The sequence below is a fragment of the Uloborus diversus genome, chromosome 8 (assembly GCF_026930045.1).
Source record: "Uloborus diversus isolate 005 chromosome 8, Udiv.v.3.1, whole genome shotgun sequence".
Classification (NCBI taxonomy): Eukaryota; Metazoa; Arthropoda; class Arachnida; order Araneae; family Uloboridae; genus Uloborus; species Uloborus diversus.
The window spans coordinates 78,945,223-79,017,311 of NC_072738.1; the positions used below are offsets into that span (position 1 = coordinate 78,945,223).

A 72,089-nucleotide genomic window follows, 5' to 3' on the forward strand; every position below is an offset into this window, starting at 1 on the left:
GAAAGTAGCATATTCCGTGCTGATCGGAGGGTTTGCAGCGCCAGATTTGCTGCGAGCCTTTCCACTATACTGAGGACATGCTGAGGAACATCCCCTTTTGCTTAAATTTTCCACCTGTATCCGAAGATCCGTTATCTGTTTTTGGAGGGATTCCAAAGTAACCATCGACACATTAGCCTGTGACGCCAAAGCCAAATTGTAATTATTGGGTGATCGGAGGTCCCAAATTTTATACGCCATGGTGGCCAATTCATTTAAATCATCATTGCTGACTGATAGAATGCTGCGCATGTCCATTGAGAGGCGTTGCAGCCACAAGGTTTTTAGAAAATTTTTACTAACCTTTTGGTCGGCGAGGTTTCTCATTTCGCAGAGTAAAATTGAAGGTTTACGATCCCCAAGTTAAATTTGGGTCAGCAGTTTTTGTGTCCTTTGGGATTCGCTGTCCGCAAAAGTTGAAATCAGGCAATCTTTTATTGCGTCATATTTGTTGTTGGGTGGTGGCGTAACTAAAATGTCCGTAACTTGCGCTAAGATTTCCGCCTCTATAGAACTGACAACTAGGTCGAATTTTGTGTCGTCACTTGTGATTTTTGCACGGCGGAACTGTGCTTCTAACTGCAGAAACCAAATCCTGGGATCAGGCTTCCAAAACGGTAGAACCCTCACCCCAATATGACCCACAAAGCAAGCCTGCTCTGTACTTTCGGTTTCAGGTGGAACGTCCGTTGAAACGCTTTGTTTCGAAATTTCTTTATCGGTATTCATTTTACTTTGCACAAAATAGTCCGGAAGTCACCACTGTAGCTTTAGTGTAGCTGTTGTTTCAGTAAACACTACCATCCAACTCCAATTATTTATTAATCTTACAATAACACACACCAAAATGAAGCGCGACTGTTCGATCGCCGAATTGTTTTTTTTCTCCTTCTTCTCTCCGCTCGAGAGTAGTTGCTTGCTCGCTGGAATCAGTGACGTCACGACTCTTCACTTCACTACAATTCTTACTACAAAAAATATTACATAATTTTGAACTTACCATTTTGATTTTACACTTCCTGAGGAAATGAAATCATTTTCTTTTCTTTTTGTTGTTTCTATAGAAACTCTGATTCCACCCTCTTTCAGCTTGGAAAATGCAATAAATTAAATAGGCACTAGTGACATTATAAAATGTGTGCATCAAAATACCATCGCTATTTCCCTTTCTACCCTGCTAGATTCATTCAAATGGAATCGTCTTAACTTGGCAGATTGCCAAATTACATACAGTCCATGGTCAAACAGTAGTTTATAGCATGGGGATGTGAACCTTGAAGCAAGTTTTCGAAAACTTGATTTTGTTCTTTTTCTATTCCAATTTTAAGAAATTTTTACTGAGCAAATTATCACATCGTGAACGAGTAAATTACCAAAATATCATAACGTGGAACTGTAACATGCGCAAGCAAATGAACACAGCAAATTGGCGAGAAATTCATCATCCATTATTTGTAAATATACAGGCGAACCAAATGACCTTTTAATTTTCTACTATGGACAAAGCCGTAAGTAAAGTAAGTAAGTAAATAAGAATAAAACAACAGTTAATTGTCTAATACTACATCTCCTTTAAAATGCACATTTTTTTCTGACTTTTATGTATTAGTGAGGAATCATATGAGGCAGTGAGAAGCAAAGGGATGTAAGTGAACATTATCAAGTTTTGAGTAAAACACGTTTAAAGATAAGATCCTAGGTAGGCTTTCATTGAAATTTTTTCTAAATCATTCTGTATAGCAGCAACTACCAGGGCTACTAGTACTATCTTTTGCCCTAAGACAGAGGAGAGGTTCATCTACCAAGTGTACTGGTTTTCTCCAAATTTTTAATTTTGCCACTTACATCCTCATGAGGCTTCTCATTGCCTCATATGGAGTTTTTACTCAAAAAAAGTTGAAGAAACGTTATTGTGATGAATGAACTGTCATTTTTCCCAAATATATTGTATTTGTTTAAAAAGTGCTATAAATATCTTTCAAGCAAAATGTAACTATTTTTTTAGCGTTGACCGATTGACAGCTCAAAACATTTTTATTTTTCTTTGAAATTAACAAAAAGTTGAAATTGATTCAATTACATTTATGAACTATAGTTAGTATCTTTAAAGCAGACCATGTACCACAGAAGTGTTTTTACATTTTTTATAGAGTAAGATGCAAATTTTGTATAAACTGTATAAACTAAAATGTTATCATTATTTTCTTATTTTTTATTTCATTTACAGCAATCAAACGAAGAGCAAAAACTTTGGATGTACATGACCAAAAACAAAGTACAATTTGTAGTGTAATGTAATGTTTCTTTTTTTTAATGAGCTATTACTTGTGACTGTTGCAGAACTTTTGTAAGTATGCATTGAAAAATGTTGGTTTTTATGGCATAATACATCACAAATGTATCTAGTCAGATAATTCTCTATTGAACAGAGGAAAAGTCATTTATATTGTCATGAAAGAGATGTTTACTTAATCATTAAAGTACAGAAATAACTCGCTTAGTATGATTTCTCCCAACTCTGATCCCACTGACAGACAGTTAGAAATTTGAGTAATAAACTTTGATTAGTATTGGGTGATGACATGGTTTAGAAGAATTTTATTCAAAAATATTGTGTGAAAATGCTACACAGTGTGCAATTATGTTTTGAATCATTCTATTAATATTTATTGGAACTTTTAGTGGTTGACCACAAATGATGTCATTCTCAATGGATGTTGCGAATATAATGGAGTGTATTCAAACAGGTTCTCAGAATCAACATGAATAATCTCTCACCATCATAGAAGAATGGTTCTATGAAAAATAATATAGGATTAAAGAAAGTTTTCAAACAGAATAAACTTCAAGTTTACTAGTTTTGAATTATTCAATGGCATTGGAAGAGCATGTGAAATTAATGAAGAAAATGATTCAAATAAGAAATGGAGCGAGAAAGCAAAGAAAAACAGTTATATAATTGATGCCTGAAACAAAAAACATTTAGTCTTTTTTTTATTATTATTATTAAAAAAAAACCTTTATTTTAAATTTAGTATACATTACACAATAAATGTTTCATTATTTTTACTTCTCACCCTTTTATTTTTCATTTACTTTAGGGAAATATAAAAATGTTTTTTTTTTCTAATTTTAAACAGAGTTTGATTGGGCAAATTACTTATTTTTCCATATAAACAATATTTCACATTGTGTGGATTCATTTAATGCAATACTTTAGAGCTGTGCTTAAGAATACTAAATGAGCTATTTCTGTACTTAAAATATGTAACACCTTTTACTTTAGCTTAGTCATAATTGTCAATACTTTGCTAAAAAAATTATTTTCATACCACATGTACAAACTCTGATTAAAAATGACCATCATTGTTATAATTAGAAGGGGAAAAAAACTACATATTTTACTTTAAAATAAATTAACTACTATAATTTATTAAGTTTATCAAAATTCTTATTAACGTTATTGATGGAACTGAGATTTGTGCATTGGAGTTGTTTCAATATGTTTTTTGAATATCAGCTTTGGTGAAAATGAGCAACAAAAATCAAATATTTTATAAATATAGTGACATATTGATGTAATTGTGTTTGAATTGTAAGTCTTTTTCTTATCATTTGTTAGCTTGCAGCTAACAAATGATGTGCATTCAATGCAGTGGCCGACTTTACATGATCTACCTCAAAAATAAATGTTGTGCCTAGTGAGACATATTCAGCAATCAGGCAAAAAAAAAGCATAAAATTCCCCATCAATATGTAGAAAAGTACATTTTTATGCCTCAAAACTTAAATTTAGACCTCTTTGGGCTTTTTTAAAATCCCAAAACTTCATATTTATATTAATCAGCCCCAGGTGTGTTTTTTCCATGTTGATTGCAGCATTTATTAATGAATTAAGTTCTGAAAATTTCGCAAAAACATTTAAAAGCTTAGACTAAAAGTAGTTCTAAAACTAGCGTACATCAACTTTTCAGAACTTTCCCAATCTATTGTGGTCCAAAAAGCTATTAAAACTGCCAGAAAGTACAGAGAATAATAAAAAAGTAATAGTAGTAAAAAAAATTAACTCATTATTCATTTGAATATATAAAAAAAGTTTTCACTCGTTTCTGCTCAAATAACTAATTACAAAAGAGACAATGTTTTATAAAGAAAGATAACCTTCACTTTATCCCTTTAAACTCTGAAATTTATTAATTTTCTTCACAAAAATATTGTCTATTGTTAACTTTATGTAACTTCTATTCCAGGAAACCACATACAATACTTTTAAAATGAAAATAAGTCTTGTTTTAGAATATGAAATATACTTAAAATGAGAAGAATTGAGGGGTGTTCTAATTATCCCTCAAACTTTGGGTAAAGTTCTTAGTGTCTAGCTTTTTAAGGGCTTAAACATGCTATTTTTACATGATAAAAATATCACGTAAAAACAGCCAACATAAAAATTCAAATTCACTAGGTAAAAAATTACTGGACTCGATAACTCACTAACTACATTACCATAATGACTGAAAATGTATAATCTGTCATGGTTCAGTATTTTTAGTGAAGGCTGAATCAAGGAGTCAAAACAGCAAAGAGCATTCCTGCTGCATTAATTTTAACGCCTACGATCTTATAGGTAAACTTTAAAAATACTATAACAGCAGGCCACTTGAACAAAGGCCTGACCTCGGGGCCATTCGATTGAAAGTTGAATGCTTTATTGACTGAGCTGCTCAGTTCTCTTTTCTGATAATTCAAGAAGAAATTTATAATCCATTAAAGGACTCTTCTTAGATGACTTTAAATCTCAAATTTAACAGAAGCAATGCATTTTTAGACTGCTAGTGTATTTCTCGTCATTAGCTGGTTAACTGGCAAGATAAGCTTTAAAATGAGGCCTAGGGATAAGGGATTGATAAAGAAATAAGAAAGATCGTGGGGACTGACATGAGATGACAGAGAAGCAATGTATAGAGACTAGAGCAATAATGTATAAAATATACAGTTATGAAGCTTGATTGTATTGCATTTCAATGTCCAATATGTTAGCCCTGCAGTAACGCCATAAAACCTAAAATTGAAATTTTGCACTTATTGCGGAATGGAACTGGATGTACGAAATGTTAAAGAGAAGTCACACTATGAATATAATAATGGATATAGAGTCAAATCTTAATGTCTCTAATCTCCTTATCTCAAAAAAAAAAAAAAAAAAATTCCCTTGCATTTTTAATGCAAACTCCTATGTATTTTCCATAGTTATCTCGAAATTAAATTTTTGAAACCCTTAATTATGTCATAAATTTTTGCTCAGAAACAAGTTTCAATTGTTACTTTTCTTGGCAATTTTTGTAGTAGAACCAGTTCTGGAGACAATTGTAGTTCTTGATCTTTTTTCTTGGAAATTTTAAGAATAGGGAATAGGGACAAGGTAATAGGAATCACTAGTATGAAGGGGAGCTGTGGTCTGTATTATCTCAGTGCTTTGATTCTTTGTGCTTTTCTTCGGATAAACGTTGCCCACTTTCAGGACTGGGGGTCAAGTTTTCATCAGTTTTTAAGCGAGAACAAAACAGAAAACTCATCCTCATCATTCTGATTTTTTAACCCCTACAAAGTGGCTTACCAAAAGCTTTTGAATGTGCTACTATTGATTGAAGATGAAATAAGAATGTTTAAGTTTGTAGATGAAAGAATCAAGTCTAAATTGCTGTTCATTTCAAAATTCCTTCCAGTACTTTCCACAAAAGGGGGAAAAAAAACATCTAGTTATTTTGAAAATCCAAGATGGAAGAAACTTGAAAAACGAAAATTTGGAAATATGCTTATTCTGAAGCAGCTAACAATGTCTAGTAACCAGTCAAAAAACTAAATACTTGATACTGTCACATCAAAACAAGGATGTAAATAAATTTCAAATTTAGTAATTATTATGCAAAGAGGTCCTATAGTACATAAATGTAGTACATAACGTATGTGTGTAATTGTGAGAGTTAATAGTGGTAAGGTTTTCAAAAACCTTGATAACTTGAAAACTCTAATTTTTTTCTCTTCCATTTTCAAAATTTTTGATCAGAGCTTGTACATGTAATGAAATTTTTTAAAGTTGCTCAAACTATGTGCAATATTTTTTGTGTTTTCAGCACGGAAAAGTTAATTTGAAACATTTGGTTTATTATTTGCTTGTTATTTATAATAGCCATCTGCTTAAAAGTATTATCAATGTTAAAAAAATTCTTTGCTAGATTTTATTGTTGTATTGCACCATTAATTGCCTATTCTAGTCTGCTGGTTTGACCGATGATTTTAATTCAACTAATTTATAGCTCATTTTATTTATGCCTCTTATGTCTTTGTATTTCTTTTTTTGCATTTTTTTAATGTCAAATCACATTTTTGTATTTAGTTACATCACAAGTTAATATGTATTTTTTTTTCTTTCTGCTTGTTTCTATTTGGCAATCTTTGATAAGTTCATTTTTAAGAACATATAACTTTTATTCCTTATGTCTAGTCATTTGATTTTGGAAACATTTTTACTAAAAAAGTGTCTTCTTAGTGAACTTCATATCATGGGCGCCCATATGCAAAATTTTAAGGGGGGGGGGCTCAGATATTTTCCTCATAGAAACTGATTTCAGTACAGATTAGAGTTTTTAAAGTTTGACATTTTTTAACAAATTATTCGTAAATGGCTGGAGTAGAAATGTTTTTACATTTTTGCAAAGAAAAAAGCACTAAAAGCAAGAAACTTCTAATATCTAAGGGGGGAGGATTGAACCCCCCTATATGGGCGCCCTTGCTTCATATGTATATAGATTCCATTCATGTAAACATATGCCTTTATTTTTTTGAAGTATGTTGTTCAAAACTTCTAGATTTTAAAAGATTTAAAAAGCAATATGCATTTGCTATGTTTTTTAGGTATTTGGTGCTTACATTACTATTAAATTTACATTTTTGTGATAATGATCAATGTAATATTAAAATGCTGAGAATAATTTGTAGTAAAATGCAGTACAAAAAACATCCGTCCATTTTTAAACTCATGCCTTTGCAATATGCCTTAAACAAAAATGTTTTTAAAATCGTTATAAACATATCTTCTTAAACATATTTTTCTTCATATAAGGTGTGCTTAAATCTTTTGTTGAAGCACACCTAAAAGCCTTATATTTTTTACAAAAATGTATTTGAAAAAGATATGTCTGTGACTTTGTACTTAGTAAAACATCTACCAAAGTCTGCTGTATGATGGTGAGCCTTTACTTTTGTGAACCTTTTGTCCTTCAGTACCCTAAGTATATTTTGCAGAACTTGATTATCATGCCCATAAAAATGTGTATTGGTTTGAATTAACTACAAAAGCATGTTTAAGTAGGGGAATGTGGGGCAAAGTGAAATAGCGGAGCAAAGTGAAATGGTGAAATATTTACTCTGCTTTTAGTGCCACCTATCTGGTAATACAGTCAAACCCCGCTGTAACTAACCCTCAGAGGACTGGTTTAGGAGATCGCTATAATCAAGCGTTTGCTACATCCGATTTTTCGAAAATAAGTTCACGCTTGCTAAGATACTTTTAAGTGAAAAGGATAACATTGAGCAAAATATTATTGCACTCAGTAATTAACAAATTATAGAAATGTATCTTTTTACCTTTCCATAATATGAGTAGTAAAATGTTGTTTTTGGTTACAAGCTTTTGTGTATGTTTCGTGGATTTTTTTTATGAACTATTGCAAACAAATTTACAACTTGCTTATCTAGTTTGCTCATAACACTGACAGCTGCCTTATAGTTACAGTTCTACCAGATAGTAACTGCAGTATTTCCCTTTTTTTTTGCTTCCCTAATTTTGTAATTTAGCTATGGTCACTGAAGTTCACAATGCAATATTTTGAGAGGAACAGTAGGTGAAGTGTGGTTTGGACCAGGATATTCCGGTGAAAAGGGGGGTAACTATTCCTGAAGATGGTTTTAGCATATGGAAAAGTTGGTAAGGACAGAGACAAATTCTGTAAAAAGTTGAAAATTTTTGAAATATTTGGATCACTATAGCCGATTTTGCAGCATTTAGGGCTTGTTATATGCGTTTGAAAACATATTAGCAACATAGGGCTTCCATTGGGAGCATTTGAAAGGTTTGCTACAACCAGGTCCCAGGTTCGCTATAGCAGGGTTTGACTGTATTTTAACTGTGGAGTATTACATGTAGTCTATTCCAGTCAGGGAGAAAATACCGCTGAAGATTAAAGCACATGATGATACATGCAATTTTCAATAATTGATACTCATATAGTAATATTTTGTTGTAAGTCAAAAATTATTTTTATTATTATAAAATGATAAAGTTCTTGGATTTATATTTAATATTAAGCTTGTTTTTGTATTTTTTTAAAAAAAAATTGTACAATTAGTAAAGTACATGCGGGGCGAAGTAAAATAATTCATTTTGTTTACTCACTCAATCATTTCTATATCTTTTACGTATTCCTTTATTTATTCATTCATATACATTTCTTTTTGCAGTTATTTATTCATTCATTCATTCATTTTTTTTATTCATTCCCTCTTTTACTTGATCATTTATTTTTCATCATACAATAATTAATTAGTTTATTTTAAAAAGGGAAAAATTTCCACCTTTTTTTGAAAGTGCAAATTTATTGCCAAAAATGAAAATTTTATCTTAACTATTTCACTTTGCTTTATATTCCCCTACTATTAAAAGTTATTGCATTCTTGTAGTGAACATTTTAACGCAAAATATACATCCACTCATTCTCAAAACTAAACTCAATTTTTGGCTCACTGCAAATGAATTAAGTGCATGTATTTTACTTCATTATTTTTGTTTGCTTTTTGTGAAATTTTGTAAACAATTAAAATGAATTACAGTTCAAAAAAAAAATTTTTTTTTTCATTCTTATCTTTAAAAAAATTGAACATTTTGCAATCAACCTCTAGATGTTTCTAAAAAGTTAACTGCATACATTTTGACAGATATTGTTTGTAAACACACAAAACATGCAGTGTTAAATTTGGCTATAAGCCAGCCCTCAGGTAACCTGAACTCTGCTGTATCTTTATGTTTAAAAAAAAGAGCCAAACCTACTTTGATTCTATGGTAGCTCTAGTTTCTGGTTATGGAAGAAGGTCGTTATTCAAATATGCGCATGCAAATTAGAATAGGGGGTCATAACTGTACTAATGCAGTAGTCTCTGCTTAATGTGATCACGGTTAATGTTATTAAATTGTTATTAAATTCACTGGGTGGCAATTTTCTCCATTCATTTATATGTTAAAATTATCACTTTATGTAATTATAACACCATTTAACTACAGGTGGGCATTGTCATTCTTTTGAATGATCCATTCATTCAACTCATTCATTTAAACGACTTCCTTCATTTAAAAAAGTTGCTGGTGATCTCTCTGCACGACATACTCATGTACATTTGAAATGTTTCATAAGATAAGTAATATTCTTTGAAGGAAAAATTACTAAACTATCTAAAAGTAAGAAAATATGCATATGAAAAGTAAATAAAAAAAAAACCTTATTCAGGTTTAGATGTGTAAAGCCAGTATACTTCCTTTTGTAAGATATTTCTCAGCTGCGGAATAGTTAGATATGTTTTTCCATTCCAAAAATCTCAGGTTCCGTTTCAGCATGGCAAAAAATTAAGGCATTAATTTTTTCCGGCAACAGTACTGCATATAACGAAAAAGTAACAACAAATATATCTGTTGCTCAGCCGAAGTACCAGGTAACTTAATTTTACAAAAAGATTCACCTAAATATTAGGAAGCTTCAAAGTTATTCCACAGTACCGATGAGAACAGAAAAAAAAAAAAAAATGCAACACTTTTAAATGGGGGAAAGAATTAAGCAGTAATATTCCTTATTAAAATTCTTTGGATATTGAATGTAAAATAAGCGATGGAAAAGGTGAATAACAATTTAGCCAAACAGCGGTCGTAGGTGGCTGCTAGCATAGAAAGGCAAATGGCGTAAAAGGGCGAAGTAGATGGTCGCTGCAGGCGGCTAGTACATATAAGATGTTTGTGTGTGTGTGGCGCGCTTCCTGGGAAAACAGTAAGGTCTAGAAAGATGAAATTTGGTATGCAGGTGCAATTTTTTCCGAAGATGTGCACTTGGGCTTCGATTTCTAATATTTTAATTAGAAAAACCTCACCTAAATTACTTCACAGACCCCAAACTAATCGCATAAAATATAGTTTTTATACTATAGTGTGGGAAATTTAATTTTAAATATGACGAATGAAAAATTTTTGAAAATAAAGCAATTTTTGTATTTTTTATGAATTTTAAAAAAAACCTTTATTTTGGTTTTTCCTGGGTTTAGTTTTTCTCGAAACCCATCCTGCTAAAGGTATAGAACCCTTTATTTCTGAACTTTCAGTTTATAATAGTAAAAATATTTCGCCCCCTTCAGAAGAAAAAAGTTTTTAAAAATACGCAACAGTTTTTTTTTACATTTTTTTTAATGCAGAACACAAGGCAAACTGTACACTTGCCGGCCAACTGAGTTCCGAACTTATCTTATGACGTCAGATCACGTGATCAAACTGAAATCGTTTGCTTTTTCTTTACGAACAGGAATTTCATTTCTTTATTTTTCCAACTTTTTTTTTCTTTCTGGATGCTTCGCTATGTTTTACGTCAAATATTTGTGCGCATTTTACTTCAATAAAAGTAGTGGTAAATGCACAGCAAGAAATAGACAGGCCCGTTAATTAAGGAACTTCAACGGGAGGTCAATAGCCCCCTCCCCCACAACGACCCGAGCTTTATGTTATTTTCCCGATGAAATTTACATTAGAGTCCACCTTTTGCCTCCCCCCTTCTCCTTTAGGAAAATTCCAAACGATGGAAATGGAGAAAGATCTATAAATTATTTTATTCAAATATTGATATAGATAGATATAGATTGATTAATATCGCCGCCAATTTTACCTAAGCAGCCGTTGAAGGCTGCAACCCTGGCATAAAAAGGCAAATGACAAGTAAGCCAAACAGCCATCATAGACGATTGCTTGCATAAAAGGCCAATGGCGTAAAAAGGCGAACTAGCTTGTCGCAGCAGGGGACTAGTAATCAAATAAAATTTGCTGCCATAGGCAGTTGCATACTCTGCCATATTAGAAACTTGGCTCCCTAGAGGCAAATGTGGTGACATAATTATGTTTGTACTATTAAGAGTTTTAATCAGATTACAACTAATGAAAAGTTTTGTAACAACAAATTAAAATAAAATTCATTTATTTATGTGTCTTGTCATTGATTCTGAAAAGGTTAATAAGCAGGAGGTGAAAGATGCAAAAATTCTCAAGACTGACATTTTTTTAATTAAAAAAGCTGGAGAAGGGGGCAGGGAGCAAATGTAGTTTGGAAGTAAACAAGTTGGAATACAGAACTGAATACATTCACTTAATTTTTACTCAAGAGTAATTCATTTTTCATCATTAGGTAATGAGTAATTTTAAATGATAATAGAAAGTAAATAGAAAAAACCCTATTATCTAAAGATAGTTCCCAGACTTCATTCATTTGCTGATTTTTTAAGTTTAAAATTTAATCGTTTTGTCTCAAAATTTTTTGAAAAGGCATCAAAAGACTGAGAACTTTCACGCCCTGCTGTTAACTGGCAGATTTTCATTCCACGTTCATAAAACTATTGTTTTAAAAGATAAAGACCATAAAAAGCTTGAATACTTACAAGATTTATTTTTGAATAAGATAAATTCATCTTAATTTCATGACGTTTGTTTTGCATTTGCTTTATTAGGTAGTCAACTCTATCCCTGGATTGTTTATTGAACACTATTCCTATATTTATCTATGCACACAACATATGATAAACTAGTAACCAATAACAAAACTTTTCCACCCACCTTTAATGTCTGTAAAATATAATTCTATTTAGAAAAAAATAAATTAAAAAATGAAACTCTGCACCTACTTTACTATGGATAGAAATCTTAGCAGAAATGGTTTTCATTTATTTTTTTTAAATCCAAAAGCTACAACATAAGATTCAGTTTCTCACTGACTGAATAAAATGTTTGTTTTATTTTCCATTAACTATAACAAGGGGTTATTGGTTAAAACTTGTTGTATCACCCGTTTGGGTATACAGTGAATGCCTGTTAATTAAATCAACCGCTTTAATGAAATCAAATTGTCAAAAACAGAGCAAAATCTAGCTTTATTGAATCAACCGGTTTTTTGGAATCAGAACTGTTCAGAACAAATGTGATTCATATAAGCGGTGGCCACTGTACCATGCTTTTGTACTCTGAAAGAGTTGAAAAAGCCTTTGCGTTGATTAAATGTAAAATGACCACCAAATTAGAATTAGTGAAAAAAAGACAGTGATAGTTTTGAAATTTAAATTGGCCATAGTTTATACTGCAATGACTATGACGTATAATCACGTCCTAAACAAAACTGTCAAAGTAAAGATAGCGGTAAAGTTAAAGAAAATACAGTAGACCTTCGTTTTGCATTACTCGGAAATGCTGCGTAAATCAAAACCGTGTAAATTAAGACTTAATATTAGTGTTAAAAAAGGGGTTAGGTTCTGTAGATAAAAAAAACTTCATTCTAGTGATGACTAATTGTATAATTAGTTTAATGTGTACTTACACTTATATTGATTTATATGCACAAAGTTTATAAAGAAAACACAAATTAATTTAGTGTTTATGAAAAGGAGCCGGCTATGATAGTCTTTTGGCAATCAGGAATTTTTCTCTGTAGTTCTTAGCAGAGGATTAACGCGTCCATGATCAATCTAAGATAGAATCTTCCTTCCATGATGCTGTCTTTCTTCACTAACAAATCATGAAGATGTGAATCAACAAAAATCATTTCTATTTTCAAGGAATAGTTTAAAATTTTCAGTGTTAACATTTGTTTGGTTCTGTGTCATAGATGTCAGTATCCTCTTTGCTTTTGTCCTCCTTTGTCACTCCTAAAAGCTCTTCTTCCAGTGAGCTTTGAACTGTGTGGGTTAAATAACTTTACTTCTGGAAAGAGCCAATTGAATAAAATGTCTCCAGTGGCCCAAGCTCTATTAGCATGCCAAAATGCACTTTATTATGTGCTATCTGAAATCTTTAGGAGTTTGGATTTTGAAAGAGGGGAAAATTTTATCTGTTTGCATTGCCAAATTCGCATAAAACCGAAACTCATATGCGTAAAATAAAATAAAGGTGTCAAATATTTAAACTGCGTAAAACAAGGGCCTACTATATTGCAATGTTAAATTGCAAAGAGGCAAAAATTTGCAGAGAACTGCATGCACTTCTGTGTTACAAGGATTTTCAATGCAAAAGAGGTGAGCTTATTGATGAAAAATGCCAAACACCCTTCTAATTAATCATGTGGAATGGATAAATCTTATTACATGTGCTTACTCCAAAGCAAGTGTAGAACATGCTCCAACCAAATAGTTTTACCTACAGTGCTGGCTAAATTATTAGACTAAAGAGTTTTTTTTTGTTCACTATTTGTACTAAAATACTATTTATTTTACTGTTACAGTACATTATATACTGTACACTGATTATTACGTTATTTTAGCACAATTTAATGTTTGCAGGTGGCAGCACTGTCTGCTTTTGTTTATGTTCTTTGTTTATCTACCTACCAGGAACATAACCTCAATCAGCTTGAACAGTTCACTAGTTCTTTTTATTAGTGTGTTCTGTTATATTTAAAGTTAGTTTTAGGTAATTAGTGAGTATATATAATAGTGAGTATAAATAATTTTTTATCTCCTTTTTTAAAAAGTTAAGAAATAGTGTAAACCTTGTAAAAAGTATGCCAAAAAGACTAAAAATGCTCATCAAGAACAAGGGAATGCATAATAAATATTAGATAATTATTTCACTGTTCGTTAATGCTTACGTTCGATGAGCTCGACTGGTAGCGACCGGTTAGTTAATCACGTGAAAGCTAATGGTCATGTGCTCCAATCAACAGCTTAAAATGGTAACTTATGGATGATACAGCGCTGCGGTTTATAACCGGTTAACCCACCGGTTGACCGGTGAGCTTCATCGAACGCAAGCAATGTGTCTATAGTTATGTAATCAATAAAGAATTTGCTTTTATAACGGTCTTAGTCGAATAATTTGGCCAGCACTGTACTTTATTTAAAAAATCTAAAAATATTTAATGTTCATCACAATAAACAATTTTAAACACAAAGAAACAAACATAGTTTGTTAAAACAAATAATTTAATTTTACAAACACATAATATCACCTAATTTCTATGATTTATCTTCAGGTTTTTCTTCATATACTTCGAAATCAAATGGCTTGTCATGACCCATCATGTGAGCATAAGCATCAGGGTCTTTTACAGCCCTGTAATCTACAAATAATCCTTTATTTTTTGCCCGCATAGTTGTGAAAGGTCCAGGTAAAGTTGGAACCGTTACATCCGAAGCTTTAAATTGAAAATCTTGTAACATAGCTACTATGTTATACGTTTTTGCAGTGAAAGTGTCATTTTCAGCATTGAAATACAATTCTATAACATAACTTTTTGTTATATAATGCAGTATTAAAGGAGTGGAAAAGTAAAAAAGAGAGCCCACTACAGCGAAGTAACCAAAAAGCAGGTTGGTTTGAGCTACATCATATACAATTTTTGGAAACATAGTTAAACCAAGCATGGTGCAAGTGAGAGAAATAATTTTGACAGATTTTATTCTTCTTCTTATAGGTCCTTCATAAACAAAAATTTGAGAATGTTCCTTCTTTAATTCTTCAGCCTGAAGATGTCGAGACACGTGTATCTGGGAAGAAAAAAGATTTTCAGTTAAAAAGCAAACCTTCAGATTACATACAGTTGACATATGATGAAATGTCCTTTGTATGGTTTAGTAAAATATAAAACCCAGTCTTGATAATGTATTTTACTCCTCAATTTTCGATAAATTTTTAAGATCAACAGAAAACACATACTGTAAAATGGTCCAACTAGGGGCCACTTTCCGATGTTTTCAATGAAAATTCCCTGTACATTTTCGATTTATATATTTAAGGACTTTGGCAATTGTAGCTATACATCTCATCTTTCAAATGAAATGATCAAAAAAAAATCTAAGTTGGAAAGAGGAGGAAGAGGAATTTTCCCCCCGTGGCCCATGGTTGTACCCCTACCAGGTACAACTATGGGCCACTTCATTTTAACCCAGAAAACATATTCAAAACTTGATCTGGCCTATTGTTGTTTGAGGTTACAAGTTATCTTTTGCATGAAATTGCATAAAATTTTTTATTGGTATATCATTTCCTTTTTTAAAGAAACTTTTTAAGGTTTAATCATCATTTGTCGTCTCGAGTTATTAATAAAGTTCAACATGGTAAATGTGGATAACGTTCTTTTTCGTCTGCCTAGGTTTTGACATTGAAACATTTGAAAACTAGAAAAATTTCACCAACTAAAGGCTAGTTACCTATTCTCAGAAGGTACTATACCTCTTAGGTACCTATACCTAGTCTCAGAAAACACGTAGGTCTGACAAGTTTTAAACGAGATCAACAAACATTTTGAAAACTGAAATGTTAAATCATATTTCATATTCCAAATCTCATCAAAATAAACAATTTAAAAAAATTATCTCAGTTTATATTTGGTTCGGATTTCAGTCAGCATCTTTTGCAAAAACTCCCATGAATATGGGTGATAGTGCAACCCCCAAGCTTTCTTCTGTCTTTTCTTCCCATTATTTACAATAAAGAACATAAAAAAGGACATAAGCATCCCTACAGAGAATAAAATGAAGCTTCAAGCCACTAAAAACCGTGAAAATTAGGTGGCCCATTGTTGTATCCCAATATTCCCATTTTGGATAAATAGTGAGAGCTTGCGAAAACTATGAACATTTTAAGTCAACAAGCATCTGAATTCATAACTGACAAAATAGTAAAGCAAATCTGAACTTCCCAGATCTTAGAAAATAGTATAAGTGGTCTGTCCAAAGGACACTTTTGGCTCTTTCATGAGTGATTCGAATCACGCACCAAGAATGACAAAGTTATATAAGGTATATACAACAACAGTGGCAATCTCGGATAAAACATATTTAGCTACCTAAATGGTTACACTACCTGGGGAATATTTTGGAGCTCGTAAGTTCAAAAAACAGGCCACTAGAGAGCAAATACATCACCATGGCAACACTGGCCCATTGTTGCCCCCTTGGCACAAAGTTGTACCATTTTACGGTAACAATTGTGACAGTGAGAAACAAAGGGATATAGTGGACTTTTTTAAGTTTCGAGAAAAACACATTTGAAGTTCAGATCCTGGGCAGGCTTTCACTGAAATTTTTTTCTAAATGATGCTGTATAGCCCAGAACCTACCTGGGCCTTAATTACTACCCCTTGCACTAATGCAGAGGAGAGGTTCTCCTACTATTTGTACAGGTTATCTCGAAAGTTTTAATTTTGGCACTGACATCCCTTTGCTTCTCACTACCTCGGTTATATACATTGAAATCCGACAGCATCTGTTTATGCATGTAAGTAATTTGAATTCTTTGAGAACAGCAGATAATTGATGGTCACCAACCAGGTATCAAAATATTCAAAATTTTCCCGGAATCATAGATAGCTAGGTTGCATCTTTGAAAGGCTTTAATTAGTGGAGATCAACAAATCTTTAGCAACATTTCATCCGCTCCATCCTGATCAAAAAAAAAAAAAAAAAAAAGATTGGTAGTTATTTTTTTCATTCCAATTTAAGATGCAATTTTCACATAAAGTCCGTACATTATAACCTTATATCGTTGCCTCAGAGATAAAGCAGAAAATTAGAGGTCGCCACTCGCCACGTGGTGATTAAAGTTGCAAAGTGGGATTAAAAAATGTGTCATCGATCGCCACCCCAGTCGCCACTCTTGCTCAGTCACTCTACTTGCATTCCCAATTCAACCACATTTCCTTCCCTCTGTTTCGAGCTACCCCAATGTATTTCTTTTCCAGACCGCTAGAGAGAGAAATTCAGCTGTAGCAGTGTACGGTCATTTGTGCACTTTGAACCCTGCATGTGCCACTTGCCTTGCTATGATTGCTCAGCAATCATGTGGTGAAATAAACTGAAACATGTTGTGCAAGATTTTTAATGTCTTTTACTAGTCATTTTTAAAAGCTAAAAGCATTTTGCACACATCTTCTAGGACATGGTCATTAGTTGGCATGTTACAGAAAACAATGTTTAATATATTGCTCATGCACAAAAAAAGTAACAACTCAAAACACATATTTTGCAGTTTATTTAAAAATATATAACAGTTTGAAGTGTTGCTTACAACAGGAAAAACATCATAAAGGTCCCTATGGTTTGCAAAATGATTTACTAATGCTCTAAAACCGGATTTTTCCCTTGTTTTGCACTGTACTAAAAGGTTTAATTTTTTTCTGTCTGTTCTGTAAAATTTTATGCTTTTTAATTGTGTCACCTTACTTGTGTGTGAGCAATATTCTGATAATATTTTTTTTCATTATTAATAAAAATTTGAAACATAGTTTCAGTTTAAAAAAGTGGCCCTCAAAGCAGAATACTTAACAATGTTCTGCAACGAAAAATCATTTGACCAAAATTGTTCTGCAAGTACTTCAAGCATTGCATACACAAGCAACCTGTGTGACCTTTTGCACAAATCCCCAAAATCAAAATTGTTCCATACAGATTTTTTAATTTGTTTATTTGTTACAAAATTTCATAAAATTCCAAACCTAGATGTCACTTTTTTTGGTGACTTTTACTGGCATGAAAGAGCAATTAAAATAATGTTAACAAATAAATAAATTACTAAATAAAATGAGAGGGTTAGGGTTGCATATAATAAAACACTGCAAAACTTTCTAAGCAACTGAAATATTTTCAGGATGCAAAAGGATTGAAATCTCAAACAAGACACGCAACTTTGGCAATGGAAGTGTTTCAATTTTGGTATGTTTCCAAAACATACGTTTATGGAGCAAATTGCAAGGGGTGAAGATCAATTGAGAGAAATTTCGGAAAAGGGGGACCAAAAACGCTAGAAACATTAATCTTTTTAAATATGACATTTCTACAGAAAATCTGCAAACTGCAGATTTTCTACAAATATGTTCCAACTCAAGATTGAATTTTGCACAAATTTTGCAGATTTCTTTAAGTTTAAAGTATATCTAAAGTTCCTGGCTGGTGACTTATGAAATTCAACATTTTCCCCCCGATTCATTGTAATTTGAGAGAATTTTAGAATTTTTTTCTAATTTAAAGAAATCTGAAGAATTTGCAAAATTCTGTCTTGAGTTGGAAAATACTTGTAGAAAATCTGCAGTTTCTGAGGAAATTTTACAGAAATCTGTAGAATTTCTACAGAGGATTCGAGTGTTCTCACATTTGAACAGAATTGTTCTACAGCTCAGGCATTTGTTCTGTGACGTACCTCGGAAATTTAGTAGTGTTCTGCTTTGGGGAATGGCTACTAATAAAACTGAGTCTACTGGCCACTGGCTACTAACCGAATTTCCCAGTTTTCAGCTTCACTCAGAGCTACAGTAAGGCATATAATCCCAGAAATAAGACTAAGATATCTTATTGAATGTTGCTTTGAGGCTTCGATCTGTCCATCAAAAGTGTCGGTTTTTCTGCTGAAATGGCATCTGTTTGAAATTTGGAAGTTTAATAAAAAAAAATAGTTATGACCTTTTTAGTTCCATGTTCCAAGGCCAACCCAATTTAATTTAGTGTATCATCTCAACCCCCTGTTTATGACTAGAATTGCTTTTTCATTTCTGCTTTTTGTCTGACCATTCAAGGATTTTTTTCCACAAGATTCAAAAATAATAAATGGATTTGGCTGATTATATTCCATTTTTAGAGAACTTAAATGCAATTTAAGGGCTTTTTATTTATTTGTGCTGATTGGACACATACTTATACTATCAACCAGGAATCTCGCCTACTTTTTTTTTCAGAAAGATTTCGATAGCTGAATTTTTTCAGCTGTCTTTGTAAAACAAAAAGACTATGTAATAATCTTTTTCCACTTTCTTAAGCAAAATATCGCCATTAAAAAAATCTTTAAAGCTTCTGTTAGTAAAATAATATGGCAACTAAATTAGGCAATTCCTTCAACAGCACAAAAACTTCCATTATTTTGTCTTTTTAAAGTTTCAAACAATCGCTGAATTTTACTACCTATTTCGGAAACATTCCGGATAAAAAATTTTAACATCATTTTATGGTCACCACAAGTATCTATAAGCATTTGGCGAAAATTTTTCTTTCACAAAAATTACTGACAGGCCATTTTCCAAAGAGGATAAGGGGACAATAAATGTTAAATTGACAAGTTTTTGGAGCATCAATTGTCACCTGCTGCAGACCGCATTGAACTAACGCAGAGGGTAAAGCTCTCTAGTATGCATTAATAGCTTGTTAAAGAACATTCTCAGACTTTAAAGTAAAGTTATAACAAATCTTTGAAATTATAGTGATTTGCTTAGGAACTGATGAATGACTTTTAAAAAATTTTGAAATGACAGTAAACTTATCAGAAATTTCCTATCAGAATTTACTTTTGACTCAGATGTTGTATTTTATACCAGGGAGCAATGAACAAAAGTTATATGACGAACTTTTTAAAGTTAAGAAAACATGGCGCGCTAAAAGAAGATCAGCTTTTTCAATGCTAGATATTTTTTAAATTCAGAGTTTTTTTTCTTTTTTCAATGACTACCATTATCGGGAAAATCAGTATTGTTTCGCTGCCAATAGTTTATTTAAGGTTTCGAAACTCTCCCAACTTACAATTCGTGTTTGATTGTTGAAAGGCAAGTTTTTAGGACACGCAGGACGATAGTACTTAAAGCAATTTATACGAAGACAGGAAGTCCTGTTTAAAGAAGACAGAAAACGAAAGGTATTCATTTTTTGCTTTTAAAACGAAGAAGTAAGAACTTAACTGAAATATGTAAACAATGAATTCAACGCAACTTACGGTCAAAGGCAAGAAGTTGTATTATTTATGTTATAAATGGAAATCTTAAATTTAGTGTGTAAGTTGTTTTCTTTATTTGTTTCGTCAACTACATGTAAGCATTAACAGTATTTTCGAATTATTGAACCAATTTGTACTTCAAACTTTAACGCGAGTTCCTTGAGGTCTTGAATTTAATCGTTATCGATATCCGGTTGTAAACAATTTGAAAAAGGCTCGGGCTCATGTACTACAGAGACTAATTTTAATAGAAATTATAAAATGAGCTGAAGTAATTTGCCAAATTTTTAATTTGTGAATTGAGCTACTTTTTTACAGTACTCTAAGGAAACATCTCATTTCATTTTACTGTTCAATGTTGCATCAATCATCTATTGATAATTCAAGTTTGGCGATCATCTCGTGCATTGCATAGCTATTATTTTCAATTATTTTTATGCTGAGAGCAATTAGTGAATTTGCTATCACCTCATTCTAAATGAAAGCGTCAAAAGTGAATATATTTGGCCAATGGAAAAGCTATTGAATTAAATGAAGTCGGTAAGAATTTAGTGTGTATCGTCATTTTTAATTTGAATTGTTCGTTTCATGTAACGTGTTTCGAGTGATATAAACGAAAATACCTACCATTTAATGCTTTTTTCAATGTTTATACACATCGTCCTTAAAAACGTTCTTTTGAAGAGAATGAATGGTTAGATAGATGTGGTAACCCAATTTTATGTGAAGTTTAATGTTTTGGTAATCTAATTTTTGTGTAACTTTCTTCTAACTATTATTCAAAAATTTCAGGCAACTGGAAGAAGTGAATAGTGTTGTAATAGATTGCGAATAATGTACATTTTCGGTCAAAAACCCATTAGAGAGCACTAAGGAGAAGGAGGCTCCTTTTTTACCTCCCAAACAAGTTCAAATATCTACAGTGGCTCCCAAAAGTGTTTGTACACCCACGACTTTCAATGAAATAGGGCCTTAACCATTGGTTAGAATTAATGTTTCGGAATAGGTATTTAATTACAAGATCTATGATCAATTTTCGACAAAACTTCATGAAATATTTTTAAAAAATATTAAAACTTAATTTTTTAAAAATCAAAAACCAAAAAGTGCCGGAAATTTTATCTCAAAAAAGTCTTCGTACACTTTAAAAAATGTCTATATATTATTGAATAATCTAAATTTTTATTAAGTTATTATTTAGTAGAGTATCATGCAGTAACAACACCTTTTAAACGTTTGGGAATAGATTTAATTCTTTTTTCTTTCTTTTTTTTTGCATAATTTCTGTGTAAGTGTTCAACCACACTTCAAGTCTTAGTGCTTCTAGCTCTATTTTCGTTTCAAAGCCGTATTTTCCTAATCTAGCCTCCATATATCTCTAAGTTACATTAAGCTCAAATCTGGAGATTGAAGGGGTATTTTCTAAAATTTTTAGGACAATTTGTGAGGCACTAGCAGGGTTGGCCGAATTGGACCCAATGGGTTTTTTTGAAAAAACCCATTTAAAAAAAACCATTATTTAATCTCCTTTTGGGGTTTTTTTGAAATTTTCTAAGAAGTTTTTTAAAAAATTATTAATTTAAATACTTTTACAATTTAAACTTCTTTTATATTTGTTCTTCACCACAGACAATGAACATAAAAAATGAATTTTGAACTTTAATAGTATTTCTTAACTCTTAACGGCATTATAAAATACTTCAAAGATTTTAAATAAATGTATTTAGCTTTTTTCTTTAACTGGTCAATAAATAACTCAAATTAGGGTCAGACGGGGCAAACATGGGTCAAAATACCATAACATCTTAATATTTTCCTAAGTATAAAAGATTAAATGATTTAATTTGGCATGGAGTAAGCTTACAAAATTTAGAAATTATTCAAATAATCCTCTTACCTAAAATTACATTATTATTTATTTTATTTAAATTAAATGAGTGACCAGGAATTACCCTGGATCAGGGCAATTATTGGTCACACATGGGGCAAATATGGGTCACCCCCTTTTTTTTAAGTAATCCATGTCAAAAGTAACTAACTATTCAAAATTATAATTTCTTAGCCCACTAAGAGACTTCTTTAATGACAAAAAGTTTTATGTTTAAGAAATAACACATTATAATTGAAATAATTTGATGTTACTCTTTCTAGTTGACTACAATTGGCTATTGCTCTTTGCTTTAAGCCCTCAATTTGATAAAGAAATTTATTTAATAGCTGTGTATGCTACCTTCATCATTCATGTTTCTATCAACTGCAAGGATTTTTCTTTTCAATTTCAGTTAACTAGACTGAAAAAAATGCATTTATATCATGATGTTATTTATTCATTTTATTGCTGTTTAAGTGATAAGGTGGAAAATATAGAAACAGTTTTCACATTAATAAGCAAAAAACAAGTCAAAATATTGTTTTCTGTTGCCTTGCTCATTTTCATTTGCTCCCCGGTACTTCATGATGAAAATTTATTCAAACTATTTTTATTGACATTTCGTTACATTTTGATGTCATGCAGAGACATATTACTGGGTTATAAAAGACTAGGACCTAAAAAAAATTGATGTTTGCTTTTTTTTGGTAACCAGTTAAGCTTTTTACTTTCTGTCGAATGGCTTTTTATATCTGAAGTTAGGCTATCAACATTGAGTTGGCATATCCAACACATTTAATGTGAATATCATATTAGATTGCTATGTTGTTTCACACAATAATTCTTTAAATATGTGATCAAAATACAATTTTTGGGCAAAAATTTGTTTTGTCTATGGTTGGTTACATATATACATAGTGGAATACATACAGAAAAGTATTTTAGTTGAATATAAATTTTTGAAATAAATACTCAGGTAAATACCTATTTTGGGTATATACCCTGGATATTTACCCCAAAAAATAAATACCCGGGTATTTTACATCACTACTTGTATGTGATCAGGGGTCTGTCCAGGATTTTTCACAAGGTCCGTTTTTTGTGAAAAATCGAATAATTTCGCAAAAAAAAAATAATTTTTTTTTGTTAAAACGTTTTTTTTTGTTAATTAGAGAGGGCACAAACTGCATCATTTAAACTTAAAGTTGAGTGTTTTCCTCTTCTATGTTGAGAATATCATTCTGGGGTGTTTTTCTAGTATTTGGCGGAGGAGCGGGGTATCGCTCTCTTAAGTACCAATATTTATCTACCATTCTACATTATGTTAAATTATACTAGAAATATTTCTGTACAGCATTTAAAATAATTGTAACAAAAAAAAAACGAAAAGAAAATCAGACTAGGGTTCAGCATTTAACTTTTTGACCCAAGACACTCCTAAAAAGCACAGAATTTCGTTTAAAACTTATAAATTCCATGATTTTAACAAAAGTAAAATCAGATTTTATTTGTTTACCACTTAACAAAGCGTACTAAACATCGAAAATTCAAAAAATCGGATTCCCAAAGCAGATGCAAAGATATCACTATTCTCAAAGTGAAGGCATCAAGAGTATAAAAACGGCTTGTAAAAGAAATATTTTTGGTAAAATTATTTTTAAATTGCATTTTAGAGTGCTATGATAAACATATCATTAATATCTGTGGACACAGTTGAAGCAAAAAAAAAAATAAGCATTTGATTCAGTATTTTAATTTTTGACTCATAAAAGATAATTTAATTTTGCTTTAAAAACTTGAAATGAGTGTTCTAACAAAAATAGAGACTTTTCGTTTATTTTCATCCTATTAAAGCGTAGTTAGCTTGAAAAAAGAACAAAATATGTTTCTCATATCAGATGTTAAAAGATTGTATTTTTCAAAATGTAGACATCTAAAGAAAAAAAACGGCAAGTAAAAGAGTTTATTTAAAGTTAATCATCCTTGTTAGCATCGAAAAATCAAACCCATATAATTTTCTTCCAAAATAACAGTTAAATATCGCACCGCACCATAAAAATGCAAATATTGACAAGCTGGTAAAATGATGAGAATATTTTCTAATCTAGTCATTATAAACGTTTAACGCCAGACGCCAAATGGGGATAATTTTAAAGTTGGTAACCCTATCTGAAGCGATCATATTTTTTTCCCCACCCTTACTATCCCTTTTGCAGTTCTAAGTTCATTTCGCTGATATATATTATTATTATTGTTTATTAAATCATGAACGGGGGGGGGGGGGGGGGGAGAAAAATGCTTACTAATGCTGCCTTTTCAGAAAAGTTTACAACAGCACCACTGCTAATTAGCTGTGATAAAACTAAACTTATTTTCAGCTGTTAATTTCTTTCCAATAAACAAACAATAAGCATTATATTTATTTGGCAGTAGCAATTTATCGCTTGCAGGAGCATCACAAGAGTGCTGATTTTTTACTTCCTTTTACAAAAAAGGAAGTATTGTATTCGCAAAAAAAATTTCACCCAAAAATCGGCCTTAATTTCCATTTTGCTCACCCCTAAATGAATGTTGAGTTTTTTTTTCAACCCGACCACACGTGGATATGTGCCTAGGAACGTACAGACACCCGAAATATCCATTTTGACGATCCCCGAGTTAATTACAACGAGTTTTTTCGTGACGTCTGTATGTGTGTATGTATGTCGCATAACTCAAGAACGGAATGTCCTAGAAAGTTGAAATTTGGTACGTAGACTCCTAGTGGGGTCTAGTTGTGCACCTTCCTTTTTGGTTGCATTCGTAAGCTCCAAAGGGGGTCTTTTGCCGTTTTTTTGGGGGAAATTATTGTTAATTTCGATGTAAACTCAAGTGGTGTTATAATTTGGCGGACACTTGGTGAAATATCGCTCGTCTTTTGGTCGCCAACTTGGCAGCAAATTTGGCGAAATTTAAATTTTTTTTTTTTTTTTTTTTAAATCTAGTTTCAATTTGACCACTGTTGGTGATATTTAGACAGTAAACTATTGAATCATATAAAAACTGCCAATAATGAGAAAATAACATTCAATTGGAGTAAAAGGAAGTCATGTGATGCACACATCAGCTTGTTTTTCTTTGCAAAATTAGCAGATTTTGTATAAGCTGATCCCTCTAATTTGACTTTAAAAGAGGTTCCAAAAATTATCGGTTTAGGTTCAATATACGTTATTTTGCTTTCATTGCTCTTTCAATAAACAATTTGTGAAAGATCCGTTCTTGTTTATCAGAATTTTGTGAAGGGTTTGTTTTGGTTTATCAGGATTTTGTGAAAGGTCAATTTTGGTTGATCGGATTTTTGTGAAGGGTCAGTTAACGAACTCAAATATCCTCTGGCCAGACCCCTGGTGATAATATATACATGTGTGTGATAATATATACCATTGTCACATTATATATTTTAGATGTGGAGAAATAATTCTACTTTATAAAAAATATTTTTCAAGAAGAAATTTCCACTCCAACTTGTAATGCACATTTTAAGGCAAAAAATGAGTCAAAGTGTAAAAAGCTGTGTGATACATTTACAGAATCAGTTTATGTTCTTCAAAAAGAATAAACAATTGAAAGCGGAATTGAATAAGCATTCCAATAGTGGGGGGGGGGGGACTGGCATTTCACTAGGGATATTAATATAATTTGTTAAAAGCAACAAAATAAGCTATTTTCTTTGATAGTTACTTTTGAATATTTTTAAAGCAGAGAGTCATTGGATTTTATACAACATTTCTATTAAAAAGCATCTACTCCGGTGATCAAAAAAAAAAAAAAAAAAAAAAAAACAAGAATTTGTATACTTTGAACAATTACAATCTTTCAAAATTTGACTCTTAGAGCAACTGGCTTTAATGGATACCTGCCACTATAAGGTAATGGCCTTACTGAAATCCTTGTTTGCTAATTTTTGGCCTTTGTGTATAGCAGAAGAACAGCTTTATAGATGTCACAAGTAATGCATCTAAAAAGTTCAATTTGATCTTAAAAGGACCTTAAATTTATCTGGAAGATGAGAGGGAAAACTCCGTGAAATAACTCTTTAACAATCTTTAAATCAAAGTCTTTTTATGTGAATTCTTGTCAATGTTATAAACATATTGCCATTTTCATTTGCCGATTATTTGCAGATAACAAAAGATGGCCACCACCTCTTCAGGACTGACATCAAAGGAATTTGGGCGAAGATTTCGCAAGGCGCTTTCAGTACCTTTTCTCCTGAAGCAAGTATGTTCAAGAAATGTCACTGAATTTGTCACAACTTACTCTAATTGTTTAGGATGTACAGAAAAATCATTTTTCTTCCCCTTAATGACTTGTGCAGCTGCTTGTATGGGGACAGAATGTTACGTTGAAATATCTAGCCTTTGGCGTGAACCTGCTGTTGTTTGGACTCTAGTCATCACACCAACATCTCTTTTAAGAGTTGATGTTGCGGAACATTTGAAACATATACTTCTAAAGGTGCAAAATGAAATGTGGGCTGCTGGTAAAGAAGAAGATTCAAAAGAGTGTTTAAGGAAGTTCCTTTTTGATATGGTTACTTTGGATCAGTTGCACGATATTTTAAAATTAAGCAATGGTCATGGTTTGGCCATTTATAATAGCACTTGGCCCCTTCATAAATTGATGTTTAAACCTGAAGAAATAGACATTATGCTTCGATTACATTCAGGTTTGTCTTGGTTCACTGATTCACGTGTTAACAGAAATACGATGACAAAAACAAGGGTAAATATCTCTGTTTTATCTTCACCTACTGCTGTTCAACAAACCTTGAATACAGCTCCCAATTTCCAAGATATGTTTTTTCAAACCTTTTTGACAGTTTGTTCAGAAGAGAGCCATGCAAAATTTGAGCAATTTTCAGAACATCCAGACACTGAGAAATTATATGAAATTTTTTTATCCTTGATGAAACTTCACCATAGTCAGTCTATCGTGTATAAATTCAGTGCCGAGGCCAGTGAAAAATTTGGGCAAATTCATAACGAACTAACAGACAAAGCAAAACAAATTGCTCGCAAAAGTGCACTTAAAGTTTATCAACCTGCTCTATCTTATCTTGGACGTCTTAGTTGCATTCTACATGTATTAGATAATGTTATAGATGCAATAAATTATAAACTCCCAATTGGTTCTTTAACATGGAATACTGAAATCAGTGCAGCTACAGTGTGGCATGCTCGGGAGTTACTAGGACATATTATCGAACAACGTCATGCTTTGATGGAGCAAACTACAATTGATAATTCTCAACCAAAAGTCCGAGCACCAGCAATTGATCTTGTTGGTGGCCAGCCATCAGCTCCAATTCAGAGATCTCCTGTTCCAATGATAAGATCCCCTGGTGTTACAGTAAGAACTCCTCAAATCATGACTAGATCACCTCATATGATGCAAAGGCCCATGATGCAGTCTATGGTTACTCCACCTAGAAACATGGCACCAAGGAGAACTTTTCAGCCTAATACCATGGTAAGACCTGCTACAACTGTTCCCATAAATAATGTTCGTCGAAATTTAACTATTAACAAACCTATGCCTAATACCAATGACAAATTTAATAACATTCTAGGGCAAAAGGCTGTAACTAATGCAGATCCTTTGATTGTGTCTGTACACTCTGCAGGGCTGCCTGTAGCCAATAAGGAACCATCTTTCAATCCTGTAATAAGTGGCATTGAAAGTGTCAACAATGCATCTGGTAATAGCATTACCACTGGTCTTAACTTGCCATCTTCACTTTCTGTATCTGTAGCTGATGATTCTGAAGCAGCTCAACCTACCCTTCTCTCTCGATCACCTTATTCTTCTGTTAATGACTTGTCTGAAGAAGATTTTCTAAGTTCTCATAAGACTTCCATCAAGAGGCTTTTAATGCATAATATTAGCGAGATCACCCCTTCTCGGTGTGTGCAACTAAAACTCACCCCAAACCCTACTGCTTCCGATGAAGAGCAAAAATATACTTCAAGTTTTGCTCGCTCTTTCCTGAAAAAGTTGGAATCGCTAGGTTTTGGGATCTGTGATGGCCCTAAAAATGGCAGTTTGCGACATTTTGTTTTTAAGAAAAAGAAATACAGTGCTTTAACTGATAAGCAAGTAAAAATTTTACAGAATGTTAATGTTAGTGAGACTCAGTATAATAAATGTTTCATTTCGACAACGTCACAGAAAACTAATCAAAATGGTAGTAGTGTTGTATGTCTTGAATAAGGTCAAAAATTTAATATATATAATTTATTTATTGATTTTTAATCCATGTGTTCATGTTCATGTATTTGTTTCTTTTCAATCTGCAACAGTAAAACTTGTGTCTAACATTTCTCAAAGTTCAATAATATACACAAAACTTGAACAGTAAAATAATGTAATCATAAACTTATTTTTTTACTTCTTAAAACCATACTATTTTTTGTAAATTCAAATCTTGATTTTCAGACATTCAAACCCTGTTATGGAAATGGATTGCAGTTGAATCCCTTTTCAGTCAAGTTCATTACTGGGTCATTTCGTGGTATTTTGGACAAACATGTAGAGTCCGTAATATGACCTTCTTTGCCATAACCTTTTAATTTACTGTTTGATTAGCACATAGTTTTATTTTGAGTTTGTCCTACCAACATACCAACTCAAATTAAAATAATTTGTAAATCAAACAGTAAATTAAATAGAAATGGCAAAAAAAAAAATCATGTTACAGACTCTACATTTGTCCAAAGTACCGTAAAATGACCCTACTACAAAAATATTAGCTTAGCAAAGATTTTTGTGACCCTCTACTCGGAGACAATGTCAACACTTCATGACATCAGTATAACAAAGTTTTGTTGAAGATAAGATAAATTATTTCCCTTGTGCTTTTATTGGAACGGGATTTGACTGTGTGTCTATAGTGTCATATTAACACTTGTCTGCTGTAGTCAGGGTTGCTATTTCGCCCACTTTTTTTCTTATGAAAAGTCCAGGCTCCATCCATCTTTGAAGGAACCCCTAGTGAACACACCTCATCCTAAATCGTTCCCCTTCCTTCAGGAGATTGGATTTTTGTCTCTTATTTAGTGTTCGTTATTATGTCCTTGTTATTGTCTTGTCTTTATTTTGTTGTTAACATTTTTTATACCTATTGCTCAAAATTGTTTCTCAGATATTCCTTTTGGCCCGTCTTTCAAAATTTAAAACTTCGTTTATGTGTTTATTTTCGCAAATATTTCAAAATTCTGGAAGTTTAATGTCCTTTGCTCCTTAGTAAAACCCACTTTTTTGGCTCTTTTTTTCCACTATTTAACAATTGTTTGATGCAGTATTACCTACTAAGCCTCTTGCGCCAAAAAACCTAATCAAACCAAACACCTAACACAAAAATTGCAAATCGCCAATATTTCAACCTGGTTTTGCCAACCTGTTAAATCTGCATTGCTTAATAAGAACCCTTGCTATTATTTTATAGAATGGAAATAAAGTCCTATTCTATAGCAAACTCTGCTTTTTTTAGTGTACTTTTAAAAGTTTAAGAAACCAGCACCTACACAGAAACAGGTGCTGATTTAATTGTGCCGATCATTCCAGAGGGGCTGAGTTTTGCCTTTTTTTGTGCGAATTTAAAATAGCTTAATGCAACAATAAGCAATATAAAGCATATTGATTGAAGAATGCTTTGCCCTGAAGGGAAGTATCTTCAGTCTTGTGTAGTTTCAAGTCATGCTGTGGCTCTTTCTTTGCCCGCCACTTCAATTTTTTAAAAATATGATAATTGAATATCAAAAGTTATTCGGTATTTCGCTATTTGTAAACTTAGTAACAACTGTTTAGTGTGCTTATATTTAAAGATACCCTTTTCTCCACCAACTCCCTTCCAGGATTAGCAAGGTTTTGGACACTACGGTAAAAACCACAGTAAATGCCGATTTTTACTGTCCTGTCCAAAACTACATTTTTAGAAAAACTGTTTTGTGAGAAAATATCAAAAACAGAACAAAATGTGGCAAAGATATGTTTTATATTGAAGATTTATTCAATGGGGCGGGGGGGGGGGGGGCGGTAACATTCAAGTATAAATATATATGTAACTTATTTATACAGCTGATTCTAATCTAGTTACACAGAAGTTGAATTTTTTATTAAAAATTTCAATTTGTGCGCATGAGTTTTTTTTCTCCCCCCATAATAGTAACCCAATTTTTCAACGTTTATGCTTCTATGAAAGAGAAAGTGTTCAAAATATAGTGCAATAATTGACTTAAATGCAACAAATGACAAGTTTTTGAGTTACAGAATGTATTATATTATAAAAATGAATTAAGGAAAGAAATTATACAAGTTTTAAAATTTTAGTGCATATATTTGATCATTAATTTATTGTACTTTAATCAATGATTTAAAAAAGAATTTTCGTTAAAACATCATGTAAAACTTATATGCAAAAACCATTAAAAGGATAAGCTTTTTTTTTGTCACCTATTACACATCTAATAGCATTCCTTTGAGTTATGAATGGAACTGAAATTAGTTGTCTTGGTAGTTAATCCAGTCGTAATGTACAAAAAGAAAAGGTCTAAGTAACTAATGTCATATACCTCTACCCTATGCGACTTTTTCCTGTTGGTGCCAAGAAAACGATGTATGACGACATATGTCATACATCGTTCTTAGCGATACTTTTTTAGCACCAACAGGAAAAATTCAGATAAAAAAACAAAATCAAAGCACTTCAGAACACAATATATATAAAAACAAGATAAAACCACAACAAAAAACATTGTGAATATATGCTTCAAAAATACCAGAAACTAGAAAGTTTTTGTACACAAAGAACAATTACTAGAAAGTATTTAAAATGCTTAAATTAACAAATTACTATAACATCTCACCAATGAAATATGTACCAATAGAAATAAAAACTATTTTCCAACATGCATTTCATCGAACAAAAACTTCTCATACTCTGCTAAAAAAGAGCAAAGCGATTCAAATTGCGATGTATAAAGCGGAAAACGTCCCCAAAATCAATAACTATTTGAGCCAAAAAAAAAAACGTTATTTCCATGTATGAAAAGTAAAGATGTCTCAGCAGAACACCCTAAACATAAACAATACAAAAATACCATACATTAATTTGCTATCCGGACATGCTTTTAAAATACCTATTATATTTTACATAAAATAACACCTTCATATTTTTGTAAAATTCTAGAGTCAACTTAATTTCCGAAATTCAGTACCTAAAGGAGGCACGTTTATAGAATATGTCTAAATAATTCGTGGCATTCATAAGAATCAACTTTTAGAATAAAGTAACCGTACTATTTTTGTAAAATTAAATTACCTACAGTAAAAATAAAGTTAAAAACTATAAGAATTCCTCAAGATTTTGTAAAAACAAAGAATTTCGGAAGTGAGAGTTTTTTTTTTTAATTCTAAAATAAAAACTTACGTTGTTGTTGTATAAATCCTCACACTCATTCTGCAACACAACATATGAAACAATGCGCCTTAACGAGACCTACTCCAAGTTGGATTTTACTTTTAATTAATGGTTAAGTTTAAAGAAACTGGCATTTTCTAACATTTATTCATCAAAACACAACTACTGAATCTAAACCAATACAAAATAAGCTTTCCTATAAGGTATCTTGCACGAAAAAACAGGAATCTATATAACGTGGACCACTAACAAGTAACCAAGTTTGGACAGATCTAAGATTGCCTTCGGGTTGCCAAACACAGGTTAGTTTAGCCAGGGATGCCATGCTTCAAAAATTATCGCCTCATTGGCGAGAAAAATATTTCAATTTTGTACAAAAAATCGGATGTCGCCAAATGAGGGGATATATCACATCTGTACCAGGACTAAAATCACAAAACCCTACGTAGTTCTGAGTTTTCAATATGTTGTTTGGGTCAAATAGGGTAGTGTAAATCTAAGTTTGAAGTTTTCAAAAATCTTTGCTCGCTGAAGAATTCGAGAAAAACTGTGTTTTTAGAATTTTTTTAGTATTTCCCTTTCTAACTCCTGAACTATGCTACTTTTGGTTCTAAAAAAGCAAATCCATTTTTAAGTACATTAATTTTGAACAATTTAAGCTCAAGTGGCACTCTGTACGACCAATAGTTTCAGAGATATTGTGCTTCAAAAATAGGCTGTTTTTTTGCGAAAAATGAAAAATTTATGCTTTCTGGTTGAATATCGACATAATTTCCTACTCTAAAGACCACAATTAAATATACAATTAGAGTAAATTTAATTGACTTTCATTTAAACAAAAATCGAAGCCTGTAATTTCAATAGTTTTCTAACAATCACAGAAAAATGAATCATCGAAAAATTTGATTTTTGAAGAAATGAGACAAAACACTTAAGACTGTATGAGAGCCTTAGTAGTCTATATAAAAATGCAAAGATTGCTATAAAAAACTCAAATGTGTGTTCATATAAGTTATCCGTATTAAAAAACATGCTGGTTAGGTGGGAAAAAAAACAATATTTTAGGCGGATAGTAGACTGTCCTACGGTAGGCAATGCAAGCATTCCTTCTTCTCATACCTAACCTTTCACTCTAAAGAGTTTTCACCAATTTTTTTTTTTTTTTTTTTTCTTTTTTGAGTTGAAAGTTACTTACCTAGTTTTATTTTAGATAGAAAATATTTTTGATGTCAGACGAATTTGTAATGAAATTCAGTTATCCAAAGAGAGACAAGCAGGAAAACAAAGAATGTTAAATGAAAGTGAGAGTTCACTCATTCTTTTTGCAGACGAAAAGGAATCTGCCCAGGTTCATCATATCAAACGTCAAGCTTCAGCAGGCAGGGTGGAGGGAGTGGTGGAGAGGTAGAACTGGGTGCTCTGTATGGAAATGAGGCATACATCGATATCTTGCAACAGTTTTCGGTTCCACCTGTTCGTCAAAGCAGCACGTAATGCAAATGTGAACTGTGTTTGTTTATCTTTAACCACAAAAGTAGCTTCATTCCATTTGTATCACAGGTACCACAAAGTAAATAAGTGGTTGGCAGGGGAGAAGGGTGTCTTAGAGTGGAGTTGGTCGAAGATCATTATACGTTTTTAGATTAGTTTGTCATTGATCGCAACATTAAAAGAACCAGCCTCAACAGTCCTTTTCAGATTTCTCTCATGTTACAGGGTGGCGACAGATCAGGGAAAAGTCAGGGAACTTTATTAATCAGGAAAAATTGATTTTATGAAGAAAAAAAATTTTTTTTTGCTTTACAAAATTAAGTACTCTAATTTTCTACGCATTTTCCGCCAATTATCCGTTAAAAAAAAAAAAAAAAGTAAAATTAATGAGGTGCGATGATTATACACTGCCACATATTTGTGCATCTTTTTTCCTCAACGTCAAAGTATTGAATCTTACTTATTAACGACAAGATGAACTTCCTAAAATTGCTTCTGTGTCTGTTAGGTTGTTTATTTTACCTAGCTTGAAATTTCCTTTCACGCTTTCAATGCTATGTAAAATAAACAACCGTACAGGCAAAGATGAAGCCTTCATTAATGCCTTAGCTCCTTTGCCTTTATACCATTGTCTTGAAGTAATTAGTGTACTGTAATCACGATTTCATGAAGAAATCTTTGGTTTTTGAATTAATACTGATAAAAGCTTAAAAGTTATTACTTCTTTGCGTTTTCAATTTAATTGCTAAAATTTAACTTTCAATCAAAAAATCTTGGTTTTTTGCATTATACTATTTGTTGTCACCGCAGATTATAAAGGTTTTCTTCTCTTCAGGCTTAAATGATTCTTTTATTTTATAACCAAGTTGTATTCTTCTTTTATATATTTTGAAATTAACTAATTTCTTTTTTTTTTTTTTTTTTTCTGTTTTTTTTTTTTTTTTTTTTTTTTTGCATTTCAAAGTTGTTTGTTACAAAAGCAATCTAAGCTTTTTTTTCGTTACATAGTCAAATCATTTGAAATAGAGTTAACTTGTGTACTTAAGTAAATATCTTTATTTTTTTATTGTTAAAATGCTATATTCATTCAAAACCTAAGTTCTTGATTAGAGAAAAACTCCCTATGAATGGATGTCAAATGGTTTCATCTGTTTTGCATAAATATGTCAGTTACATAAGAATAACTCAGTGGTTGGAAAAACTACATTTCTTTTGTAGCGAACTACAACTACTTTGGCACAAATGTAGTTAACTACAACTACTTTTTTCAAAATGTAGCAACTACAAACTACTTTTGAAATGTAGTCCCTACTTTGCTACTTTTTAAAAAATAAATGAATAAATAACATACACATACACACCAGTTGAGGATTGAATGAAAAAATTTAAAAAATGTTCAGATTATATATTGACTCATTTAAACATGGAATATTGCAATAAGTTTTTTATTCTTTCTTTCCTTTACTGAAACAATTCGTCAATCCAAACATTTTTTACCATTTGCACGAATATTCCCTGCAAGAAAGGATTAAGAAGTGGAAGGAATTCAACCTTCAAATTTTTAATCCTTTCCTGACAGTAAGTAGCATTTCATTCAAGAAGTGTAACTCGGCTACTTGAAATTGAGATAAATCCAGTCATAATTTGATTTAAATTTTACATAGACATACATATACTTGAAAGTGATTTAGATGATGAGAAGCATCTTTTAAACAAAAGAGAAACTTTAATTTTCATTATATGAGTTCATTTTAAAGGAACTTATATTTCGTAGGAATTAATTGCTTTTGAGCTTCAAGCTAGGGTTCCGGACCTGGACACCATCTCATTGACTTTTAATATGTCAATATATCAATACTCGATCAGTGAAAAAGAAAAAAAAGGAAAAATATCCCAAACGGTGCTACTAATTATCCGAAACATGAAACATAACTAAAAATACTTACTTTACTTCAATGTGCAATTTTAAACAACAGTGGACTCTGACTACAACGCAATTTGACTAACACAAAATGTCTATATAGCGAGTTTTATTCGAGAAACGCATTTTGCAGTTGACGCGAATTCCTCACCCGCAACACGAAAATTTTTGGAGTGGAAGCACAGGGCTTATATCACGTTGTTTCTTGGGTACTGTATATTAGTTTGGTGAATGGAATTTCCCTTTAGCATCACTGAAAGACAAAATTTCCTGCACCTTACTTGTCGAAACATCAGATTGTTAACGTACAAATCGCCGCTCAGCATTTTTTTCTTTCTAAATATGAAGTTAGTGAAACATAATTTCGCATAAGCGAGCTGTTTATCTAAAGTTTGAAACACATCCCTCGCGTAAGTTGAGGTTCGACTGCATGTGCAAATGGCATTGATACCGAAAGCTTTTTGCTTAACGGGCAAAGTTTTCATGAAACGGAAAAAATTCGTTTCTTTCTTTCTAAGCCATGCTCTATTCAAGGCGAATATTGGGAAAATGAAAGTTTCTATGCCAAACAAACTAATGGCGTCAAACAAATACAATGTATGGCATCAAAATAATATGTCAGAGGTCAGCTCGTATTTTTCAGTCTTACGAATCTGATAGGTGCGAGTTTTACTTGCGTAAGACTTGCACTAGTCAGATTTGAATAAAAATGCGTTTTTTTTTTTAAACTTTATTCAAAAGTAGTTTCAAGAAATCGCTACAAATTACTTTTTTTTGTAGCGAACTACTCGCTACTCTACTTTTTTTAAAAAGTTGTATGCTACACTACAAACTACTATAAAATGTAGCTACTAGAGTAGCGTCGCTATTTGTAGCGCGCTACTTCCAACCACTGGAATAACTACATTACTTCTATTCTTTAACAATTACTTGTTATTCTTGCAACAATTATTATACTGTTTGTGAAAATTTAGTTCAAAATAATTTCAATTACTTTTTAGTTCTATTGTAAATACACATATGTTTTTAAGATTTTAATAGTTTCTTAAAATTCTTATGCTAAGTGGTTTCTGGAAGTAAAGTATTTTTTTTTCCTATAATCTTTCTGTGTAGAAAAATGTAATATACTGTTTTGTAGGGGGGGTTTTCCAGAAAAATTGACTTGATATGTTTTTTTTAACCATTTTATTGAAAAAGTAGCATTTTTTAAAAATATATCTTTAGTTCAACAACTTTACACAACTTAAAACGTTTAAAATACTGCATTTTATACAAACATACAATGGATTTCAAGTAGAGCAAAGAAAGGAAACCGTTCTCATTGGTAACGTAAATCAGGGAAATGTGGTGAACTTAATCAGGGAAATTTGGTGAGCTTAATCAGGGAAAAGTCAGAGAACTTTTTTTACAGTTCCTGTCGCCACCCTGTGTTAGTGTAGCAAGTGCAAGCGCGAATTATGTAGCAAGCACAGGTTTTTGAAAACTGCAGACTGCCTTAACTGACCCAAACAACATATTAAAAACTAAGAACTACATCGCACTTTTTGATTTTAATCTTACTACTATTATATATGCGAAAGTTTGTATGGATGTATGGATGTTTGTTACTCTTTCACGCAAAAACTACTGAACGGATTTTGATGAAACTTGACAATAATATAGCTTATGCATCAGAATAACACATAGGGTAGTTTTCGTCCCGTTATGGGGGGCAAACCCCCTTAGGGGGCAATAAAATACAATTTTCGTGTAAATTCTCTAATATAGGGATGAAAAAATACTTGCATATATTTACATTATATGTCCATCGAAAGCTCTGATGTTTCTGCTGAAGATGGCACCTGTTCGAAATTTCTAAGTAGAATAAAAAACGAGTTATGAGCTTTTGAGTTCCATGTTCGAAGGCTTTCCTCAACTCAATACAGTATTTAATGTATCATCTCAACTCCCTGTCGATAGCGACAATTGTTGTATTGTTGACTATCTTTGCTTTTCGTGATTGTTCAAGGCTTTTCTCAAGTCAAATCTTGAAGTAAGATTTTTGCACAAGATTGGCAAATTATACATGATTTGGCTGATGATTTTCCATTTAAACAGAACTTTAATGTAATTAATGGTTTTTATTATTATTTATGCTGATTGAACACTTACTCATTATCCAATCAACCAGCAAATTGCCAAAATTTTTGCAGAAAGATTTCCGTAGCTAATGCATTTGGCAGTTTTTTTCAACGTCCCTGTTTTTGAAGCCGAAGACTATGTCATAATGTTTCTCTGCTTTCACCATGTAAACAAAATATCGCCAATCAAAGAATGTTTAAAAAACTTTTTTTACTGTGTTAAATAATCCAGCAACTAAATTAGGCAAATCCATAAACAGCACAAAAACTTTCATAAATTTTCCTTTTTGCACAATTTCAAACAATCGCCAAATTTTACTACTTATTTTGGAAACATTTTGGATGAAACTCTTTAGTGCCATTTTATGGTGACCAAAAGTATCTCAGCATCTGGCGATAATATCTCTGTAACGAAAATGAATATCATATCGTTTTACAAAGTAAAAGGAAAGAAAGGGGGAGCATCATCGAAGGTATCTCAAAGCGATTCTCGCAAATTCGGTAAAATCGCACCAAGAGCCCACAATGATTAAAATTTTCCCAAAATAACTAAAGCAAGTATAAGGGGATTACGAGCACGGCTACATTTTTTTAAAACTTAGTACTTCAATAGCCTACAGAGAAGTTAAAAAAAAAGGATCCACAGATTAATCTTTTTATAAACATGAGAAGATTAATTTCATGTTTTGAAAATTTATTTATGCTTAAATATAGTGCTTTCGTTTCTAAATCAATACTTATTTCGTTCTTTATACTTATTGCTATTTTAGTTTTATGGGTAAGGAAGAAACTCGATTTTTAATCACGTCAAAAAGATGTGTCTTAAATTCTTTCACTTAAAACAGAAAACAAAAGCAAGTAACGATTTTTTCTCATAATTATTACTCACTCAGGCAACGCCGGGTATTTTTGCTAGTGTCTAATATGACTGGACTAAGTGTTGAATTTTCTTTCATAACTCTACCACTTGTTACATAAAGTTTTATGTAATTGAATTATTGACTATTTTTTAAAGTAAAATATTTTTTGAATGAACATTTTGGAGAGAAATATTATCAAATATTCATTAATTAAAACTTATTTGTAATTATGCATTACAAATATTGCAGTAAATATGAATTGATTAGATTACACCCCTTTAGCTTTACTATACTTTTGGACAGTTTAAGACACTCTTAGATGGTAAAAACCATCTGTCCTGTCCTAAACCCGTTTTGGACAGTCCAAAATCCAACCCTGCTCCCTACCTTTTAACACAAAGTCTTTGGATTGCCAGATAGCGCAAAACAGTTGATAGATTCATTCTCATGCCATTGAGAATCATCAGGATGGATGATAGAAAGACAGTGGCCTTAACTACTAGACTTCATGGGGCGTGTCAAGAATACCTTGGTGTTGAACTGAACTGCCAACAAAAGCTGTAGAAGAAGCTCTAATCTAATTCATAGACATGTTTGTGTGAAGGGAAACAAAGGCTGTGGAGTTGGAGTCAGACTGATTTTGGGGTAAAGGAATCATAGATTTTAAAATTATCGGAGTTGGTAATTTTTCCCACCGTGTCGACAACTTTTGCCAAGGTTACAAATTGGAGTTCATTGACTGTATGACTGGTATGTCTACGCAAAAATAAAATTAATCTTCGATGTCTATTTTCAACATGTTTTATGACATGTGCATTTCAAACCTGATCTTTTTTTTGAAAAGAATACCCTGTATATTCATGTTCATATTTAAAAATGCCCCCAAGTGCATTGCAATTTTAGCATTTAAGTTATTTCAGAATCAGCATTTATCAAGAACAAGGTCAGCACCCTTCTCAAGTGTGAAGCAATAATGCAGCTAATTGTGTCTGAATATCAGAAAATAAGTAAAGCCAGCGAGTTTGTCACAGGAGCATTGATACATTTTAGTTCACTGTTTATTCAACTAACATAAGCATTTATTTGAATGCTTAATATGAAAGGCATTATTTATTTTAATATATGCTGATTTAATTTGTTTTCATGAACTCTTGAAAATTTGTAAGGAATTTCAAAATTACTTTTGTAATTTTGAGTTTCATCAAGTGAAACTATTTGGGAAGCAGCCATATTATTGACTTTATTTTTTAATGGGACTATAAAAACATTTTTTGATGATAAAACAGGTTCATAAATGAAAAGATTATGAAGACATTAAAACAATTTTCATTGTTTTTAGGTTCCTATAATATAACTAAAAAGTAATGCATATAAAATTGATTATAAAATGTTTTAATTAAAACTTTTTGTTTGCTTTTGTGGTAGATAAAGGAAGTGGACCTATGTTTGGAAAAAAAAATTCATTATTTTAATATAAATGCATGATAGCATTACAGCATGTAAAAAAAGAGTTAAATCATATACCTTCTCAGGTCCAGCACCTGATACTAAAAATTTGAAAAAATGGTTTTTATTCAAGCAATCACTGGTCTCATAGAACTAAAGATAGATACATATGTTATATGATTAACAAGATCACAATTTTACTTTAGTAGATTGAATGTAAAAATAATAATTTTGTGAACGAATTTCTGACATGTAACCACTCAAATTATGCATTTTTCATTGATGCTTCTTGAAAATAATTGTATTTAAAATTTATGTTGGGAGGGAGAAACACTATTTATAGTACAAACTTAAGACTTAATAAGAAAAACTTGTTATCCAATTAAATTATTTTTGGTTGTATTCCTCTGTTACAGTTATGTAGGCATGTAGTTTTTAATTTTTATTTATTTAGAAATATAATTTTTCACAGCTTTTTTTAAATTATGAAGTAATACTTGCAATGCATAAAATTTCTCAGTGTCAGCCAAAAATTTTTTTTCTTCTGCACCCACACCCATCAGTAATGAACAAATTAGGTAATTCCAAGTGATGTATCAGTTGCAGTCCGAGCATTACAACGCTGCTAGGTTAGGTTCCCCCCCCCCCCAACTATAGTTATATGTACCTTTATATTTTTCACAACATTGTGTACTGACATTTGAAGGAAACTTTAGTATTTTTTTTTTAATTTCTGCAATATGTATGCCCCCCCCCCCCAAAGGTTTTTTTTTTTTCTCTTTTGATGCTCTAACCCCATTCTTTCAATGTATTTAAGAAATATTTCATTTAATAAATCATTTCAGTTCAAATTAAATAAATTTTACCTGAAAAAAATGAATCTACTCCTTTGAATGTTGAGTTCTGTAATTATACTATGCATATGTGTTGTCAATTCTCATTGTTTTAGTGTTACGTATAATAATTTATTTCTTTTACTACACATTGTATAATAATAAAGTCAGCAATTTCTGAAATAGTTTCTTGCATGTTTTATTCAATATTTCTTACACATGATGGCGCCACCAGCCTATAATTATTGACTGCGACTGTGTAAAAAAACAACTATGTACAGTAAAACCTGTAAAGTTGAACACCCTTGTAAGTTGACTGCTATTTTTAGGCACAGAATTAGATCTGTACCATATAATTCAACCTCTATAACTTGACCACCTGTTTAAGTTGACCACTAAAGTAGTGCATCGCAAGTGGTCAACTTACTCAGGTTTCACTGTAGTATGTAGTAGGTACGAAAATTTCTTGTATCTTTCTTGTGAATTCTGATCAATCCCATGCAGGCACTTAGCTAGAACTTTGTTAAAGGGGGGGGGGGGTGTCTCCAAGGTTGCACGAACTTCTAAAAACAGGGTGGCAACAGATCAGGGAAAAGTCAGGGAACTTTATTAATCAGGGAATTTCGAAAAAATAACAAAAAATCAGGGAAAATTGATTTTTTATGAAGAATTTTTTTTTTTTTTTTTGCTCTACAAAATTAAGTATTTTAATTCCCTACACATTTTCCACCAATTATCTGTTCAAAAAAAAAAAAAGTAAAATTAATGAGGTGCAATTACACACTACCGCATATTTGTGCATCTTTTTTCCTCAACGTCAAATTATTGAATCTTACTTATTAACCACAGGATGAACTTCCTAGGATTGCTTCTGTGTCTGTTAAGTTGTTTATTTTACCTAGCTTGAAATTTCCTTTCACCCTTTCAATGCGACGTAAAATAAACCATACAGGCAAAGAGGAAGCCTTCATTAATGCCTTAGCTCCTTTGCCTTTATTCCATTGTCTTGAAGTGAATAGCGTACTGTATTCACAATTTCAAAAAGAAATCTTTGATTTTTGAATTAATACTGATAAAAGCTTAAAAGTTATTACTTCTTCGTGTTTTTAATTTAATTGCTAAAATTGAACTTTCAATCAAAAAACTTTATTTTTTGCTGTTATACTATTTGTTGTCGCCGCAGATTATAAAGGTTTTCTTTTCTTCAGACTTTATAACCAAGTTGTATTCTTCTTTTATATATTTTGAAATTAACTAATTGCTTTTTTTTCTGTCTTTTTTTCCCTTGCATTTCAAAGTTGTTTGTTACGAAATCAACCTAAGATTGTTTTCGTTACATACTTAAATCATTTGAAATAGAGTTAACTTGTGTACTTAAGTAAATATCTTCATTTTTTTATTGTTAAAACGCTGTGTTTATTCATTAAAACATTTGTTCTTTATTAGAAAAAAGCTCCTTATGAATGGATGTCAAATGGTTTCATCTGTTTTGCATAAATATGTCAATTAGTTATATAAAAATAACTACATTGCTTCTATTCTTTCACTATTACTTGTTATTCTTGCAACAATTATTATACTGTTTGAAAATTTAGTTCAAAATAATTTCAATTACATTTTAGTTCTACCATAAATACACATGTTTTTAAGAGTGATTTTAATAGTTTCTTAAAACTCTTATGCTATGTGGTTTCCGGAAGTAAAGTATTTTAAAAAAAGTTTCTATAATCTTTCTATGTAAAAAAATTTAATGTAGTTTTGTAGTTTTTTTTCCCCAAAAAATTGACTTTATATGTTTTTTTTTTTTACCATTTTGTTAAAAAAAGTAGCAACTTTTTAAAAAATATCTTTAGTTCATCAATTTTACACAACTTAAAACGTTTAAAATATTGCATTTTATACAAATATACAACGGATTTCAAGTAAAGCAAAGAAAGGAAACCATTATCATTGGTAATGAAAATCAGGGAAATTTTTTGAACTTAATCAGGGAAATCAGGGAACTTTTTTTCACAATTCCTGTCGCCACCCTGAAAAAGGAAGCATGCTAAAGCAGAATTAGTAGCTCATATTTACGTTAAAAAAATAAATCCAATTAAAACTAATTATGAAAATATGATAATTAAGTAAAATTAATTAAATAATTGAAATTGATAGAGCAATTAGTTAACAAAAATTTTATATTAAGTGGCAAAGAAATTGTCAGTTTATGAAACTAACATTAAACTAAAAGTTATCCCATACTAAGTTTCCAAACATGGATAGCAAAATTCCATCCCATAAGCTTCCTCTGTTCTGATGCTTTGAAAATGAGTGATATAATTCCTATTAATAAAAAGTTCACAATCGAAGAAAATCGGAACACGAAAACTGTTCTAGGGATTACTTGGAAAATGGCAGGTGATAATTTAATAAAATATTAAAGCTTTGTAATATATTTCAATAAAATATGTGCAAGTTATTTTATTTGAAAAAATAAGAAAATCTATATCTATCGAGTTGAATGTATACGTTTATGAATGCTATACAGTCGGATTCCGCTACAACGCGATCCGACTTACGCGAAATGGCTATAACGCGAGTTTTTCATGAGTAATGATTTTTTTTTTTTTTTTTCGGCCACAAATTGTTCGCCTGCAACATGAATTTTTTTGAAAGGCGCGTTGGAGAGTTATAATGGGCTTCGTTGATACTAAATATTGGTTTTGGGAATGAGCTTTCTTTCATCCCTTTAGCATCTCTGAAAACGGCAGTTCACACATTGCATTAGTCTAAACTGTCTAAACAACGCTTTAAAACAAAAAACCGCACAAATTCTGAACTTTTTTTTTTTTTTTCATTTTACGTAAGAAAGTTAATAAAGTAGAATGGATCCCAAACACGCTTTTTCGTCTTAAGTTGGGGAAAATGGAAAAAAAAAGAGAAAGTTTCTGCCCATGAACGAAAAGGTCAAGATTCTCGATATGCTTAAACAATTAAAAAGTGCCAGCACAACAATTGGATATGAGTGAATCTTCGATGCGTAAAATTTCAACTAAAGTAAAGAAAAGGAAATATGTATGTAAAAGTTAGAGACGTACCGAGTACTCGGTAACTACTCGGCACTCGGTGTACTCGGCCAAATTCTGATCAGATACTCTGCCAATACCGAGGAGTTGCAAAAAATTGAATATTGTCCAAGTCCGATATTAAAATTTATGAAACAAGCACAATGATATTCTGAAATCATTTACAATTCAAATTTACAAGTCAAATTTAAATTTTCAGAATAATGAAGTTTGTAATGCTTCAATGGAATAAATCTTTATTTTAATGTCCCCTAAGTAAATAAAACTTATTTATTAAAAATTATGCAAGAAAGGTAAGTATAGAAAATACGGAATTTTTATATTAAAAATGGATTTTTGCTACAAACAAAAATTAGTTATAAAAAATATAAAAATACCTTTGCTTAAAAAATAAAAGGAAATAAAACAGCGTTAAACGCACAGTGCAGGAGCACTGCAGACACGTGTTTTGGCGTTACAAGGAATTCCTTTTTCAATGCACAAAATGGGAGCTCGTGGATTTAAAGGCATCCGACAAAAGTCGGATTTTTCTGTTGAATTTTACATTCTTTAGCTCACATGTTATGCACTGAAAAAGACGTTCCTTGTAACGGGGAAGGGGGGGGGGGGCAGAAACACGTGTCTGCAGTGTTCCTGCACATTTGTTTTATCTGCTTTTAAAAATAATTTATGTTTGGCGGACTAGAACTATAATTGATTGGTATACAGTGAAACCCTTCCTAACGGACACCCCTCTTATGCAGACAATTTTTAATTCCCCAGTTCCAATGCAAATAACATTATTAAACCCCTGTCCTGCGGACACCTCTCTATTGCGGACAAAAAAAATTGTCCTGTTAGTGTCCGCATTAGAGGGATTTTAATGTAATTTGTTTTAATTCCAACTTGATTAATCATACCTTTTATTTATTTATTTTTAATTTTAAAAATAATTCTTTTGTATAATTTTTGACACAAAGAAAATTGTTTATGTAATGCGTAATTAAATTTCAGCAGGAATTTAGTTTTAAAAACTTTTATATGGACAAGGAGGTCTATACTACTATTCCAATAAGTTCAAAATTCATCACATGTGTGTCGGTGGTTCTTCTTAAAACGTAATTGGTACTTGGTAACTCGGCAGAGTAGTGAAAGGCCGAGTACTCGGTACTCGGCCAAAGTGCTACTCGGTACGTCTCTAGTAAAAGTTCAGAACTTAGTTTTAATACCGAAGCTTCCAGAGTAGTGTCTGAGCAAAATATAAACATCATGAAAAAGGGAACTGCTCTTTCATTGTGGCTTAAAAAGGCCAGTTCCCACACAGCATAAACCATTATCTTTATCATTTAAAACATTATAATTAAGTTTACGATATCTACTGTTCAGTGGTTTTATAATGCAATAATGTACTTGATGTCAGTACCGTGCTGTTTTAATTCATTCCTCTCAGTGATCATTGATTTTGTGCTTCATAACAGTAATTTATGTTAAATAGTAACGCTTTTTTTTTTAAATACAGTAAAAAGTCAGTTCTTTATAAAAGATACGGTAATATATAGCTAAGAAATGGTTTGAAACAATTTGAGGGGTGTTAATAAATGTCTGAAATATTTGGGTATGTTTATAAAAAAATTTTAAACATACGTTGTTCCACAACGCGAAATTTCGACTTGCGCGAGGGGTCTTGGAACGCATCTCTCGCGTAAGTCGGGATCCGACTGTACAATTAAATGAAGTATTTTAAACCAGTTTAAACGTAATACAAATGCAGACATTTATAACTAAACTAGCATTCCCGTACCCGGCATTGCTCGGGTAATGGAATTAGCAGGGGTTAACAGTGCTTGGTGCACCTAGTTTCGAAAATCCCCTATAATAATTACTTATTACATATTACTTTTTCTAATTTGGGGAGAATCCCGGTGCCCCTGGACTCTTTACATATATGCCTTTGTCCTTAACCGATCTTTAAATGTTATTAACGATCCTTTTAAGGTATTGATTATCTTTGCAAACACAGGCCATCCACATTTTATTGATATACCTATGTTTAAGCATAGGCGGATTTAGGGCTGAGTTCTTAGGGGGGCAGGATTTTTTTTTTGGAGCAAAATTTTTAATTGCCCTCCCCCCCCATATTTTTATCTGTTTTCTGTGATGCATAAGGCCATTCTTTACTTTTTTATGTGCCGTTTTCATTGCTGTGTGTAATCATCATGCTGTCCTTTTTGAGTTGACCTTAAAAGAGAGGGGGCTGGTAAAGAGAGTGACGCGGGGCTCCCTTTTAAGTGGGATATAGAATATCTCCAACTATAGGGGGCCCGGGGGTCTCTGGAGGAAATTATATAAAATGGATATAAAATTCTGCATTTTGAAGTCTTATAAGGGTTAATTGCAGGGTTGGCAAGTTTCTGCCGAGGTGGTTAAAACCGGCATGGCAAAAACCCCTTTCTGCCACATTTGTGGCAGAAACTGGCAAAAACTCAAAAAATGACATAAAAGAAATCTTTGATACCCAATACGAATTTAGCACAGGAAAATAATGAAATGTTAGCCAAAGCACAATTTAATTACAATATCATTAAAAATCAAACATTATGTTTTTTGCACTTTGCAGCTGTCTCTAAGAAAAGGTGAATTGAAAGTATAAATGATTTCTTAATTTAATATGAATAGAGGAGATAACAGAATACTCTCGCAACAGAAGAACTAAATGGAAATGTCATTAAGGATTAAGCAAAGATTCATGAAACTTTTATCAATTGTATATATTTTTTGAACTGGTTCACTATTTAGTAACTGGGATGGTTTTAAAACTTGACTGGAAAAATAATTGGGAAATAGGGTCAATTTGTTTTGTAAAGCTGTGATGTTAGGTATAAAATCGAGGTTACTATCGGCAAGTAAAATTCTGGCATTTTCTTCTTGAGCACATGATAATTTTAATCCTCAGCATTTTAGATGACGCGTATAAGCTAGCAAATGACAACCAGTAACTGCCTGTTTAAATCTGTAACTTCTTTTTCTTAAGTGTCCTTAAGATTCTCGTTCTTCAGATTAATCCAAATGTTACGAGCATCTGCAGTTAAACAGTTCTCTTTCTGATCAAACGAAATCAAGGGCAATGAGTTTTATTTTTTACAATGATGAAATGGAATTACGTTTTTTAGTTTACTTAAACAAATATCATTTTGTAATTTCTTGAATTAATAAAGTAGCTTTTTAATTTTTGCCAGTTTCTGCCGGTTTTTACCGGTTATAACCAGTTTCTGCCACCGGCAGGGCAGAAACCAGTTTCTGCCGGCAGAAAGCCAACCCTGGTTAATTGGAAATAATAGGCAAATCTTTTTTTTTTTTTTTTTTTTTTAAGTTTTACGCTTTAAAAGTGCTTTGTGATGCAAGTTAATACTTTAAAAGAAATGGTGCACAGATTTAGAGAATAGGTATCAAGAGAGTAACATACTACCCATTTGAACCTTTCTTAATTTATACAAATTGAAGCACACTTTGCTTAGGAGTTTCAAAGACTTGTCTAATTATTTTCAAGCTTTGGTTAGTTAGATTGGGTTTTTGGCTCAAGAGCCCTGGTAGGCTATACTGCGCGAATTCTTTTCAGGGATTTTAGAACCAATAATTTGCACTTTCCAGTCCCTGAAATTGAGTTGTAGATTATACAGTTGTACAGTATTGTTCAGACTTTGTAAGAAACGGCTATTTTAAGTTTAAAAGAAAAAATAAACTTGAATTTCTCATTACAACTTTGTTTTTAATTATAAGTAGAGCAGAAAACGAAAAGGAATAGGGGTAGTGTATCATGTTTTTCCCAGGCTAAATAGATTAGCAATATCCAGTAAAAGTAAGATAAAAGCAATCAATACAAAAGAATTTTCAAAATTCTGCATTCGGGATTAAATAAATAGCAAGATATGAAGCATGTGAGTCACAAAAAAATTTATTTCAAGTAATATGTTACAAACGCGAGAACCATGATTTTTGATGCATAATGTAGCAAGGAGCTGAATTTGACACATTTTGGCATTCCTCCCCCTACGATTTGTTAGAAATTTTAAAATTTAAGGTTTGTAGCCACACGTTTCCAAATATTCAAGGTTTTCAAGTACTTGAAAATGAAATTAGTTTTTCAAGCAGTTTCAATTTTTTTAAGGAACGAATCAAAATTTTTTGGGAGTTAGGGGTCCACTTCAAAGCAGGGGCCCTAAGCTATAGCTTGTTTATTTTATAGGCAAATCCGGCGCTATATGTAATTGTAATTTACCTGCAGATTTTCGTTTGATTTTTTGTAATTTTAACGAAAATTCGTCAGTTTTTACAGTTAAAGGATTTTTACGATTTTATCAATCTGTGTAAGGTTTTTATCGGTTTTTATCAAATTTCAGCAAATTTTTCCAAAACTTTTGATGACTGATTTTACTCAGACTTCAATAATGACAATAACTGTCCCATTTAGACTTTAGATGATTATGACTTACCTTAATTTTTAAACAGTATTTAGAAAGTAAGGAAAATGGTATTTTCCCTCTAAGTAAAAAGATTCCAATTAATCAGAACGTCCAGATAACTGAAATTTATTCAGTTTGCGATAGTATTTACTTTTCTTTCTCAAAAAAAAAAGACAAGCTGAAAATTTTCCAAGCGTATGAAAAACAGTTCTAACTATTAGTTTCATGTATACAATTTTTTTCCTTTGAAAAATAAAGAAAACACAGTTAGAAAAACATTTCATCAGGTAATAATGCGATCTTACAAGAATTGTGCAAAGCTTTCGTGCCGGAAATATATCTCCCTCACTTTTTCTTTTATTCAGATGTTTTCCTTACAATGTATGATTCTGGAAAATCAGAAATTTAGTTTTGAACTGCTAGGAATTCCTAATTTTTTCCCCTAAAAAATTAACGCATTGTTTACAGTGATTTTACGTTCTGTTTATTCAATGGTTGGACAATTTTTCTAGTCTTTTGTTTCATTTTTATATACATTCGTTGAGTATGGTGTAAACTGTTACATTTGATAGTATTTTGCTGTACAAAAACCTTTTAGCTATGCACTTCTTTTGCAATAGCATACATTTCAAATCAGCCAATTTCATTTGAACCTGTGATACCAGAAGGTTCTTCAAAATCTTTCGTCTGTAACAACCCAAAACATCTAGTTTTTGAAATCACGCAAATTGAAAATAAGCATTCTGAAAAGAGAGAAAACAAATCGTAGCGAGTAGATCGTTCTATTAGAGCGAATTGGGGAGGGGGGGAGGGAGGGTCCCAAACGTCAATTATTATAAGTGTTGCAGCTGAATGCATAGCTCGTTTAGCCTATATTTTCATTCATATACTTGCCCAAATGGTTTTCAGTCCAAAATAGTGAATTTAGACTAATTTTCAGTACCCCAGTGGCAGCTGTACTATTTGTATTTAATGTTCGGTTTTTTTCTTTTTCTTTTCTCCCTTCAGAAAAGAACATTCGCTATTCTCTTCATTTTCATTGCACTACTCATTTTCATTGCAAAAAGAAAAAAATCGTGATTTTTTTTTTTTTGTTATAAGATTTTGGAAGATAAGTTGTTACTACATGGACTCCTCTCAAAATGGGGGCATTGCACTTTTTGCCCCCCCCCCTATAAATCCACCCATGCTCTTCTGAACTACTCAAAAAAAAAAAAAATGATTTTTTTTTATAAAATTTTGGAAGATGTGTTGTTACTACATAAAGTCCTCCCAAAACTGGGGGGGCATTGCCCCCCTCTGCCCCCCCATAAATCCGCCCATGTGTTTAAGCAAGAAGTTCTTTGTATACAACATTTTTGGTTTTTTTTTTTTTTTTTTCTGGTGCTAAAATTATTAAGCTGCTTGATGAACTGACTTTGGAGCAAGCTACATAACATTGGCCGTGTGAAAAAAAGTCTTCTCTTAAATCGGTCCCTGCTACTTTTAATGTATGTCCTTATGTGACTTATTAATGGATATTGCAAAGCAAACGTCAACAGGAAACTGCATTCTTCTAAATTCAAAAGGATAGTCCGCCTGTGATGATGTTCTTAAAAACTTCGTTTCTAGTTTTGAAAAAATGAAAGCAATAGACAGAAACATTATGATTTGACTTGAGAAAAGCCTCGAAGAACCACGTGAGAAACAAAAACAAATTTATAGTTCGCTATCGACCAAAAGTTGAGATGAAGTACTGAATAATGATTTGAATGGAGGAAAGCCTTCGAAAATAAGGGATTTGAATTCAATGATAGGTTTTTAATTCGCAGAAATTAAGAGGTTTTAATTATTTTCTCCCGAACTAATTGAGATTTCGAAAAATCCTTTCTTAGTGGTTACTTTCGTAATCATGCGGACAAGCCTGCCAAATTTCAAGTCTGAAGCTTCAGCGGTTTCGGCTGTGCGTTGATATATATATATATATATATATATATATATATATATATATATATATGTTATCTCAGGATATTGATTTTCATATATTAAGATGAAAGCAAATGAAGGACGAGTACAGGTTTCGCTTCATTTATTAGTCAGAAAATTTCTGTCGACTGACACGATTGTTTTGAATGTAACTTCAAATTGTAAAATGTCGCAAAAAAATCAATTTATTTTTTTAAAAAATGGTTAGATTCACCCTAATAAACACACGCTAACTCCCAGATGAAGGCACGTACTCGCGGAGGTTGGTTGTTGGTGCCTTTGTCTAAAAAAGATTGTGTAAAGTCGAAAGGACTGGATAAAAAAAGCCGACTCCGCTGGACACGCGTCTTTTGTGTAAACAAGTATTTTCAACAAGCAGAGACAGTAAAGTAAGAAAAACAACGTTAAAAAAAAGCACAAATTTGCCAATAACAGCAGACACGTGTTTCGGCGTTACAGGGAACCCCCTTTTCAATGCAAAAAGTAATGAGCTTATGGATGAAAAGACACTCGACAAAAGCCAATAGCAGATAAGCATGCTGCTTAAAACATAACAAGAAGTTCGGTCTAGAACTAGACGAGCCTACTTTCCCGTATACCCATACTACTTTCTAGTACCTGATCAACATTCTCAAAAATAGCTACAATCGCAAATGTTTTCAAACATATTTTTAAAATACTTTAAGCTGATTTCTAGGAATAAAACATTCCTCACTCATCTAAAACATTAGATGCGTAAAAAAAAAAAAAAAAAAAAAAAAAAAAAAAACTGAACAAATAAAATAGCAGCAACTTTTAAACAAAGCAGCTAATACACTTTTTTCCATTAAAAAAATCTTTAACAGCTTTCAAAACGAAAAAATACTAATTAAAATTAATAAGCTCATTAAAATAAATACATCATATCAAAAAATTTCTTTTCCCCGGTTGCCAAAAACAGTTTTTCAAATGAATTAATGCACTTAGCAAAATAAATAAAAACAATAAAATGTCAACTTAAAGAAATAATTTTCATTGTCAACAAAAAAAAAAAAAAAAAAAAAAAAAAAATCGTCTGCGCATATCTTTATGTAGAAACATAAATGACTTCGAGTTTATTCGCCGAAACTTGAATACCTAAATTAAAACTTGAGCGTAAAAATAAAAACAAGTCAAATCAACAATAATTATTTCACAGTCAAAACCATAACTGCGGAGTCGGAGTCGGAGTCAATCTCATTTTGAGGTAAAGAAGTCGGAGTCGAATATCTAAGAATCGGAGTGTGTCATTTGTCCTTCGTGTATAAATTTTTGCCAAAGCTACGAAGTCAGATTCAAAGTCGGGAAATCGGAGTCCGAGTAATTTTCGGGCACAGGAGTCGGAGTCGGAGTCAGGTGCGCCAAAGTTATCGGAGTCGGGAGTAGGTCGTCAAGAGCTATTTCCAACAAAGTTTATTTGAAGTAAATCCGCCTTCAAGTACGGAATCTACATTGACTTTCAGTTTCCCCGTAGGCGCTAATGTTAAAGGATTTGAACTGTTCAAAATTGAACGGAAAATTGTTCAAATCAAAAAGATATTTTATATACAAGTTTTTCATCAAAAGCTTTTTCCTACAAAGTTTGTTTGAAGCAAATTCGCCTCACAGTTCGCAATTGCCTTGAATTTCCCCGTAGGCGCTAATGTTAAGTTTTTTTGAACTGTTCAAAATTGAACAAAAAATACTTCAAATCAAAAAGTGAAGTATGGGAATGAGGTGTCCTCGCCGAGATCTTTCGAACAAAAAAAAGTTTGTTCGAATCGGACTATTCATTCGAAAGTTATTAGGGGGAGACAGACAGACAGACCGACAGACATTTTTCCCCATCTCAATACCCTACTTTCCAATTTTTAATTTTTCGATATTTATTTAATTATTTTGTTTATTTTTGACTTTTTTTTTTTTTCGCGATATTTTTAAGATGCATTAAGGCTTCTTTCATGCTTTTTTCTTTCTTTTTTTGACTTTTACTGGGAAAGTAGGCTAAAAATAGCGGATTAGCCAAACACCAATGAGAAAATTACAAACCGATCAGGAACCAATGGGAATGCAAGCAAAGGCCAAGAGCTTTCTCTTAGGTACGGAACCCAGAAAGAAAGAATTCAATTGGATAAAGATTAAACCGAAGCTTAAACAAAAAGAAAATGTCGGTAACCGTGAACCGCAAGAAAGGAAAAGCTGAATGGGAAAAAAAAAAGAAAAAAAAAACTGAACTCCATTGAAAAGATCAAGATAAAAAAATAAAAATAGTGGATTAGCCAAACATTCTCATTGGTGTTTGGTTAATCCGCTATTTTTATCTTTTAAGCTGCATGCTTATCTGCTCTTGGCTTTTGTCGGATGTCTTTTCATCCATAAGCTCATTACTTTTTGCATTGAAAAAGGCGTTCCCTGTAACGCAGAAACACGTGTCTGCTGTAATTGGCAAATTTGTGCTTTTTTTAACGTTATTTTTCTCACTTTACTGTTCAGCACAAAGGTATTTATTTATTTTAAGCAGAGACACTTAACAAGATACGTAAAACAACCATAATTACACTACGTTTCTAAACTCTGAGGTGGTAAATTGATCCATCCCCCATTATCGCCCAAATGAACTAAAGGTTCACCTACCATTTGTACTGGTTATCTCCAATTTTTTTTATTTTGGCACTTGCATCCTTTTGCTTGTCCCTGCCACACACGAGGCAGTGAGAAGCAAAAGGATGTAATTAAAAAAATTTTGAAAAAAAAATAGAACCTACTTCAAAATTGCTCTAAAAAGTGAAAAATAATTTTATTCTTTAAACACCATCGATAATGCTTTTAAACATAATTTTTGAAGTTGGCGCAAAAACAAAACGTAAAATCCAGTGTAACCATGCTTCGTTCATATTTTTTTTCAGAAAAAGCATCCTAAGTTACGAAGAAACATTTATATCGCTATTCAAATATGCTGTCATCAATGCATAATGTATGTGATAGTGAAGAAACTGGTCCTGGTTAAATTTATAGTTGTATTTGAGTTATGACTGTGAATGATTTTATCTATCGTTTTTGCGCCAACTTCAAAAATTATGTTTAAAAGCATTGTCGATGGTGTTTAAAGAATAAAATTATTTTTCACTTTTTAGAGCAATTTTGAAGTAGGTTCTATTTTTTTTTCAAAATTTTTTATTTCATTCTTTTTAGTGTAAATGTAAGTATTTCAGAAATAATAAGAAGTTACCATCACGAAACTTCACATTTTTTTCTTAAAAATGCTCCATACTAAAAAAAAAAAAAAAAAACTATTGACACGCGTTAAATTTTAAGCAATTGGCACTAAAAACTTATATTTGTTCCTCTCTGGAAATCATGCGTAGTTAATTTAATTATAACCATTTAAGTATTCCGTTTTTCCTAACTAATTTACATTCCACAGCATCTAAGTTGCTCATGATGCAATCCTGTATTTTCTTACTTAGCCCCGATCATCTGTTATCGGCATAGATGATAACGATAAAAATACTACAAAGTAGTGGAGTCAAACCTAATGGTAGCATTGTGAAGGCTAAGCAGATCCTAATCACTGCATCACCTCGCTTCCAGGTTAGGTTTACCCCTACTATGGAGCAATAGCACTGAAGAAAGGAAGATTTTGATAATGCACATAGGGTTACTATAAATCAGCAGGGTTACTAAAATAAAATTATTTACGCCAAAAATGAGACGACAGCGCCAGATTCCCCATTATCGAAATATCCCTTGAAGAAATTTGATGCTTGCTTCAGAGAAGCCTTCATTAAAAATTATCATTACAATTACTATTAATGTTACTGTTATAGGGCACTAAAGTTTTATAACAATGAGTTTCATATTGTCGCGTAGATGAAGATAGCGAAGACAATGTGAAAGCCAAATGAAGCGAATACTCGTTAGTCTCAACTCGAGATCTTTATTCAGAACCACGAATGAACGTTACATCTACTTATATACAACTTGAGAAAGTGCTGGAACTTTCCAGACTTGGAAAGATACAGAAATTAATAGAAGATTCGAGAAAATACGGGAAACAGTAGAAACGAAATTTTAGTAAAATTCACTTTGTCCTAGTCGGGATTTGAACTCGGGTCGCTCGTGTGGGAGGCGAGAATTCTACCACTGAGCCACCGTTATCCACGGATGAAAAGTGCGAACTTCGCTACAAAATCATTTAATAGGGAAATTGCATAAAATTTACTGTTTTTTGCCCATAACTTTTTTTCTAAAGAACAAATATGGTCAAACAAAGTAATGGGACCTAAGTTGAGCCATCCCCTATCCATTAAAGAAAGAATCATCAAAATCGGTTCACTAGGTGAGACGCTATGAGTGGACAAACAAAAAAAAAACATACATACGGTATGAATTGATAACCGCCTCCTTTTTGAAGTCGGTTAAAAAATTTGGAGACAACCAGTACACATGGTTGGTGAACCTCTCCTCTGTCTTGTGGCAAGAAATGGTACTAGTAGCCCTGGTAGGTGCTGCAGTATAGCATGATTTAGAAAAAAATTCAATGAAAGCCTACCTAGGATCTTATCTTTAAACGCGTTTTACTCAAAACTTGAAAATGTCCACTTACATCCCTCACTGCCACATATGTAATTTTTCTGTGGCTTAAACTATAGCTCTTTTTTTTTTTTAACAGGATTTGTTTAGAAAAAAATCAGGATATTTCTTTAACAATGCAATACATCAACCAAAACCATTCTTCAGACTAAAACTATTTCCTGCACACGTGGAGACAGGGAGAAGCAAAGTGATGTAAGTGGCAAAATTCAAAATTTGGAGATAATCAGTACAAATGGAAGATGAAACTCTCCTCTGTCTTGGGGCAAGAGATTGTACTAGTAGCCTTGGTAGTTGCTGTTATACAGCATGATTTAGAAAAACTTTTCAATGAAAGTCTACCTAGGACCTTATCTTTAAACGCGTTTTACAAAAAAAAAATGAATTTGAATTTTGACATCTTGAATTCAAATTATGTTTTTCGCCATCACGAGCGTGTGTGTTTGTGTGTGTGGGAGGGGGGGGGGGTATGTGTGTTTCTGTGTAGAGGGTATGTGCGTAGGCATGTGTGTTTGTGTGTGCTGGCATAAGTGTGTGGGTAGTTGTGTGTATGAATGTGTGTGTGGGGGTATGTGTATGTAGGCATATGTGTTTGTGTCTGTGTGGAGTCATGAATGTGTGGGAAGTTGTGTGTATGTGTGTGCATGTTTTTGTGTGTGTGTGTAGGTGTCTGTATGTATGCCAGAATGTGTGGGAAGTATGTGTGTGCATGTTATTGTGTGTGTGTGTAGGTGTCTGTATGTATGCATGAATGTGTGAGTAGTTGTGTGTATGTATGTTTTTGTGTTTGTGTATGTATGTGTAGGTGTCTGTATGTATGCGTGTGTGTAGGCATGTGTGTTTGTGTCTGTGTGCTGGCATAAGTGTGTGGGTAGTTGTGTGTATGAATGTGTGTGTTTGGGGGGGGGGGGGTATGTGTATGTAGGCATATGTGTTTGTGTCTGTGTGCAGGCATGAATGTGTGGCTAGTTGTGTCTATGTGTGTGTATGTTTTTGTGTGTGTGTATGTGTAGGTGTGTAGGTGTCTGTATGTATGCATGAATGTGTGAGTAGTTGTGTGTATGTATGTTTTTGTGTGTGTGAATGTGTAGGTGTCTGTATGCGTGTGTGTATGTGTGTGTAGGTGTACGTGTTTGTGTGTGTGTATGTGCGTGTAGTTGTGTATTTATGCGCGTGTGTGTAGGACATGGATGCAACCTGGAGACGGCTTTCGCTAGAGGAGCAGCATCGTGAGGACCCGGTCGATGGTGATGGTGCGGAGGGTGCTGACGGATGTATAAAATGGTAGGGAAGCCAAAACAGTCAAGTGAGAACAATAAGCAATAGTGATTGCTCAAAAACTCTGAAAATTTCCACTTAAATCCATTTGTTTCTTACTGCCTCACATCATGTATTTTAAATTTGTGGAAATTAAACGGTACTTACTGTTAATCTATTTTTCTTCAAAACCCTCTTAGCTTTCAGCCTTAGGTTTTACCGTCCGGGGAGCACGTGTTAATCTACTGGTCAGCTGCTCCTCATCCCTACAATAGAGGAATAGAAGTTATCAATAGTATTTGAAGATGCACAAATCGAAACATACTTTTACGCAAATATATCAGTAGTCTTATAGTAAGATCAAGATACTTAAGACCTATTGAAATTCGTTAGTTTACAAAATGAAGTTACAATTTGTTAGTTGAATTCATATTACCAATAGTTTCACATTGAAGAGACTTCTGTTAGAACTTCGAGTACACTATGCACTATTCTATAGTTACAGAAGACATCCCCCCCCCCACAAACAGTTTTTACAGGTACATTCGCACATGAAATTAATTTAGAAGTAAAAGAAGGAAACCGATTTGAAACGGGTGCTGAATGCCAGAGTTCGTGTCTACTGTAACTCGTGTAAATCAAACAAAAGTTTCACGCATGCGCAACGCGTCAAAATGCGGTCGAGAACTATTTTATCAACTATTTAAATTCTTAAAAGCCGTTATGGAACAAGCCATTTGCCTCCAAGTTTAAGTTTATTTCATAAGTTACATGTAGGCGATAATTTATGCATTATATTTTATTCATCGGATTGAGATGACGGAAAGCAACGAAATCTTTCAATCAATTATTTTCTTGAAAACAGCGCACATGAAGTCGCATGCTACTTCATATCTTAAAGTCGACCGGTGGAATTCTAAATGATAAAAAACATGACGTTGAATTAATATCTAACCTGTTAACCCCAATTAAATTAACTGTGCTAATTTTGAAAGGGCAACATTAAACTTATTTCCCTGAAAAAACCTTCAAATTCCGTGGAATTTTCTTGAGCACAACTTAATGAAGTTCATTTAAATATACCGGATGGATCAGAGGCGGCGATTGGGACTGAAAGGGGGGGGCAAAAAAAAAAACAATTGAAAGCCATATTATTTTTAGCAGCAGCAAAAAAAGGAAAGAAAAAAAAGAGAAAAAAAAAAGAGTGCAAAATTTTGCTAAGGTTGGTTTTGAAAGCATATGCAGGGGTGCCCACAAGGGGGGATTATGGCGCAAGTTGCGCCATCAAAATTTTTGGGGGGGGGATTTTTTTTTTACAGAACTTTTTTTTTTATTTAGAACATGAAATTTTTAAATTTTGGAAAGAAAAAATATTTAAACCCATTCAACAAGAAATAGAAGCATTAATAATACTTTTTCCGCGTACTTTTTCAGGGCCGTCGCCGTAGCAAGCCCCCGTTTTTCAGAAGTGTGGCCGACAATTTCATTTTAGCGATGCAACTAACGAAGAAAAAGGAAAACTCTTCGTTGTTTTGAAAAATTAAAATAGTAATTTATAAATGAACAAGTGAAATAATAGTGACAAAAAGTATTTTTTCTGTCAAATTTGAATAGAAAATGTTATCTTAAAATACAATTTAGGAACATCCATGATTCTCTTTTATTAAGAGTATCTATGTATGGGACGCGCAAATGTACGCTTCAAATATTTTTATTAATACAAAAAAAAGTATTCAGTACAGTACACTTTTCACTAGGCCGCAGCGTGCGTATGTCTGCCAAGTCGGAAACTATGCGCTCGGCTCGAATTAAAAACATTGTGCATAGAGCAAAATTTGAATAATGGGAGGGAGGACAGATGACCAAACTAACATGTTGCACGCCTTTGTCTCTCGGGGGCCCTGGTTATACAAAACCATGCTTCGTGGTTCTGCAGTTAAAAAAAAAAAAATAATATAAAAATACATAAATAAATAGGACAGCCCATGGAATAGGGGTCGCCGAAACATTCCCATATGTATATCCTTTTTTTAATGAAAAATGTTGTCCTGAAAATCATTGCTAAGTGGAGAAAAATGTATTGGTTGCCGAAGTAAATTTGAAATAGAGATATAGAGAAAAAAAAAAAAAAAACAGTTAAATGCAAAGAGAGATTCAAAGTATTATAATGAATACTCACACCAATTCTAAATGTTTGAATGTAAAAATCGGAAATAAATCAATGTTTGATCAAGAGATGCAGGTGGCATATTTAAAATAAAACGAAGTGGAATTAAAATAAAACGAAGTGCTAAGGTATCGCAGAAAATTACCACTTCCGTTCAAAATGTTAAAAGTCTTTTTTCTAAGGGTGCAAATGCTTGTATTGCAAGTAAAAAAAATATTGTGCGGAAAATTTAAAACTTTACTATGGAAAACCCAAGCAAATTATCGTGTTTGGCAAAGGAAAATTGGAAAAAAATATTACCACAGTATGTTTATCAATTATTGAAATTTACAATGAAGATAGGAGGGACGTAGCCAAACTGAAAGGAATACTGAGGACAGACGTGGCTCCAAGGGAGGGGCAGGGGGGGCAATTGCCCCCTCGTCGGAAGCGTCTTGCCCCCCCGTCGGGGAAAATTTAGTATTTCGTCGGGGAATCTGTTTGCTTTGGCGTTTATCGTAAATGATAAAATTTTCTTATATATGAACTCGAAAAAAAAAATTAGTAGAAAAAAGTAGAAGTATCTTTTATATATATATATATATATATATATATGTATATATATATATATATATATATATATATATATATATATATATATATATATATATATATATATATATATATATATATATATATATATATATATATATATAAATGAACAAAAAATCAATCTCCTTTGAGGCAAGGTTAGCCCGAGTCCGTATAACGTCGTCCAGATGGTGACAAAATATAGCTATTGCTTCGGGGGAAATGGTGTTTTGATCCTTGAAATTTCTGTTTGTCGATGCAGGGTGTCGATGAGCTGGTTTTGACCTCAGGGTGTCCACTTAGACTAAAAGAGTACCATCCCCGTCCCTGCAGAATGCAGTGGTGATTACCGGTCAGACCTAAGGCGTCGTCATCGGGTTACGAGACAAATACGTACCGAATGACAATAGCCAGGACGAGACGAGAGGGGGAGGGGGGTTGTCATCGGAGAAAAAACATGCTTCGGAGATTTTTGCTTTCCTATTACATTCGCTAAACAGCTCTTCATCGGCATGTCAAGTGCGCAGACGCAGACCGCACTCATTGATGCGTTTTAAAGTACTTTATTTTCACTCAGAAGTTACAAGTAAGTTATTACTATAGTTATTTACAACTTTTCTGATTATTGTTGATTATTCTGCAACAAAACATATCGATGAGTAAACGATCCTTTTACCTCATACAAGAAGTGTACTAAAGTAGATTTAATGTTTTAATTTTTTAGCGCAATGATGTCTTGTCGGCAAATGCTAAATGCAGGAAAAAAATTCTTTGGCCTAATATAATAAAAGCAAATAGATGTTTAACATTTTAAATACATTTTTCTCAAAAACTTATATTGATCTTGTTTGTAGGCTGCATAATAGTTTTGTTGGGAATAGAGAATGATTTACTAAACATTCGGGCTTGGCACAACTAAACAATCATTGGATTATTAAACGTCGGGTTGGTAATGCATCGGGTTTGGGTTCTTTTTGAGAAAAATGTTTGGGGGAGGGGCGAACCTTTTGGAAAAGGCAAAATTAAATAAATAAATAAATTATGCGTTAAAAGCAATTGAAAACATACATTTTGCTTCCAATTTTTTTTTTTTTTTCAGATGTTATCATTTAGTCGAAACTCATGTTTCTAACTTAAAGTAAAAGCTGCGCTTAGCCCAGACCGCTGTAATCATTTGATCGGACCAAGTCCAATTCAAAAGTCAACATTGCTCCTTCGAGATCGATCAAACCAACTTACAGACTGATACCAGAAACCAGACTCAATCTTGTTTAAGTTTTTTTTTTTTTTTTGCAAGCTATATTCTTTTTTTTTTAATATGCTTTTTTTCAAGTACTAAAATAGTGTAAAAAAGCAGTGCTGCGCAGTCGGAGTCGGACAGATTGTGGAGACAAGGAGTCTGAGTCGGCATTTGTAGGTTAAAAATTCCAAGAGTCGGAGTCATTTTCCCTCAATGCTTGTAACACTGCCAGTGATTGCGGGGTCGGAGTGAGAGTTGGAGTCGAACTGGTTTTAAGGTAAAGGAGTCGGAGTTGAATTGTTTGTCGGTGAGTTAGAGGGGTGATTAAAAACTAATTGTATCGAAAGCCAATGTGAGCACGAAGCAATGCGTTGGCTTTTCGTTTCCCGCGCTGTTTCTCTCTGTCGACTGCTGTCATTGGTTTTTCGAATCAAAAACAATTTTTACTGTGTATTATCTTAATTTTTGAAAGAGTTTATAACTTAAACAAAGTTTTGTTTGCCTAATTCTGTCCTGATATTTTTGTAGTTCCAACTACATCTTATAAGGCTTCAAAATGCAGAATTTTATATCAATTTTTCAAAATTTCCTCCGGGGAAGAAATCCCCGGGCCTCTTACCAATTGGGAATATTTTGTACTCCACTTAAAGGGGAGTCATGTGTCACTTTCTTGATAACATTTCCCCCTCTTAAGGTCGATCCAACACAGGACATCAGGGAAAACACATTAAAACACGATCATCCAAAATTAAAGTATTGCTGTATCGCTGTATGTATCAGATGAAAGAGACAGACATAGTAAAGGAGAAAAAAAAAATATTAAAAAATGCATCTCTTACACCACCGAGAGAAACGTTGTTAAAACTGCAAAAGGGGCCCCATACCTTAAATGGCTTAGAGCCCCGTTAAATCTAAATCTGGCCCTGAGTTGGAGTCGGCCATTTTCCCTCCGACTCAGTAGATCTGCAAAAATGGTCTATGTAGATAAATTTTGGGGTAAGACTTTGAATTTACATTTTCCCCCTTTAGTCTGGAAAGAGAATTAAAACTTAAAATTTGAAATTATGACCTATTTCAACTGGCATGTTCAATAAAAAGTTTGAAACTAATGGTTATGCATTTTCGAATTATGAATGCTTCAAAAAATTTGAAAAATAAAAAAGTTAGGTATATAGTTAATTTAAAAAAAAAAAAAAAAACTTACACAAAAGAAACTGGTGCAATTAATGTTAATCACTTTGATACTTAATAAGTTTGTTTATGACGTAATATCGTCGGCACTATGCTGAACTACCGAATATGAAAATTGGCTCTTTTCAGGAGAGCCGAAACAATATTTTTGTCCACCAGACGCTTTAGTTATTTTCAATTTTTTGATTTTTATAAACAACATTAAGTGTAAATCTTATTGTTTGAAGTACAGTAAACTCTCGATTATCCGCGAAAGTCTCGGAAAAAGAAAAAAAAAATAGTTGAAAAATTCTGTTCTTCAAAAACGCGGATCTGAAATCAATTCGTCCCAGACTTTTTTTCCCTTTCCCACGACAAGTGCTCCTTCTCAAGAAACGCGAAAGTCGGTATGCATTGTCATCAACTTCTCTTTGACACGTGACTCAAGGGAAAGCGTTCAGCTGATTTCGGTAAAACACATGTGTTTACTGAAGACCCCTAGTTTAAAAGAGCGTAAGACATTATCTTTATCATCTGTTCCGATTGAGAAAGGTTAGGAAAACGCCTACAGGTCTTCTGGGAATTCTCTGATGGGGTCTTTTTTTGTTGTGGTCACTGTTTTCACTTCTGGGCTGTTGAATGTTTTAGGTTGACGGAAAGTTCCTACTCATGATTTAAATTTTAGTTTATTTTAGTTCTGTAGAACTTGAAATACAAGTATTTTTTAATGCCGCATCTCTTTTAAACGTTTCACGTTTTATTAACAATACAATCACTGTCAAGCAAAAGATAATTTATGTCTTCTTTACCTCTGGTTTTAAACCTTTTTCGGATTATAAGCGACTTCCTTTATCCGCGGTACCTGAGCCACTCAATTCCGCGGATAATCGGGAGTGTACAGTAGTAATAGCCCTTTTTGAGTACTACGGCAAACCATTGAATTTGAAAAACGAGATTCGCGATTTTTCACCTTCGTTTGTTACCGAGTTTAGCATAGTGCCAATCATATTATAAAGTTTCGTTTTTTTTTTTTTTGGATTACACAAAACACACACACATACACATTACTTTCGTTTAGTACATTCAAAAACTTAGAACCAACGGTGAGGAGTTGAAGTCGGACTGATTTTGAGGCAAAGAAGTCGGAGTCAGGAGTCGAAGGTTTAAAAATTCAACAGTCGGAGTCGATCATTTTCACTTAAAATCAGCAACCCTGCCAGTTCTTGTGGAATCAGAGTCGAAGGCTCTAAAATTCCCGAAGTCGGAGGTCGGAGTCGGTCATTTTTCTTCCGACTCCGCAGTCTTGCTTAGAACTGCTGGTGTGACTATTCATTTCAATAATTTAAATCTCACTACATTTTAACTTTTATTTTCTATTTCAAACATGCTTCGGCGGCCCACACATTTTCCTCCAAATAGCTGTGATTTGTACGATGATATTTGTAAAAATCTAGGAATGAAATATGTTTGCGGCCCCTATGAAACTATCATGATTATTTATCTGATTAGCCCGGTTGCCCGCCGGCTCCATCCACCACCAGCTAGGCCTAATCGATGTAGACCTTTTATTACCATACAAATTAATTAAAAAATCGTAAAAATTTGCACCTTTTCTAATTTTTTTAGCGCAAAATTTTTACCCGTTTCCAGTTTCTATTTGTTATCAAATAAAATACTTGTAATGGGTTTTAGCAAACTAGGCTCTTCAAAATATTTTCAATTTTTTCTCTTGATTCTGCTTTTGCGCTAGCAAAACTTGGTAGCTGTAATCGTTTTCCCTTTTCCATGCTTTCCCAAGTTATCCCGGAAAAATAATATAATGAAAGAAAATATAAATAAATTTAATTTTATACGTGTTCTGACTCGCGAGGTTCATCTTAATATAAAGCTAGGCATCGGACTCAAGTTTTTTTTTTTTGAATTTTTTAACTTAATATTAGTTGCTCTTCTTTTGTTTACTTAAGATGTGGGTTTCTCTGCTCCCCAATAAATATTTTGAGCTAGTGGATGAGCACTGCTATAACCTTGAGCCCTGGAGTTTCCCTCCGTAAATTTGTGTGTTTATAAGGTTTGATTACGGAAGGAGGGGTGCAGCGGCGTACGCAGACAAATCAGTTCGGGAGGGGCTGAGCTCGAAAGTCTTTGAGCTGGGGAGGGATACTTATGAACTGTAGCTAAGAAAAGTTCATGTATCGCTTTTCTGATATCAATACGAATGTAAGATTTCAAAAATACATCATAAAAAAAAACTTGTTCTTTATTATAATTTTTATAATTAATTTTGAAAATTTCAGGAAGGGCTGTAGCCCTATCAGCCCACCCCCTGGGTACGCCACTGGAGGGGGGGGGGAACCCTCAGTATCTTAATTGGTCACTAACCCCATCACCCTAACGTTACCAAACATGACCTAAAATTTCGTTTTCGATACTTTAATTTTAAAACTTTTTCAGGATGCACCTCGGCTCTCACTCCCTATAAAATACCATTACAGATCGACTAAAAGTTCGTTTATTGGACTTCAATTTCTTAAAATTATCATAGTCAGACTTTTCGTCAATATCTGATTCTCAGACAGTTCTAGTTTATTGATCTCGCGATGACCCTGCTCACAAAAACCTAGTTTCATGTTTTGCATTTTAAATTTGATTTTTTTCCATACATATTTCATTTTATCTATTTTAATTTTTTTATTTTTTGCTTTTAATTTTTATAGGGAATTCGTACTTTTAGATGCAAAGAATGATTAGTTTCTTTATCACTTTAATTGGAGGGGGGCAGAGCCTGATTACCGCAGGGGCATGTGGGGCACAGGCCCTTCCTCTTAGATTTCAGGGAGGGGGGCCAAAATCCCCTTAATTTATCATGTTAATTAAAAATAAATAATGATTTCACTCAGAATCTAGAGTACAATGATATCATTGATAGTTTTGCAAATGCCAAAACAAGGAAAAAATCTATTTGTTGTTAAAAATTCGCCTTAAAAGTGTGATCTCTTTGCAAATCAGAAAACCACTCCAAATTTAGTCTGTATTTACTATTAAAAGTTATATGATAGATCATTTTGGTATTTACGGTTTACTGCAAAGTTTAACCACATTTATATATTTATCGTATACTACTATATCTCTTCTACTTTTTGAATGTATATATTACATTGTGATATGAGGTACCACCAAATTTAGTACGGTTGTGTAAAAACACAAGTATCGAAATATTTTATTGCTTCAACATATAAAAAAAAGCTGGAATGGGGGGGAGGCACAAAATGAATTTCCTGAAATAGAAATGTGCCCCATGTCCAATGTCAGGATGATCAGGCTCTGGGGGGGGGGGGGGGATCTTGCAAAGTAAAATTTGGCTATGCCCCCCTGTCGGGCAAGTTTGCCACCCTGTCGGGGAATTCCTAGCGCCACCACTGACTGAGGAACTCCAAACATTTCTTTTTACGTCCCCAAAGCTGGCCTGGAAGTGAGTTTTTAAAACTTGGGTTTTTAAAAAATCCCGGGAAAACAATCTCAAACCCCATCCCATACCCTAACGTGATTAAAGATAGCCTACACCTAAGTATTTAGGACTACAATTTCGAAAAGCTGTGAGAGTGCTCTCAACGTAACCTCCGAGAAACGCCCTCTCAATTAATCATTCATCATCATTCAAGTTCGAATCAATTTCGTCTTTTGGACTTTATTTAAAAAAAAAAAACTCTCTGAGGTGTCCCAAAACTCGTTCTCCTAATATTACTGAAGATTCTCAAAAAATTCATTGTTAAGGCTTCAATTCAGAAAAATTTTCGGGGGAGATCTCCAAAACCTTCTACTCCTCTAACAGTATTTAAAATCGTCTACGATTGCTTTAACTGAATTTAATTTTGAAAATTTGCCAGGGGAGGACTCCGAATCTCTCCACCCATTAACATTACCAAAAATCTTCTAAAACTGCGGTTTCTACAGCTCGAAATTTTCTCAAGGGAATGCCCCCCCCCCCCCCCGCCCTCTCTCTCTCTCTCGCCAACATCATCGAAAAATGTCTTAAATCTCGCCTTTTTAGTGCTTCAATTACGAAACATTTCTGGTCTCGAGACCCTTCAAGACTCCTCCTTCCCTCTTTCATCGAAGGTTGGCTTAAATTACGTTTTCGGAGCTTTAATTTCAAGAAACTGGCGGTGAACTAGATTTTAAACAAAAAAAGTCTACAATCGTGTTTTTAAGGCTTCAAAATTTCAAAAATCTTTGGAGGGGGGAGCATTTTTCTTCCCTTTAATATCACCATAGATCATCTAAAATTGCATTTTTCAAACTACAGTTTTCAGATTTTTCCCGGGGGAGAGCCCCCAGATCCCCCTTTACGTGTCACAATCACAAATAATTCACAATTGGGAATACGTGCTTGAAGTTTGCATTTTGAAAAATTATAGAACGATGACCCCGAGTCTCTTCCTCCCTTAACATCAGCTTAGGTCGTCTAAAACTGTATTTTTCAAATAACAATCTTGAAAATTCCTGGGGGTGAGCCCCAGACCCCCTCTTCTGAACATAATTAAATATAACGTACGAGTGTGTTGAGAACTTAAAATTGGAAAAATTATCGGGAGAGGCTATCCTGGACCTCCTCTCTTTCATCCTCCCAAACTCAAAATATAGTCTAAAACTACGTTTTTAAGTCTTCAATTTCGAAATAATGCAAGAAGGTAGCCCTCCGACATCTCCTAATTCTGATTGAATATTATCTTTACGATTAACTTTATATTACTAGTACTAAGGTCTAGTAATATGACTATCCCTGCTAAACCAGAAGCCAAATCTTCTTTCTCCCTCTCTGCATATTGGAACATGCGTTTGAAACAATTAACGAGCCGCCAAAAGCGTACCCCCCTCCCCTCTCCAGTTTTTTTGACCTAGCGACGGCCCTGGTACTCTTTCCAAAATTTAATAACCGTGTCTCTTTTACAATGAAGGGAACATCACAGACAGCATGGAGTAAGTGTCCGTTTCAAAGCTGGGTCAGACGATTTGATTTCTTTTCAATCTTTTTATAAATTTTCTGGAAGTAGCACAATTATGCATGATGAATGCGTGTGCAAAAATAATGAGTGGGAGAGAGGCCAAAAATGTTTTATTGTTTGTAATAATTCTGACCAGTATGCTCTAGTCTTCCATTGATTGATTTGCACCTCGACAATCGTTAAGAACTAGTTTTGAAGTTTGCGAATAACATATTTTTTATCCCTTCAATTGACAATTAATATATTTTCTTCATTAACGAGCTTAAGCTTGTGAAGAATGTTTCTCTCTCTCTCTCATTTCACTTTGCTCCCACCTTCTCTACCATTTTTAAACTGATTGTTTCAATTTATCATTAGATGATTTTTATTAAAACTTTCAGAAATGTTAATTTTCGCTGATGGAGGTAGAACAGTCTGTTCTTAAGGTGTTTAAGTTATGTTTCGTAATCATATTTACTTTCTTCTATATCTGATATGTATAGAAGGATATTTCATTCATTAAAATTCTCGAGTTCTGATTTTCGATGTGTGCTGAATAGCTGAATCCATGTTTGAGGATTTTCGAAACATATCTGTCACGGTGTGTCTAATCCATCTTTTTTGGATATGTAACTTCAATTTTGGAAAACTTCCAGGAGAGCGTCCCCCACTGTAGCGCCAGAATAACACCCTCTTTTCATCAAGAGTTATCTAAAACTGCGATTGTCGAACTGCAATTTTGAAAAATTAATAGGAGAGAGCCCTTGATTCCCCCCTCTTTCCTTAACATGATTAAAGACAAGCCTAGAATTGCGTTTTTGGAGTATCAATTTCAAACAATTGCCGAGGGAATGGCACCGAAATTCACCTTCCACTAACATTATCCAGATCTATCAAAACTGCGTTTTTAAAGCTGCAAGTTCGAAAATTTAAGTGTAGCGCCCCTCTCCCTCCCCCCTACTCTCGTCAACATCATTAAAAATCGTGTTAAATTTGGTTTTTAGGGCTTCACTTTCTAGAAAATTCCGGGAGAGCTTCCGAAAACTCGTTTTCTTAACGTCACAAAGGTCGGCTACAACTGCGATTTTAGAGCTTCAATTTCAGAAAACTGCTTTTCCCCTAACCATAGATAGCGTTTTTAAGACTTTAATTTTGAAAATTTTCCTGGGGCAAGCTCTAAGATCACTTCTTTCCCTAACATTACCACAGATAGTCTAAAACTGCGTTTTTAGAACTACAATTTTGAAAACAAAGAAAAAGCCCTCTTTCACATAACGTTAAACTATCTATGATTGCGCTTTTAAAGTTTCAGTATTGAAACATTACCGGGAAGGACACACCAAACCTTCTATCCCCTAAACATCACCAAAGATTGTCTAAAACTGGTTTTAAAACTACAATTTCGAAAATACTCCGGAGGAGAAACCCCCGGAACCCATATCTAAGTGACAATAAAATAAGATTCATATTTTATAGATTCATATTGTATACATCCAGTAATAACTCCATCCCAAGCCAGAAAGTAGAATCCACTCTTCTTGTAATTGTCCAAAATATTGTTTGAAAAAAAAAAAGGTGTAGCAAAATTCAGAGGAACCCATAACTTGTTTACTCAAGGTGCACGTTGTAAAATTTGGGAAGGCAAGGCAGATCAACAATCCAATAATGCTGGTATTTCAGTTCAAATGCTATTTATTAGCGCTACCCCCCCCCCCCATGAATTTGGCTATAACTTACACACTCTAAAAACTGTTATATTTAACCCGATTCGAAAGCGAGAAATTTTTTGGGGGGGAATTTGCGCCATTGAGCTTGGGGGGGATGGGCACCCCTGAGCATATGAGTGGTAATTAATATAAATCTAACAGCTTAGCTCATGTTTTTAAGATTTTGATGAATTATGTACAGTCGGATCCCGCTACAACGCGATCCGACTTACGCGAAATGGCTATAACGCGAGTTTTTCATAAGTAATGAATTTTTTAGTGCGGATACAAATTACTCGCCTGCAACATGAAATTGTTCGGAAAAGAGCGGCGGTGATTTAGAATGAGCTTCGTTGACACTAAATACTGGTTTTGTGAATAGACTTTCATCCCTTTAGCATCACTGAAAGCGGAAGTTCACCCACTGTATTAGTCTAAACAACGCTTTGCTTTAGTTTATACAAATAACCGCTTCGATTCTTAACTTTTTTTTTTAAATTTCACATATGAACGTTGATAAAATATATTCTGATAGCATTCTGATCGCGCTGCATAAACTTTCTTCATTTTTTAAATTATAAATATATTTACTATATCTATACTGTTAACTGCTATAATAATGCTGTAGTGTACATACTGTAACCAGTGGCGTAGCTAGACCCGACTTTCGGGGGGGGTTACTTCTTTTATATATATTTTATATATATATATATATATATATATAATCGCTTGGAATTTTTTCCTTTTCTTTTTTTTTTTCTTTCTCATCTCTCTTCTTTTTCTCTTTTTTTTTTTTGAGACTAACGTTTCGGGGGGGGGGGGGGTTTTGTCCCCAAAACCCCCCCTTAGCTACGCCCCTGACTGTAACTACCCCGTACTGCTTTATTTTCTCTCCCCCATTAATCATTGATTTTGTGCTAAATTACAGAATTTTATGTCAAATAATAACGCTTTTTCTAAAATACAGAAAAAGTCGGTTCTCTGTAAAAGATACTGGAATATATAGTTAATAAATAGTTGGAAACAATATGAACGGTGTTTACAAACGTCTGAAACAATTGGGTATGCTTATAAAAAATTACTAAACATACCTTGTTCCACAACGCGAAATTCCAACTTACGCGAGGTGTCTTGGAACCGTAAGTCGGGACTCGACTGTATAACGTAATTCCGCCACCCTGTTCGATTTGAACAAGATTTCTGGCAGAATTCAACCACCCTCTCGACGAAAATATTAGCAAGGTTTCATTTAAAAACTTGAACTAGTTCTTTATTTATTTACGCTTATAACATTCTCTTGATAATACGAAATTGAATGAAATTTCTAATTTTATCCGTTTTCTAATTATCATTTCTAACCATCATGCAAAAGCTTGAACAAAACTATGTATTCGCAACTCCAACGAACTATAGGGGGCACTGCAGTCACTGTCTAATGGCGGAATCAAAAACTAAAACAAACGCATGTGGTAACGAAGAAAATGCTAAAAGTGTTGTGATTTTTGTTGTTATGTATGATTTTTTCGTTTTATTCATTTGAAAAGATTTCAAAGTCTTTTGGTTATTCTGACCCATATAGAAAGAGATTAGAAACCAAAAAGTATTACGAAAGTAAACAATTAATGCAGAACACACAGTAAGTTGTTCTGAAGCAGCCATTTTCACGATGTTGAATTCGGAATTCATAAATTTTTGGTTCGCTTCGAACGGCATTTTCATTTTGTACCGTTTTTTCTATACATTAGTACATATTAAGTTCAGTTTCGTGACATTTCCGGCATTTGTTGACATTTTTGTCACATAGTGCACATACGTGGCAGACTGTCAAGTGTAACGTTTAACACTAGATAATTTATTTCTATGACTATATGATTGGATATCTAAAGAAATCATGCATTTAATTCATTCGTCATGGAAATGATTTACCTGATATGCGAAATCTTGTCAAGATCAGGCTTGGAGTTGATTACGAGAAAATGTAATCGATTACGATTATGATTACCAGCTCGAAAAATAGGAGATTACAATTATGATTACGATTATAATCCTCTGCCAAAACGTAATTACGATTACAGCAACGATTAGATTATGTCAAAAATGTAATCGATTACAATTACGATGTGCCGATTACGATTTTGATTACGATTACAGACTCGTGAGAGGAAAATACATGCACACATATACTATATTATTCTCATTATTATTTTGCGGCAACAATGTCATAGTTAAAAAATTATGATTTTTGATTGTGCTTTTAAATGCTACATAACTATTTTGACCACATATCCTGCACAGGTAATTAGGTGTCCCATATCCAAATGACTTGCCACATTATAATGCATTTTGTACATGATTTAAATTTTCATTATTATTTTTCATGCAACCAATACAGTTTCTAAAATTTATGTACTATATTTCTACATTCTATTCTCTACAATTTGCTATAATACTATTTAATTCAACCTATTTTTGAAAAAAAGAAAAAAAAAAACCCTATGTATTTAATTTTGCAAAACATGCATAGCATTAAAATATATTCAAATAGTATAAATAAATGATAGGAAAATAAATGTTCAAAATAAATACTGCAATCAAGACAATTTTTTATTGCATTTTAATAATACCAATGCTTTAAATGTATCATGTTTCATCCTCATTCTCTGTAAGGTATTAAACTTTCAGGCAATACTGAATAACCGCTCAGCAGGTGCAGATGATGCACAAATTGACAAGTACTTGGGAGCAATTTTGCTCAGTAATGGGTATACATGAATATTGGATCCCCAGTATTATAGGGGATCAATATTATACCCATTTGGTACGCTAGTTTCATACGCATTTATTTCGCTTTCGATTTTCTCCTGTATTAAAGAATTATTATTTTTGTAAGTGCTGGCTGGTTTTTCTAAAAATGCGAACAATTTCCCTTTTTTTTTTTTTTTTTGCAGGCTGTTTTGGTGACACATCTTTTGTGTCCTTATCTTCTGATTCAGTGCAAATGTTATGACAGTCTTTGTTAGACATTATTTCTTCCTCGATAATTTATTTTATTTTATTTTTTGTGCTTGAATCGTACCAGTTGCATTTGAGCCTTGGGTCTAAAAATGAAGCCACTTGAAATGCTTCCGATTTTTCATAGTGACTCATTCTAGAAGAAGTTAGTGCTGACAACAGTTTTTTTACTGTCGTATTAGAGCATTGCAAATTTTTGGTCAGGAGGTCCTCAAGATAGTGCTTGAACACTCTTAAAGCAATATAATTGTAAAGCACTTTAAAAAGTAAAAATGAGTATAATAAATTTTGCTATGATTTCCAGGCATTATTTTTTCCCCCACATGCATAAGCATTTTATAATGATATTTTTCAAAAGCAAATGTTTTTACAAAGGTTAAAACAAATGTTTTTAAATTCTTTAAATGCAAACTTTTTTCTCTTATATACCTATTAAAAAGTATCAGCATTGAAATATAAAGCATAAATTTAAGATTAAATTAGATGTGAAAATATTTTGAAAAATCACTTACCAGAGTGATGTCATCACAAAAATCAAAGAACCGCTAAGATAGTGCGTGTGAATGAGCACTGAAGTACAAATCCAAATTCGCTCTTCTTTTGACAAAATTCCTCCTCTTCCGCCAATGAAAGTAAAAAAAAAAAAAAAAAAAAAAACCCACCAAAGGCATAAAACTGTTTTTTTTAGAACTTTGTCAAAACGAAAACATGTGCTTATACGGCACTGTTGATATTGTTCTCTTTCCGAGGCGGTAGCTCCGCTTGTTTGTCTGTGATTCACAGATGAGAAGGAAAATTGATGACCAATCCAACTTGGGGACGCGTTCCTGTCAATGACACCTACCCAAACCCACTAAGATAAACCCACTAAGCATGTTTATGACCCTTCGCCAACGAGCCCTTTTAACAGCAGGGCCTAAAGGCTCTGCTGTCTAGTCCTTTGTACGTTTCTATTGAAGTCTTATCTTTTCCTCAGTCCAGATCCCATCGTCTGCATAGCATTGTAGAAACGCAACTTGAAAGTTTTCACTTTCAGCAAGTTGGGATTACACGATTACGGAACAAAATTACGATTATCTAAACTTAGATTACAATTACGATTATGCAAGAAACACTTGATTAAAATTACGATTACGAGATTACGAGTCTCCCATTTATAGATTATGATTATGATTACAATTACACAAAAATGTAATCGATTACGCAGATTACGATTACGTAATCGGCGATTACTCCAAGCCTGGTCAAGATACATTATTCTTTCACACAATTTTAAAACCATAACCTTATAAACAGATTTTTGGCGAACTTTTATTTTTTATTGTTCAAATTCTTAACGTTCTTTCTGGATTTTTCAATCTGTTCTGCGATAAATATTTTCAAGAAAATTTATTTACGTACTTTCTATTTCAGTAGGATACTGTAGTAACAAAGGTTATTTAAATCATTTATGTGGAATTAGGTTAAGGAAAAGTGTCCAGTCAATGTTGTTAAGTTCGTTTTTTTTTCTTCATCGAATTGAAAAACTGATATTTATTCAAATTCACTCAGAACAAAATAAATAAAATGTGTACTCACAGTTTATATATGGTGGTAGTTTTCTTTTCATTTGATTGACCATTATTTATTTTTACTTATCGAATTCTGTAATCTTACTATCATTTTATTCCACTCATGATAAAAATTAAAAATGGTTTAACTAAAAACGCGAAATCTCGCCAAGGCTACTTTGCTCGCACAATTCCAAAACTATAACCCTAAACAAATTTGGCGAAACCATAGACTAATAATAAGAGTAGACCGAGCTTTCTCATTCTTGCTGATGAAGAAAATTGGTTCATAGATGTATCA

At 32.8% G+C, this 72,089-nt stretch overlaps 2 protein-coding genes across 2 annotated transcripts; one reads left to right on the forward strand and one right to left on the reverse strand.

Annotated features, from left to right (window-relative positions):
* Positions 1-14,226: 14,226 nt before the first annotated feature.
* Positions 14,227-20,066, reverse strand: LOC129227699 (transmembrane protein 70, mitochondrial-like). Its single transcript, XM_054862300.1, has 2 exons — positions 19,882-20,066; positions 14,227-14,865 (listed from the first exon to the last, which is right to left on the reverse strand). The coding sequence occupies exons 1-2, from the start codon at positions 19,999-20,001 to the stop codon at positions 14,335-14,337; spliced, it is 651 nt and encodes a 216-aa protein (XP_054718275.1). The 5' UTR covers positions 20,002-20,066; the 3' UTR covers positions 14,227-14,334.
* A 6,763-nt stretch (positions 20,067-26,829) lies between these two features.
* LOC129228440 (uncharacterized) lies at positions 26,830-28,193 on the forward strand. Its single transcript, XM_054863121.1, has one exon. It carries the CDS (start codon positions 26,889-26,891, stop codon positions 28,191-28,193), a length of 1,305 nt encoding a protein of 434 aa, XP_054719096.1. The 5' UTR covers positions 26,830-26,888.
* The last annotated feature ends 43,896 nt before the right edge of the window (positions 28,194-72,089 follow it).

Coding starts and splice junctions, on each gene's coding strand:
- LOC129227699 (XM_054862300.1), bottom strand. CDS start 20,001: ATGAATACCTTTCGTTTTCTGTCTTCTTTAAACAGGACTTCCTGTCTT. Junction 14,866..19,881: donor TCAACAATCAAACACGAATT/GTAAGTTGGGAG, acceptor TTTTCTTCCCAG/ATACACGTGTCTCGACATCT.
- LOC129228440 (XM_054863121.1), top strand. CDS start 26,889: ATGAAACTTCACCATAGTCAGTCTATCGTGTATAAATTCAGTGCCGAG.